Source organism: Mus musculus, chromosome 17 (genome assembly GCF_000001635.26).
Source record: "Mus musculus strain C57BL/6J chromosome 17, GRCm38.p6 C57BL/6J".
Classification (NCBI taxonomy): Eukaryota; Metazoa; Chordata; class Mammalia; order Rodentia; family Muridae; genus Mus; species Mus musculus.
The window spans coordinates 19,049,217-19,121,305 of record NC_000083.6 but is presented as its reverse complement, the minus strand read 5'-3'; the positions used below and the strand labels follow the sequence as shown (position 1 = coordinate 19,121,305).

Sequence of the window (72,089 nt, the reverse complement as noted above, 5' to 3'; positions counted from 1 at the left end):
ATACTTAAATCATTCTACCTCTTTCAAAATTCAAACTCTCAAAATCCACATTCTTCCAAACAAAATTATGGTCAAACTATCATAACGATCCCCCACTCCTGGTACTAACTTATGTCTTAGTTGAGTTTTACAGCTATGATCAAACACTTTGACAAAGTCAGCTTTAAAAAAATCCAACACCCATTCATGATAAAAGTCTTGGAAAGATCAGGACTTCAAGGCCCATACCTACTGGATATAAAATTAACTCAAACAAGTCAATGGCCTTTCTCTACACAAAGAATAAACAGGCTGAGAAAGAAATTAGGGAAACAACACCCTTCTCAATAGTCACAAATAATATAAAATATCTTGGCGTGATTCTAACTAAGGAAGTGAAAGATCTGTATGATAAAAACCTCAAGTCCCTGAAGAAAGAAATTAAAGAAGATCTCAGAAGATGGAAAGATCTCCCATGCTCATGGATTGGCAGGATCAATATTGTAAAAATGGCTATCTTGCCAAAAGCAATCTACAGATTCAATGCAATCACCATCAAAATTCCAACTTAATTCTTCAACGAATTAGAAAGAGCAATCTGCAAATTTATCTGGAATAACAAAAAACCTAGGATAGCAAAAGCTCTTCTCAAGGATAAAAGTACCTCTGGTGGAATCACCATGCCTGACCTAAAGCTTTACTACAGAGCAGTTGTTATAAAAACTGTATGGTACTGGTATAGTGACAGACAAGTAGACCAATGGAATAGAATTGAAGACCCAGAAATGAACCCACATACCTATGGTCACTTGATCTTCGATAAGGGAGCTAAAACCATCCAGTGGAAGAAAGACAGCATTTTCAACAAATGGTGCTGGCACAACTGGTTGTTATCATGTAGAAGAATGCGAATCGACCCATTCCTCTCTCCTTGTACTAAGGTCAAATCTAAGTGGATCAAGGAACTTCACATAAAACCAGAGACACTGAAACTTATAGAGGAGAACGTGGGGAAAAGTCTCGAAGATATGGGCACAGGGAAAAATTTTCTGAATAGAACAGCAATGGCTTGTGCTGTAAGATCGAGGATTGACAAATGGGACCTCATGAAACTGCAAAGCTTCTGCAAGGCAAAAGACACTGTCAATAAGACAAAAAAGACCACTAACAGATTGGGAAAGGATCTTTACCTATCTTAAATCAGATAGGGGACTAATATCCAGTATATATATAAAGAACTCAAGAGGGTGGACTCTAGAAAATCAAATAACCCCCTTAAAAGATGGGGCTCAGAGCTGAACAAAGAATTTTCACCCGAGGAATACCGAAAGGCTGAGAAACATGTGAAAAAATGTTCAACATCCTTAATCATCAGAGAAATGCAAATCAAAACACTCCTGAGATTCCATCTCACACCAGTCAGAATGGATAAGATGAAAAATTCAGGTGACAGCAGATGCTGGCGAGGATGTGGAGAAAGAGGAACACTCCTCCATTGTTGGTGGGATTGCAAGCTTGTACAACCACTCTGGATATCAGTCTGGCGGTTCTTCAGAAAATTGGACATAGTACTACCGGAGGATCCCGCAATACCTCTCCTGGGCATATATCCAGAAGATGTCCCAACCGATAAGAAGGACACATGCTCCACTATGTTCATAGCAGCCTTATTTATAATAGCCAGAAGCTGGAAAGAACCCAGATGTCCCTCAACAGAGGAATGGATACAAAAAATGTGGTACGTTTACATAATGGAGTACTACTCAGTTATTAAAAAGAATGAATTTACAAAATTCCTAGGCAAATGGTTGGACGTGGAGGTCATCATCCTTAGTGGGGTAACCCAATCACAAAAGAACTCAAATGAAATGTACTCACTGATAAGTGGATATTAGCCTAGAAACTTAGTATCTCGAGATATAAGGTATAATATGTAAAACTCATTAAACTGAAGAAGAACGAAGACCAAAGTGTGGACACTTTGCTCCTTCTTAGAATTGGAAACAATCACCCATGGAAGGAGTTACAGAGACAAAGTTTGAGCTGAGACAAAAGGATGGAACATCTAGAGACTGCCATATCCAGGGATCCATCCCATAATTAGCCTCCAAACGATGCCACCATTGCATACACTAGCAAGCCTCTGTTGCAAGGACCGTGATATAGCTGTCTCTTGTGAGACTAGGCCGGGGCCTAGCAAACACAGAAGTGGATGCTCATAGTCAACTATTGGATGGATCACAGGGCCCCCAATGGAGGAGCTAGAGAAAGTATCCAAAGTGCTAAAGAGATCTGCAACCCTATCGGTGGAACAACATTATGAACTAACCAGTACCCCAGAGCTCTTGACTCTAGCTGCATATGTATCTAAAGATGGCCTAGTCGGCCATCACTGGAAAGAGAGGCCCATTGGTCAAGCAAACTTTATATGCCCCAGTACAGGGGAATGCCAGGACCAAAAACTTGGAATGGGTGGGTAGGGGAGGGGGGGAGGGTGTTGGGGACTTTTGGCACAGCATTGGAAATGTAATTGAGGAAAATACGTAATAATAAGACATCACCCAGGGAGATATGCCACAGGTGGAGCCAAGTGTTCTACATTTTCAGGCTAAAGCTTCTAGGAAAAGCATGTCTTCCAGGTATTTAGGATAAGGGTCATAAAGCCCACTCCCACTTGGCGTACTTCCTTCAATAAGACCACATTTCCAAATAGCAATCACTATTCTCTGGGATAAGCATATTCAAACTACCATACATTGATAATGCATCTATAAATACTAGTGCATATATTTTATTCAATCATAATATTTACAAAAATAATTAGCATTATAGGAAACTTTTTGCTTGGTTGTAGTATGAAATGTTTGTTTTACACCAAGCAGCTAAGGTTGGCTCTGATCTATGTGAGGAGCGGGTGTGGCGGCAGTCCCAAAGGCGCCAGGGACTGCAGCTAAGTCGTATGACTTGCACCTGACTTCCTCATATAAGCCACAAACATCTTGAGAGCTGCACAGGTGTACCTGGATACCGGTGAATCCATTTTGATGGAGATATGCCCCTGCTGCCCTGATTAGCTGAAGCTGCATACCTGGTGAGGTGGCATGGCCTGCTGTGCGTGGATGGGAACTGAGAGTATAAAAGAGTGAGAGGCCCAGGGTTCGGGGGAGATATAAACAAGGCAGATATAAAAAAGGGAGATGTAAACAGGAAGAAACAGGACTGAATAAATGTGTGCAGAAGGATCCTGTTACAGCCTCGTTCTTCCTGGCCAGTTGGGCGCGCACAATAGATCTATGCATGATCATTTGAGTAACATCTGGTAATCTCTGTAAGGCACTTTGGTCTGCATTAAGAAACTGTACCTAGCTGCATATATATCAAAAGATGGCCTAGTCGGCCATCACTGGAAAGAGAGGCCCATTGGACACGCAAACTTTATATGCCCCAGAACAGGGGAACGCCAGGGCCAAAAAGGAGGAGTGGGCGTCTAGGGGAGTGGGGGTGGGTGGGTATGGGGGACTTTTGGTATAGCATTGGAAATGTAAATGAGCTAAATACCTAATAAAAAATGGAAAGAAAAAAAAAGAAACTGTACTAGTGGGTCATATCCCCAATTGTGCCTTATTAATGGATATATATATATAACAAGAAATCAAGAAAACAAGAGTTGCAAAAAATATAATTTAGCAACTTCAGAGATATTTATTTCTTCCCCCAATTCTCCCAGTGGTAGATGCACATGTTTAGGGAAAAATTGTGGCATTTCTTACATTTATAGTTACCAATAATGTCATAATCAGGAAGATGATTTATATATTCAAAGGTTTTTGCTTCCCTTTCTTTTGAGCTCTTCCCATGTGAGGGGATCAAGTTTCACATCTTCATATGTTTTGTTCTCTTCTGGGTCTCCATATTTGTACTTTCCATTTCAGGAGTTAAGATTTCTAAGTATGACTTACTGACACTTAATACTTTTAAGTTAATAAAGCATTATGTAATCCATATCTAAGAGATCGCATATCTGACTTCATTTTTATTACTATATCATTGAAAGTACATTTAAATTATTACACAATTGTTTGATCTGTAGGGTTGTATCAAATACCTAATGCAAGTTTTATGTTATAATATGTAAATATTTTTTTTTCATTTCACTGTATACATAAACCAGAGCATTATCAGCTTTAATGTGTAAAGGTATCACCATGGTCGTCATCAATATGTCTTCAGAATTCAATTCAATGTTGAGCTAAATCTAATTAATATATCCCATTAATAGTAAACAGTTTGTAACTAATCTTGTGTAAACTGTATTTTATGTTACTGAATTTTTGAATACCTGTCTTACATGCTAAATAGTTAATACAATCTCCAATTGGTATTTTTTTCTAGATCAATTTGTAATCTCCAGAAAGGCAAAGTGTTGTATTTCAGTTATTAATTATTTTAAGTTATCTGTATTGGGATTAGTCAATAGTATAACATCCATTTCATAAGTTATAGATTGGGACAACTATTTACTTCTTTTTCTAATGTCTGTTTTAAAACTTATTGAAAACTCAAGAATGTTTAAAATTCTTTATGCAAAACTATACATTGATATCTTTTTAAGGATGTTTTACTGAAGAATATGGGCATATTGAAGAATATTTTCCTTTATCTAGTTCTTCCATGAGTATAGAAAAAAAAGCCTTTTTGTGTTTTTTTTTTTTGTTTTTGTTTTTGTTTTTTTAACTTAATCAGTAAGATATACCATGACATAGAAAACAAACATGTTTAGGATAATCCATGTTGCAGAGGAAAAATATGCTGAATTACCTTATTTATAGATCTTAAGTCTGTGAAAATTCACAAAACTGAATTTATTCAATGTTAAATACAGGAGACTTCTAAGTACAGGCGAACTCTTCTATATGTTCAGTTTTCTGCTTCTCTTGTCCAGCTCTTCTAAGGCCTGTAACTTTTTATTTCTTAAGGGTGATTGTTCTACATGATCATTTCCCTTAGTTAACCATATTAATGGAATAAGGCTGTGAAGCACTTCATATTTAGAATGTCAAAACGTGCCATATCCCGCTGCTGCATAACCGTTAATTATGTATATAATATTTTTTCAGTCTGTAACAAGATCATACCTACCCAACAAAGCCACACCTCCTAATAGTGTCCCTCCATGGGGCAATATATTCAAACCATGAGAGAAGATAATATAATTCACATGAAACTAAATCTTATAAGGTCTGTATCTGATGTGGTTTTATATATATATATATATATCTTTAGTCACTTCTCTATGGGACAACTGAAGGTTTATCTATAAAAACCATGAGAACTAGGTCTCTCAGCAAGTCATACGTCGGTTTTGCCTATGATAATCCATAATAGTTGTAAAGATACATTTTGAAATAGCCAAGTTCGATTCTAATAATGCTGAGAAATTTTTGTTTTATCTGCTCTGGTATCCACCAGATCTTTGAAGTCTTACCCTGAGTTTAATTTGAACATGTGAGATGTGCTGATAGAATAGGACAGTCTGAGGTAAGTCATATCATTAAAGAAATTCTGGATGGAGGAGAAGAGGGATATTATACACTAATGTAAGTCAATTGTTCTGGCTATAGAGTCATTGGTAACAGACTCCTGTAGACCTATGGTTGATGAGTAACAGAGGAAGGTAGACAGTCTATACAACAGATTCTAAGTCAAGAGAGAATGTACTGCAGAAGCACAATGATCTCTCTGTGCTCTTGACTGGTGACATGATTATTTAAGGATCTGTTTCATTGATTTCTTTGTCATACTATAAAATGAAATAGTAAACCAAAGAGTCACTTTTTCTTATATCCTCCTTGGTTAGAATGATTTTTCACAGCAACAAAACTTGAGACACCACCCTATCAAGATAAACTGAGATAAGAGTGTAAAGGTCTAACATTCTTTTCCTCCCACCCTGAAAAAAAAAAAAAACTGCACATCATCCATCATCACTCACTCATTCATTTACCCCTCACAATAGACAAGTAAACAGAATTATTAGTAGTACACATTATAGAAAGAAAAAGACTGGTCTTAAAGAAATTGCAATAGTTGTGAGTGAGAGTATATGAAAGCTCAGAGGACCAATGAATATGTTTCTCCCATATTTTCAATTCAACAAATATTTTCTTAATGTTGTGGCACAATATATTTTGAAGCATGCTCCATTGAATATTGTTCTTGCATTTGTGTATAAGCCAAACATTATTGATGGTTGTCTCTTTCAATGGCTCCACATATTCATTTTGTTGGCTTGTTTGATTTTTCTAGGGAAGATGACTTTGTTTGAATTCTTGAATATGTGACTTTCTCTATTGTATAAAGAGATGGGAAATTATCGAATTAGAATCATTTCAAATAAAATAATTTGCTGTATGTTTTATTTTAATTTATTTATATGTATGTGTCTGCTTCTGTGTGTGTGTGTGCTCATTGTTATAGAAATCATAGGGCAATAAGTTGGAGGAAGCTCTCTACTTCTGTGGGTCTTGATTAACAATAGATTTTGCTCAGACTTATAAACAAAGAATTTTAACTCATTAGCCACCTTTACACAACTCAATATTTTTTGTTTCTGAAAAAAAATTCATATTTATTTTATGTAACTGCATGATTTTGAAGATGATTGTAATTGTAGCATGGGCATGTATTCTGGTACAGATGAAAAAAAATTCAGATCATTTAAAAATTCTTAAAGATGACAGGTAAATGTTGGCATCACTGTATTAGAAACAAGTGCTGTAACTCAACTGAGCCATCTTGGTGGCCATTCCTATCTTTTTAGACAATTTTTGGTAGCTTTCAAAAGTGAAGAGGTTTAATGGTAGATTTCAAATAAATTCAGTATTGTTATTTCCATTTCCTGTCTGTCTTTTAACCTAGTCTGTGCTTGGTGATTAGAGGGTCTTTTACTGATAATTTTCCATTTAAAATTGGGTTATTTTGAGTTCTTTATATATATTGGATATTAGTCCCCTATCTGATTTAGAATAGGTAAACATCCTTTCCCAAACTGTTGGTGGCCTTTTTGTCTTATTGACAGTGTCTTTTGCCTTGCAGAAACTTTGGAATTTTATGAGGTCCCATTTGTCGATTCTTGATCTTACAGCACAAGCCATTGCTGTTCTATTCAGGAAATTTTCCCCTGTGCCCATATCTTCGAGGCTTTTCCCCAATTTCTCCTCTATAAGTTTTACTGTCTCTGGTTTTATCTGGAGTTCCTTAATCCACTTAGATTTGACCTCAGTACAAGGAGATAGGAATGGAAGGATTTGCATTCTTCTACATGATAACAACCAGTTGTGCCAGCACCATTTGTTGAAAATGATGTCCTTTTTCCACTGGATGGTTTTAGTTCCCTTGTAAAAGATCAAGTGACCATAGGTGTGTGGGTTCATTTCTGTGTCTTCAATTCTATTCCATTAGTCTACTTGGAGCTGGGGGAATCTGCAACCCTATAGGTGGAACAACAATATGAACTAACCAGTAACCCCCGGAGTTCAGGTTTCTATCTGAATATGTATCAGAAGACAGCCTAGTAGGCCATCAGTGGAAAGAGAGGCCCATTGGTTGTGCAAACTTTATATGCCTCAGTACGGGGGAATGCCAGGGCCAAGAAGTGTGAGTGGGTTGGGGAGGGTGTGGGGGACTTTGGGGATAACATTGGAAATGTAAATGAAATAAATACCTAAAAAAAATAATTAGGTTATTTTGTTTGCTGGTGTCTAGATTCTTGAGTTCATTATATGTTTTGTAAAACCTCACTCTGTCAGATGTGTAGTGGTGAAAATATTTTCCAATGAGTGTTTAGGTTTTCTGGTGGTCCTATTGTTTTTCAGTGCCAGCTTTAATCTATGGGGTTCTGATAAGATACAGGGCATTATTTTAAATTTCTTGTGTTTGTTGAAGTTTGCTTTGTGATTGACAATATGATCAATTTAGGGGAAGGATACTTAAAGTGCTGAAAAAAATGTATATTTGTTGTTGCCTGGGTAAGTATTCTGTAGCTATCTCTTAGGTCCATTTGATTCTAATGTCTATTAGTTTTGCTATTTCTGTTTAGTTTTGCCAGCAGGACCTGTCAGTTGGTAAGAAGGTGGTGCTAAAGCCTGCAATTGTTATTGTGTGAGGTTAGATGTGCAATTTAGTTTTAGTAATGTTTCTTCTACAAATGTAGGTGTGCTTGTGTTTGGTGCATAGATGTTCAGAATGGAGACATCATCTTGGTAGTTCATACATTTATAAGTATGAAGTCTTGTTCCATGTCACTTTTGACTCATTTTGATTGAAAGGCTATTTTATTAGATATAAGAATGGATACTGCAGCTTGCTTCTTGTGTCTCTTTGCTTGGAAAAGATTTGAGCCCCTGTAATCTGTTGTAATGTCTGTCTTTGCTGCTGTCTTTCTTTCTTCCTTTCTTTCTTTCTTTCTTTCTTTCTTTCTTTCTTTCTTTCTTTCTTTCTTTCTTTCTTTCTTTCTTTATTTTTTCTCTCTTTCTTCCTTATATGTAGCAGATTGAAGGATCCTGTTTCACATTCATTCTTTTAATCTGTCTTTTTATTGGGGAATAGAGTCCATTGATGTTCAACAATTTTAATAACCAGTCACTGTGTATTCAAATAGACAGTGTGTATGTGTGTGTGTGTGTGTGTGTGTGTGTGTGTGTGTGTGTGTGTTTGTGTGTGTGTGTGTGTGTGAATGTAGGCTTCCTTTGATTTTACTGGTATCTAATTACTTATTTCCTGTATTTTCTTGAATGTACTTATCCTTGTGGGGGTGGAGTTTCCTTCTAGTTTTTTCTGTAGGGCCGGAATTTTTTTTATAAATATTCTTTGAATTTGAATTTGAATTTGTCTTGAGATACATTGATTGAGAATTATTCTGAATATAGCATTCTGGTAAGTCTAATGTGTTTATTAAAATTTGCAAGATATTTATTTAGACCTTTCTAGCTTTTATAGTCTCAGCTGAGAGCTCAGGTGTAATTCTCATATTTCTGCCTTTATATGTTACATAGATTTTTCCTATGCCTCTTTTAATAATCTTTCTATGTTGTGTAGGTTTTGTGTTAATATTATATTATTATCTTCTGGGAGATTGTCTTTATTTGTTCAAAATATTTGGTCCTTAGTAAGCCATAGTTTATAGGCAACTCTTTCTCCAAGTTGTAAAAGTTATCTTCTCTGATATTTTTGAAAAAAAAATGGGGGCTTTGGAGCTGGAACCCTTCTCCTTCGATTCCTATTATTCTTAGACTATGTCTTTCATGGTATACCACAGACAATGCTATTGATCTCAAATATATCCTTCCTATAAGAAATGCAGTTATGAATGGATGGGTCAAAGACTTAGGGAATAGTAAAACCTGCCCGAATTCATACCAATCCATTTGTCAAGCAAAAAGAGCAGATACTGTTATTGATATTCTGTTATGCTTGCTTACAGGAGTCTCACTTAACTGTCCTGTGAGTGGCTTCACACAGAAGGTAAGTCATACATTTGAAGATACCCACAACCAAAGAGTAGATGGAGCTTGCAGACTCTTGTGGAAGAAAAAGAGGGAAGATGGGGAATCTTTAAACTGGATTAGAACTCCACAAAAAGACCAACAGAGTAAATAACCTGGACCCTTGGGCCTTTCAGAGACTGAAACACAATCAAAAGACAATACATTTGTCCAGACCTTGGCTCCCTGCATATCTATAGTACATTTGCACCTTAGTCTTCTTGTGGGTTTGAACAATTGGAGCTATGGGTATCCCAAAAGCTCTTGTCTGTTAGGGATATGATTTTCTCATCTTTTCTTTTAATTTTTTTTTCATTTTTTAGATATTTTCTTCATTTACATTTCAAATGCTATCCCCAAAGCCACCTATACCCTCCCCCTCCCCTGCTCCCCAAACTCACTCATTTATGCTTCCTGACCCTGGCATTCCCCTGTACTGGGGCATATGATCTTCTCAAGACCATGGGCCTCTCCTCCCATTGGTGGCCGACTAGGCCATCCTCTGCTACATATGCAACTAGAGACGCAGCTCTAGGGTGTGTGTTGGGGGCGGGGAGTACAGGTTAGTGCATATCTTTGTTCCTCCTATAGGGTTGTAGACCCATTCAGGTCCTTGGGTATTTTTCTAGCTCCTTCATTAGGGGCCCTGTGTTCCATCCAATAGGTGACTGTGAGCATCTACTTCTGTATTTGCCAAGTCTTGGCATAGACTCACTTACAAGAAAGAGCTATGTCAGGGTCCTGTCAGCAAAATTTTTCTGGCATATGTAATCATATCTGGCTTTGCTGGTTGTATATGGGATAGATCCCTGGGTGGGGCAGTCTCTGGATGGTCATTTCTTCCATCTTAGCTCTGAACTTTGTCTCTGTAATTCTTTCCATGGCGACTTTGTTCCCCATTCTAAGAAGGAACGATGTATCCAAACTTTGGTATTCCTTCTTCTTGAGTTTCATGTGTTTTGTATAGTGTATCTTTGAAATTCTCCGTTCCTGGGCTAATATCTTCTTATCAGTTAGTGCATATCAAGTGACTTCTTTTGTGATTGGGTTACTTCACTAAGGATGATATCCTCCAGATTCATCCATTTCCCTAAAATATTTCATGAATTCATTGTTTTTTTTTTGTTTTTTTTGTTTTTTTTTTGTTTTTTGTTTTTTTTTTTCCATTTTTTATTAGGTATTTAGCTCATTTACATTTCCAATGCTATACCAAAAGTCCCCCTTACCCACCCACCCCCACTCCCCTACCCACCCACTCCCCCCCTTTGGCCCTGGCGTTCCCCTGTACCGGGGCACACAAAGTCTGCGTGTCCAATGGGCCTCTCTTTCCAGTGATGGCCGACTAGGCCATCTTTTGATACATATGCAGCTAGAGTCAAGAGCTCAGGGGTACTGGTTAGTTCATAATGTTGTTCCACCTATAGGGTTGAAGATCCCTTTAGCTCCTTGGGTACTTTCTCTAGCTCCTCCATTGGGAGCCCTGTGATCCATCCATTAGCTGACTGTGAGCATCCACTTCTGTGTTTGCTAGGCCCCGGCATAGTCTCACAAGAGACAGCTACATCTGGGTCCTTTCGATAAAATCTTGCTAGTATATGCAATGGTGTCAGCGTTTGGATGCTGATTATGGGGTGGATCCCTGGATATGGCAGTCTCTACATGGTCCATCCTTTCATCTCAGCTCCAAACTTTGTTTCTGTAACTCCTTCCATGGGTGTTTTGTTCCCACTTCTAAGGAGGGGCATAGTGTCCACACTTCAGTCTTCATTTTTCTTGAGTTTCATGTGTTTAGGAAATTGTATCTTATATCGTGGGTATCCTAGGTTTTGGGCTAATATCCACTTATCAGTGAGTACATATTGTGTGAGTTCCTTTGTGATTGTGTTACCTCACTCAGGATGATGCTCTCCAGGTCCATCCATTTGGCTAGGAATTTCATAAATTCATTCTTTTTAATAGCTGAGTAATACTCCATTGTGTAGATGTACCACATTTTCTGTATCCATTCCTCTGTTGAGGGGCATCTGGGTTCTTTCCAGTTTCTGGCTATTATAAATAAGGCTTCTATGAACATAGTGGAGCATGTGTCCTTCTTACCAGTTGGGGCTTCTTCTGGATATATGCCCAGGAGAGGTATTGCTGGATCCTCCGGTAGTACTATGTCCAATTTTCTGAGGAACCGCCAGACTGATTTCCAGAGTGGTTGTACAAGCCTGCAATCCCACCAACAATGGAGGAGTGTTCCTCTTTCTCCACATCCTCGCCAGCATCTGCTGTCACCTGAATTTTTGATCTTAGCCATTCTCACTGGTGTGAGGTGGAATCTCAGGGTTGTTTTGATTTGCATTTCCCTGATGATTAAGGATGTTGAACATTTTTTCAGGTGCTTCTCTGCCATTCGGTATTCCTCAGGTGAGAATTCTTTGTTCAGTTCTGAGCCCCATTTTTTAAGGGGGTTATTTGATTTTCTGAGGTCCACCTTCTTGAGTTCTTTATATATGTTGGATATTAGTCCCCTATCTGATTTAGGATAGGTAAAGATCCTTTCCCAGTCTGTTGGTGGTCTTTTTGTCTTATAGACAGTGTCTTTTGCCTTGCAGAAACTTTGGAGTTTCATTAGGTCCCATTTGTCAATTCTCGATCTTACAGCACAAGCCATTGCTGTTCTGTTCAGGAATTTTTCCCCTGTGCCCATATCTTCAAGGCTTTTCCCCACTTTCTCCTCTATAAGTTTCAGTGTCTCTGGTTTTATGTGAAGTTCCTTGATCCACTTAGATTTGACCTTAGTACAAGGAGATAAGTATGGATCGATTCGCATTCTTCTACATGATAACAACCAGTTGTGCCAGCACCAATTGTTGAAAATGCTGTCTTTCTTCCACTGGATGGTTTTGGCTCCCTTGTCGAAGATCAAGTGACCATAGGTGTGTGGGTTCATTTCTGGGTCTTCAATTCTATTCCATTGGTCCACTTGTCTGTCTCTATACCAGTACCATGCAGTTTTTATCACAATTGCTCTGTAGTAAAGCTTTAGGTCAGGCATGGTGATTCCACCAGAGGTTCTTTTATCCTTGAGAAGAGTTTTTGCTATCCTAGGTTTTTTGTTATTCCAGATGAATTTGCAAATTGCTCCTTCTAATTCGTTGAAGAATTGAGTTGGAATTTTAATGGGGATTGCATTGAATCTGTAGATTGCTTTTGGCAAGATAGCCATTTTTACAATGTTGGTACTGCCAATCCATGAGCATGGGAGATCTTTCCATCTTCTGAGATCTTCTTTAATTTCTTTCTTCAGGGACTTGAAGTTTTTATCATACAGATCTTTCACTTCCTTCGTTAGAGTCACGCCGAGATATTTTATATTATTTGTGGCTATTGAGAAGGGTGTTGTTTCCCTAATTTCTTTCTCAGCCTGTTTATTCTTTGTGTAGAGAAAGGCCATTGACTTGTTTGAGTTAATTTTATATCCAGCTACTTCACCGAAGCTGTTTATCAGGTTTAGGAGTTCTCTGTTGGAATTTTTAGGGTCACTTATATATACTATCATATCATCTGCAAAAAGTGATATTTTGACTTCCTCTTTTCCAATTTGTATCCCCTTGATCTCCTTTTGTTGTCGAATTGCTCTGGCTAATACTTCAAGTACTATGTTGAAAAGGTAGGGAGAAAGTGGGCAGCCTTGTCTAGTCCCTGATTTTAGTGGGATTGCTTCCAGCTTCTCTCCATTTACTTTGATGTTGGCTACTGGTTTGCTGTAGATTGCTTTTATCATGTTTAGGTATTGGCCTTGAATTCCTGATCTTTCCAGAACTTTTATCATGAATGGGTGTTGGATCTTGTCAAATGCTTTTTCTGCATCTAACGAGATGATCATGTGGTTTTTGTCTTTGAGTTTGTTTATATAATGGATTACATTGATGGATTTTCGTATATTAAACCATCCCTGCATCCCTGGAATAAAACCTACTTGGTCAGGATGGATGATTGCTTTAATGTGTTCTTGGATTCGGTTAGCGAGAATTTTATTAAGGATTTTTGCATCGATGTTCATAAGAGAAATTGGTCTGAAGTTCTCTATCTTTGTTGGATCTTTCTGTGGTTTAGGTATCAGAGTAATAGTGGCTTCATAAAATGAGTTGGGTAGAATACCTTCTACTTCTATCTTGTGAAAAAGTTTGTGCAGAACTGGAGTTAGATCTTCTTTGAAGGTCTGATAGAACTCTGCACTAAACCCGTCTGGTCCTGGGCTTTTTTTGGCTGGGAGACTATTAATAACTGCTTCTATTTCTTTAGGGGATATGGGACTGTTTAGAAGGTCAACTTGATCCTGATTCAACTTTGGTACCTGGTATCTGTCCAGAAATTTGTCCATTTCGTCCAGGTTTTCCAGTTTTGTTGAGTATAGCCTTTTGTAGAAGGATCTGATGGTGTTTTGGATTTCTTCAGGATCTGTTGTTATGTCTCCCTTTTCATTTCTGATTTTGTTAATTAGGATTTTGTCCCTGTGCCCTTTAGTGAGTCTAGCTAAGGGTTTATCTATCTTGTTGATTTTCTCAAAGAACCAACTCCTCGTTTGGTTAATTCTTTGAATAGTTCTTCTTGTTTCCACTTGGTTGATTTCACCCCTGAGTTTGATTATTTCCTGCCGTCTACTCCTCTTGGGTGAATTTGCTTCCTTTTTTTCTAGAGCTTTTAGATGTGTTGTCAAGCTGCTAGTATGTGCTCTCTCCCGTTTCTTCATGGAGGCACTCAGAGCTATGAGTTTCCCTCTTAGAAATGCTTTCATTGTGTCCCAAAGGTTTGGGTACGTTGTGGCTTCATTTTCATTAAACTCTAAAAAGTCTTTAATTTCTTTCTTTATTCCTTCCTTGACCAAGGTATCATTGAGAAGAGTGTTGTTCAGTTTCCATGTGAATGTTGGCTTTCTGTTATTTATTTTGTTATTGAAGATCAGCCTTAGTGCATGGTGATCTGATAGGATACATGGGACAATTTCAATATTTTTGAATCTGTTGAGGCCTGATTTGTGACCTATTATGTGGTCAATTTTGGAGAAGGTACCATGAGGTGCTGAGAAGAAGGTATATCCTTTTGTTTTAGGATAAAATGTTCTGTAGATATCTGTCAGATCCATTTGTTTCATCACTTCTGTTAGTTTCAGTGTGTCCCTGTTTAGTTTCTGTTTCCATGATCTGTCCATTGGTGAAAGTGGTGTGTTGAAGTCTCCCACTATTATTGTGTGAGGCGCAATGTGTGCTTTGAGCTTTACTAAAGTTTCTTTAGTGAATGTGGCTGCTCTTGTATTTGGAGCATAGATATTCAGAATTGAGAGTTCCTCTTGGAGGATTTTACCTTTGATGAGAATGAAGTGTCCCTCCTTGTCTTTTTTGATGACTTTGGGTTGGAAGTCAATCTTATCAGATATTAGGATGGCTACTCCTGCTTGTTTCTTCATACCATTTGCTTGGAAAATTGTTTTCCAGCCTTTCATTCTGAGGTAGTGTCTATCTTTTTCTCTGAGATGAGTTTCCTGTAAGCAGCAAAATGTTGGGTCTTGTTTGTGTAGCCAGTTTGTTAGTCTATGTCTTTTTATTGGCGAGTTGAGACCATTGATGTTAAGAGATATTAAGGAAAAGTAATTGTTGCTTCCTGTTATTTTAGTTGTTAAAGGTGGCATTCTGTTCTTGTGGCTGTCTTCTTTTAGGTTTGTTGAGGGATTACCTTCTTGTTTTTTCTAGGGCGTTGTTCCCGTTCTTGTATTGGTTTTTTTCTGTTATTATCCTTTGAAGGGCTGGATTCGTGGAGAGATAATGCGTGAATTTGGTTTTGTCGTGGAATACTTTGGTTTCTCCCTCTATGATAATTGAGAGTTTGGCTGGGTATAGTAGCCTGGGCTGCAGTTTGTGTTCTCTTAGTGTCTGTATAACATCTGTCCAGGCTCTTCTGGCTTTCATAGTCTCTGGTGAAAAATCTGGTGTAATTCTGATAGGCTTGCCTTTATATGTTATTTGACCTTTTTCCCTTACTGCTTTTAGTATTCTATCTTTATTTAGTGCATTTGATGTTCTGATTATTATGTGTCGGGAGGAATTTCTTTTCTGGTCCAGTCTATTTGGAGTTCTGTAGGCTTCTTGTATGTTCATATGCATCTCATTCTTTAGATTTGGGAAGTTTTCTTCAATAATTTTGTTGAAGATGTTTGCTGGACCTTTGAGTTGAAAATCTTCATTCTCATCCACTCCTATTATCCGTACGTTTGGTCTTCTTATTGTGTCCTGGATTTCCTGGATATTTTGAGTTAGGATCTTTTTGCATTTTCCATTTTCTTTGATTGTTGTGCCGATGTTCTCTATGGAATCTTCTGCACCTGAGATTCTCTCTTCCATCTCTTGTATTCTGTTGCTGATGCTCAAATCTATGGTTCCAGATTTCTTTCCTAGGGTTTCTATCTCTAGTGTTGCCTCGCTTTGAGTTTTCTTTATTGTGTCTACTTCCCTTTTTAGGTCTAGTATGGTTTTGTTCATTTCCATCACCTGTTTGTATGTTTTTTCCTCTTTTTCTGTAAGGACTTCTACCTGTTTGATTGTGTTTTCCTGTTTTTCTTTAAGGACTTGTAACTCTTTAGCAGTGTTCTCCTGTATTTCTTTAAGTGATTTATTAAAGTCCTTCTTGATGTCCTCTACCATCATCATGAGATATGCTTTTAAATCTAGGTCTAGGTTCTCAGGTGTGTTGGGGTTCCCTGGACTGGGCGAAGTGGGTGTGCTGGGTTCTGGTGATGGTGAGTGGTCTTGGTTCCTGTTAGTAAGATTCCTCCGTTTACCTTTCGCCATCTGGTAATCTCTGGAGTTAGTAGTTATAGTTGACTCTGTTTAGAGATTGTTCTTCTGGTGATTCTGTTACCGTCTATCAGCAGACCTGGGAGACAGATTCTCTCCTCTGAGTTTCAGTGCTCAGAGCACTCTCTGCTGGCAAGCTCTCTTACAGGGAAGGTGCGCAGATATCTTGTATTTGGGCCTCCTCCTGGCCGAAGAAGAAGGCCCAAAACAGGACCTTTCTCAGACACTGTGTTGCTTTGGCAGTTCCCAGGTGGTACAGACTCTCACCTAAGCAGACTAAATTCCTAAGTTCCTTGGAGTCCCGGGACCAAGATGGCGACCGCTGCTGCTGTGGCTTAGGCCGCCTCCCCAGCCGGGTGGGCACCTGTCCTCCGGTCCGGAAGGTGGCCGGCTGTCCCCGGCCCACACAGGGTGCTGCCTCAGCGCCTCTGTGCTTCTGCCTGTTCCAGAAGCTGTCAGGTTCTCTGGCGCACCCTCTCACCTGTTCAGACTAATTTCCTAAGTTCGGCGGGTCTCGGACCAAGATGGTGACCGCTGCTGCTGTGGCTTAGGCCGCCTCCCCAGCCGGGCGGGCACCTGTCCTCCGGTCCAGACGGTGGCTGACTGTCCCCGGCCCACAAAGGGTGCTGCCTCAGCGCCTCTGTGCTTCCGCCTGTTCTAGAAGCTGTCAGGTTCTCTGGCGCACCCTCTCACCTGTTCAGACTAATTTCCTAAGTTCGGCGGGTCCTGGACCAAGATGGCGACCGCTGCTGCTGTGGCTTAGGTCGCCTCCCCAGCCGGGTGGGCACCTGTCCTCCGGTCCGGAAGGTGGCCGGCTGTCCCCGGCCCACACAGGGTGCTGCCTCAGCGCCTCTGTGCTTCCGCCTGTTCCAGAAGCTGTCAGGTTCTCTGGCGCACCCTCTCACCTGTTCAGACTAATTTCCTAAGTTCGGCGGGTCCCGGACCAAGATGGCGACCGCTGCTGCTGTGGCTTAGGTCGCCTCCCCAGCCGGGCGGGCACCTGTCCTCCGGTCCGGAAGGTGGCCGGCTGCCCCCGGCCCACACAGGGTGCTGCCTCAGCCCCTCTGTGCTTCTGCCTGTTCCAGAGGCTGTCAGGTTCTCTGGCGCACCCTCTCACCTGTTCAGACTAATTTCCTAAGTTCGGCGGGTCCCCGAATTCATTGTTTTTTATTGCTGAGTAGTACTCCGTTGTGTAAATATACCGTATTTTCTATATCCATTCCTCTATTGAGGGACATCTGGGTTCTTTCAAGTTTCTTCTAGAAATAAGGCTGCTATGAGCAAAGTGGATCGATCATGTGTCCTTATTACAAGTTGGAACATATTCTGAGTATATACCCAGGAGTTGTATTGCTGGATCTTCCAGTAGTACTATGTGTAATTTTCTAGCAGCTTGACAGTACACCTAAAAGCTCTGGAACAAAAGGAAGTACATTCACACAGGAGGAGTAGATCTCAGGAAATAATCAAACTCAGGGCTAAAAACAACCAAGTGGAAACAAAGAGAACTATTTAAAGAATCAACCAAACCAGGAGCAGGTTCTTGAGAAAATCAACAAGATAGATAAACCCTTAGCCAGACTCACTAGAGGGCACAGGCACAGTATCCTAATTAACAAAATCGGAAATGAAAAGGGAGACAACATACCTGAGGAAATTCAAAATACCATCAGATCCTACTACAAAACACTGTACTCAACTAAACTGGGAAATGTTTTTCTAACTGGGCTAACTTGGCACTCCTCCATGGGAAAAGATGGGAATAGCCTGGCAGATTGATATACACATACAGAAATTCTTTAACACTGAATCATCTTGGACCAGGTCTGCACTATTCAAATCAATCTCAGCAATTAATTCTTTCACATTCTTACTTGGATAGCCCATTAAGCCTCACTTAAAGCATTCCAATGCTTTCCAAATTCAAAGTCCCAAAATCCACATTCTTCCAGACAAAAGCATGGCCAGGACTATCACAGCAATACCACAATCTGAAAGTAACTTCTGTCTTAGTTTTGGTTTTACTGTTGAACAGGCACCATGACCTAGGCAATGCAACATATAATTGGGTCTGCTTTACAGGTTCAGGGGTTAAGTCCATAATCGTAATGGCCATAACATTCCATCATTCAGGCATCCATGGTACAGAAAGAGCTGAGGGTTCAACATCTTCATCTAAAGGCTGCTAGGAAAATACTGCCTTGAAGAAAGCTAGGATTAGTGTGTTATAGTTTATACCCACAGTGAAAGACCTACTCCAACAGTTCACAGCTTATAATAGTGCCACTCCCTGGGCCAATCCTATACAAACCATAACAATGGGGTAACCCAGACACAAAACAACATTAATGGTTTGTACTCACTAAGTGGATATTATTCCAACACTACTCTTATAAAAACAACTTTTAATTGGTGTTGGGTAACAGATTCAGAGATTCAGTCCATTATCATTAAGGCAGGAACGTGGCTGCATCTACATTGGCATGGTTCAAGCAAAGCTAAGAGTTTTATAACTTCATCTGATGAGTGTTCACATAGTACTGTCTTTCAGGCAGATAGGACTAGGGTATTAAACCCATGCTCACAGTGACACACCAACTCCAAAAAGGCCACACCTCCTGGGCCAAGCATACACAAACCATCAGAGTTATCTATGAATAAAACTGTCCATTTGGTACATATTCTCCTAATGTGTGAATTACAGTGTTTTAACATAATATCCAAAGTATCACAGAATATAGGATATCCTTGGTGTCTCTTGCTCTGTTAACTTTTTTCTGACCTTGATAGTTTTGATTTTATCTGTCTTTCTTAAACCAGTTTGGGTAAAGATTGATGTATCTCATTGATTTTTCTCAAAGAACCAACCTATTGTTTGGGTGATTCTTTGTTTTGTTCTTTGTGTTTCCATTTTATTTATTTCAGTGCCGATATTCATCTATTTCTCTGGAAATTGTTTGGCACATTTCATTCTACACATTTTAGTGATACTGTTTAACTTGCTAGTATAAGTCTCTCAGTTTTGTTTGTTTATTTTTTGTTATTGTTATTGTTTTGTTTTGTTTAGTTTTTTTAAGGCTTCTGAGGCCTTGAACTTTGATCTTATAACTGCTTTCATTGTGTGCCATCAGTTTGGGCATGTTCTGCATTCAATTTCATTGAATTCTGGGAAGTCTTTCATTTACTTCCTTGCTTCTTCATTGATTAGAGCATTAAGTTAAAATGTATTATTTGACACTCTTGAGTTTCTGTTTTCATTGAAGTACAACTTAATCTATGGTACTCTGATGAGATTGATGAGATGCAAGGTATAATGTCAAACTTCTTGTATCTAATTAGAGTTTTGGAGAAAGTTATTTGAGGTGCTAAGAAGAAAGCATATTCTCTTGTTTATGGGTGAAATCTTCTGAAAATATATAATTGGTGCACTTGATTCAAAAGTTTTATTTCTTAGTCCCCTTATTTCTTTTTTTCTCTCTATATATGACCTGTCCATTTGTGAGTATGGAGTGTTCATGTATCCTGTTTTTAATGTGATAGTGTTTATGTGTGTGTGCTTTAAGCTTTAGTAGTGTTTCTTTTTAGGAGTGTCTCTTTTTACAAATTTGGATTCCCTTGCATTTTGAACATAGATGTTTAGAAGAAACAAATCATCTTGGTGAATATTACATTTAATTAGGTGAAATGCCATTTCCATCTCCTTGGTTTAATTTTAGTTGAATGAATATTTGGTTAGGAAATCCAGTTGCTACTCAAACTTGTTTCTTGGGTTCATTTTCTTGAAAATAGTTTTCAAAAATATATTCTGTGCTAACATCTATGCTTAACTTTGAGGTTTGTCTCTTGGATGAAGTTTTCCTGTTAGTACTTTTGCATAAGTTGAGAATTGACACTAAGTTGAGTTGTGTAAATGAACACTAATAGTTAGTTTGTGTTATATTGATGTTGTTGATGTTTTTGGTGGTGATGTGTGTGTATGTGTGTGTGTGTGTCTGTGTTTGTTTTTTTTTTTTTTTTGCGTGTACTTTTCCCTTCATTTTGTTTTACTAGTGTGAACATTTTTATTTCCCATATTTTTTTTGATTTTAGTTAACCTCCTTAATTGGGAATTTTCCTTCTAGTATCTACTGTAGGGGTAAATTTGTAGATGTATATTTTTAAATTTTGGGTTGTAATGGAATACTTTGATTACTTAACCTATTCTAATGGAAAATGTTGCTGGTTAATTTAGACATTACTGGTGCCTATATCTCCTTCACACAGCAAGATATCTCTAAAGATCCTTTTGTATTTAAGAATCTCTCTTGAGAAGTCAGGGGTAATTTTTAGAGGTCTGCCTTTATATGCTGTGTGACCTTTGCCCTTTGTGGCTTTTAGTGTCCTTTCCTTTTTCTGTATACTTTCTGTGATTATTTTGTTATGGAAAGAATTTCATGTCTGGTGTAATCAATTTCATATTCTGTAATCTCCTTGTAGGTTCGTATTCATTACTTAATTAACATTAGAGAAATTTTACTCTATGGTTTTGGTGAGAATACTTTCTGTTCCATAGATCTTTGTGTCTCAGGTCTTCTCTTTTCATACATACTGTCCAAAATTTCCTAGATTTTTCTTTCTTTTTTTTTTTTTTTTTTTGTCAGAAAATTTTTACATATTTTTTCTTTGACCAAATATGTCAATTTCTTCTATGGTACAATATACACCTGATATTATCTCTTCCATAACTTATATTTAGCCAATGAGGATGCCCTCTGTGGTTTTCTAGAACACTCTGTGTCAACTGCTGGGTGGAACATCTCTAAGGAGAGCCATGCTAGGGTCTTATCTGCAAGAATAAGAAAGCCTAATTTTTAGTGTGAGGGATTAATACATATGCATGTTATAGGACTCTAACTGGACTACATATTGCATGACCAATCAACTCAGGATTTCATGTATATATATATATATTAGCTTCATGATGGTCCATATCCCCTTTGTTGTGAGTCTCACCTAAGGTCTTTCACATTAATTGTTGGTAGCCCACCACCCAACATACAACATACCACATCTCTGGCATATGCTCTAAACTCCTCCCACCCTCACACCACAGCAAGTTTCACTTTTCCCTTTAGGCTCATGGCCATCTGGCCATATTCCCATGTCTCTTCTCTCACCTGATACTGAAGAGACCATCATTCCTTCTTCCCTGTCTCTTCAAAAGCCCAGTTGCCTCCCACCATCTGCCTCCTATACCTATTTTATTCCCCCTTTTAAGTGAAATTTCAAGCATCATTTCATAGACATCCATTCCTGTTTTGCACTTTTGCATCTGTGGAGTATAGAATGGTTATCCTGCATTTCATGGCTAATTCCAACTTAATAATAATTACATAACATTCATGTCATTTTGGATCTGTGTTACTGCACTCAGGATGATACATTCAAATTTCAGTGATTTGGCTGAAAATTTTATGATATCTTTGGTTTATGTTTTGTTTAGTTTTCTTTTGTTTTTTAATTACTAATTAATTTTTTACCCTCTATATTTTATTACCCCAATGTACTTTCCATTTTTTCAAATACTATACCTCTTCCCCAATCCCTGTCTCCATGAGGATGTTCCCATGCCCCCAAGTCACCTGACTTTTAATCTCAATGGGGCCTCCAGTCTCATGAAGGTTATGTGTATCATCGGTAAATGAACACAGACTCAGCAGTCCTCTACTCTATGTATGTTAGAGGGCTCATATCAGCTGGTATATACTGCCGATTTGTTAATCCAGTATTTGAGAAATATCAGGAGGTCCATATTAATTGACACTATTGGTCCTCCTACAAGGTCATATTTTCCTCAGCTTCTTTTAGCCTTCTCAAATTCAATATATAGGAGTCAGGTTCTTCAGTAAATTGGTTCGGTGCAAATATCTGCATCTGACTCTTTCAGATGTTTTTTGGGTCTTCTAAGTGCATAAAGGCTAGGTCCCTTTTTTGTTAAAGTTCCATAGCCTCAAAATAGTGTCAGGCCTTGGGACCACCCTTTGAGCTGCATCCTCCTTTTGTCCTGATTTTGGGACTTCTTTTCCTCAGGCTCCTCACCATTTGAATCCCTGTAATTCTTTCAGAAAGGAATAATTCTGAGTCAGATTTGTGAGTATGGGATGGTTCCCCTGTCCCTCATTTGATGCCCTTCCTGCTGGGGGTGGGCTCAAGTAGTTCCCTCTTCCTACAGATGGCCATTTCATCTAATGTCCCTCCATTTGAGTCCTGAGAGTCTCTCACCTCCCAGGATTCTGATACATTCTGGAGCGTCCATGCCCGACCTCCTATCTCCGAGGTTGACTGCTTCATTTCTTTCTGCTGGCACTCAGAGCTTCGGTCCTTTTCGCTCACCTTATATCACAAGTTCTTCCTCTCCTCACCATTCTCTGTTCCCATCTACTTTCCCTCCCAGGTCTCTGCCTCCCTCCATAAATTGCTATCTTCACCCTCCAAAGTGAGCCTAAGGTATCATCATTTAGTCTCTTCAGCTTGGTGACCTTTTTGAGTTCTGTGCACTGTATCTTAGGTATTCTCTACTTTTGTGGTGTGTGTTAATAATCACTTATTAATCGATACATGGCATGCATGTCCTTTTGGGTCTGAATTACCTCACTGAGGATGATACTTTCTAGTTCCATCCATTTTCCTGCAAAACACAGGATGCCCCAGTTCTTAATGCTGAGTAGAATTCCATTGTGTAAATGAATCACATTTTCTGTATCCTTTCTTCTGTAATGGGACATCTAGGTTGTTTCTAGCTACTGGATATCAAAAATAAGGCCTCTATGAAGGTACTGGAACTTGATCCTCTGTGGCATGGTAGAGCATCCTTTTGGTACATTCCCAAGAGTGGTATAACTTGATCTTCAGGTACATCTATTTCCAATTTTCTAAGGAACCTACAGATTGATTTCCAGAATAGTTGTACCAGTTTGTAATCCCACCAGCAATGGAGGAGTGTTCCTCTTTGTCTACAACCTCTCCAACATGTGTTGATACTTGAAATTTTATCTTAGCCATTCTAACTGGTGTAAGGCATTACCTCAGGGCCATTTTCATTTTAATTTTCTGATCTCTAAGGATTTTGAACATTTCTTTAGTTGCTTCTCAGCCATTCAAGATACTTCTGTTGTGAAATCTCAGTTTAGTTTTATACCATGTGTTTGTTTTTTAATAGCTGGAAAATATTCCATTCTATAGATAAAGTATACCTTCTTTATCCATTCATAAGTTGAGGAATATTTCGTTTCCTTCTGATTTGCTCTAGTAATTTCTATCTTTTTTGCTTTCTGTTTATTATTGTATTCGGTTTTTTGTTTATTTGTTTGTTTTTGTTTTTTTGTTTTTTTGTTTGTTTGTTTTAATCTTCTCTGGCTTTCATAACCCATGCTTTTGGGATTTGGTTAATCTTCAGGTCCACTTGGGTGGCTCCACTGGGTTTTGTTTTGTGTTTTTCTGTTTTGTTTTGTTTTGTTTTGTTTTGTTTTGTTTTGTTTTGTTTTGTTTTGTTTTTGTTGTTTTGGCATATATCTTCTATTGCTTTTTGGTTACCAATACTTCCTCTTGAATTCTGAAATTGAGTATGGCCTTCTGAATTGCTTAGGTCTTATGATAAATTTGTGGGGCATAATTTGGGGCACAGATATTGGTGTAGAATTTAAATCTATTGGGTCTACTTTATAGGGAGTTGTAGTATATGATATGGTCATTAATTGAGCCTGTGGTGCTGGCATGGTCTGAACAAAAAACTGTGATATTTGGGATGGAATATTGAATCCTCACTATAGGGTTCATAAATTCATTTTGAACGCTTAACAAAAATTTGTCTAAATATACTAAAATTTTCTTAACCACTGACCTTTTAAGGAATATCAGCTTGACCACTGAATTCTAGCTTTATGAATAGAAATTTTGTACCAATGTACATAGCTAAGTAAGTATTCCTAAGTTCAATGAAGAATACTTTGACTTTCTTCTCAGAAATGACAAGGCTCTTTGTCCTGTTTTAATGTTTTTAGGAATTTCCACTAAAGTTTCCATAGTGGCTGTATTAGTCAGGGTTCTCTAGAGTCACAGAACTTATGGATAGTCTCTAGATAATAAAGGAATTTATTGATGACTTACAGTCAGCAGCCCAATTCCCAACAGTTGTTAAGTGGCAGCTGTGAATGGAAGTCCAAGGATCTAGCAGTTACTCAGTCTCACACAGCAAGCAGGTGAAGGAGCAAGAACTAGACTCCCTTCTTCCAATGTCCTTATATTGTCTCCAGCAGAAGGTGTAGCTCAGATTAAAGGTGTGTTCCACCACACCTTTAATCCCAGATGAAAGGTGTAGCCCAGATTAAAGGTGTGTTCCTTAAACTCGGAGATTCAATCTTCTGGAATCCATAGCCACTATGGCTCAAGATCTCCATACCAAGATCCAGATAAGGATCTCCAAGCCTTCAGATAAGGGTCACTGGTGAGCCTTCCAATTCTGGATTGTATTTCATTCCAAATATAGTTAAGTTGACAACCAGGAATAGCCACTACAGTGGCTTTGTAGTCATTAAATATATGAGAACTGGAAAATATTCTGATATTCCAACAGGCAACTTTCAATCTGTTCTCATTACTGTCTGTGAAGTAGCCTTTTGTTCTCAGATGAAATGGAATATTAAGTTTGTATTGGTTTAGTTTTCCATGATAGATAATGATGTTGAATTTATTGCAAAGAAATAATTATTGCCCTTAATGTTTCTTCATTTTAGAAAAGTCTTTTCATTAAATTACAGTACTTATTTATGAGCAAGTTATTGTCAGGGTTTTTTGGCTCAGGCATTTTATTGTATATTCTGGATAGGAAACACAATGTGGCATAGACTTTTACAGCATTTTCTTGAGTTTCATAGGCTATTTAGTCATTATGGGAACAGTTTTCTTTGCTGTGAAGTAAACTAATTTCATGAAGTCTCATTGTTGGTGTTTTGAAGATCATTCACTAGTTGCAAAAATCTTTTTCAGAGAGTTTTTAATCTGAAAGTTGAAGAATCTTCTATTGGTTTATTTGTTTGTTATCATGGAAATGTATATGTTTCAGACATGGAGTGAATATCTCTAATTGAATTTGAATTTAGCTATGTACTTGTTGAGAGATACACCAGTAATATAATTCTCCAGTCAGATAAATAGTTTTGTCAATGATTCTTGAGCAAAGAGTATTGGTTTCAAGATATGTTTTTTAGGTAATTCTAAAATGTGAAAATTGTGGCTGTTCATGTGAATTTTGACACAAAGTCTCTCACTGTAACTTGTGCAAAAAAAAAGAAATTTCCTGGTGTCCAAAGGCACAGTTTTGAGTAGTGTGAAACTTTAAATTTGGGGAGGAGGAACAGACTCCCAAGAATATAGAAATCTGTATCTCATAATATTAAATTAAAGTGGGCTCAGAACAGGAGCAAATGGTTGTACTAAGCTAGTAAATGTTTGAGGAGTCCTGCATGGAAAGGGGCACTCAAGGAGAAGGCTTAAAAATCTATTTGGGACTCTGAGCTGCATGGACCCTTTAGAAGATGCATTTCAGAAACAGATGTACTATTGAAGAAGTATTTAAGAGAACAGGGCCACATCATTCAAATCATGGAGATTTATTTTCAAAATCAGTACTATTCTTATCACAACCAAAGCTAGAAAAGTACTGGTAAAATGGGCAGGATCAATTGAAGATTTTTATTAAAGCTTTAAGTAGCCTGTGAGAAAAATCTGGAGAACAAAATAACATTGACTTGCCACATAACACTTATGGCCATGTCAGACATGTGGAGAGTCACTGAGAAATAGTGATCAGAGCTTTGAGGAAAGACAAGAAGCTGCTATGGCAAAGCCCTCCCGGGCAGGGCTGACAAACAAATATCTCCCATGCTCATGGATGGGCAGGATCAATATAGTAAAAATGGCTGTCTTACCAAAAGCAATCCACACATTCAATGTCTCCATCAAAATTCCAATTCAATTAGAAAGGGCAATCTGCAAATTCATCTGGAATAACAAGAAACCTAGGATAGCAGAAACTCTCCTCAAGGATAAAAGAACCTATGGTGGCATCACCAAGCCTAACCTAAAGCTGTACTACACAGCAATAGTGATAAAAACTGCATGGTACTGGTATTGCAACAGAGAAGTAGACAAATGGAATAGAATTGAAGACCTAGAAATGAACCCACACACCTATGGTCACGTGATCTTTGACAAAGGAGCTAAAACAATCCAGTGAAAAAGGAGAGCATTTTCAACAAATGGTGCTGGCACAACTGGTGGTTATCCTATAGAAGAATGCAAATTGATCCATTCCTGTCTCCTTGTATTAAGGTCAAATGTAAGTGGATCAAGGAACTCCACATAAAACCAGAGACACTGAAACTTATAGAGGAGAAAGTGGGGAAAAGCCTGAAATTCCTGAATAGAACAGCAATGGCTTGTGGTGTAAGATCGAGAATCGACAAATGGAACCTCATAAAATTGCAAAGCTTATGTAAGGCAACAGACACCTTCAATAAGACAAAAGGGACACCAAGGGATTGGGAAAGAATCTTTACCTATCCTAAATCAGACAGGGGACTAATATACAATATATATAAAGAACTCAAGAAGGTGGACTCCAGAAAATCAAATAACCCCATTAAAAATGGGGTTCAGAGCTAAACAAAGAATTCTCACCTGAGGAATGCGGAATGGCTGAGAAGTACCTGAAAAAATGTTCACAATCTTTAATCATCAGGGAAATGCAAATCAAAACAACCATGAGATTCCAGCTCAGACCAGTCAGAATGGCTAAGATCAAAAATTCATGGGACAGCAGATGCTGTCAAGGATGTGGAGAAAGAGGAATACTCCTCCATTGTTGTGGAATTGCAAGTTTGTACAACCACTCTGGAAATCAGTCTGACGGTTCCTCAGAAAATTGGACATACTACTATCAGAGGATCCAGCAATACCTCTCCTGGGCATATATCCAGAAGATGTTCCAACCGGTAAGAAGGACACATGCTCAACTATGTTCATAGCAGCCTTATTTGTAATAGCCAGAAGCTGGAAAGAACCCAGATGTCCCTCAACAGAGTAATGGATACAGAAAATGTGGTTCATTTACACAATGGAGTACTACTCAGCTATTAAAAAGAATGAATTTATGAAATTCCTTGTCAAATGAATGGACCTGGAGGGCTTCATCCTGAGTGAGGTAACCCAATCACAAAAGAACTCACATGATATGTACTCACTGATAAGTGGATATTAGCCCAGAAACTTAGGATACCCAAGATACAAGATACAATTTGCAAATCACATGAAACTCAAGAACGAAGACGAAAGTGTGGACACTTTGCTCCTTCTTAGAATTGGGAACAAAACACCCATGGAAGGAGTTACAGAGACAAAAATTGGAGCTGAGAAGAAAGGATGGACCATCTAGAGACTGCCATACCCGGAGATCCACCCCATAATCAGCCTCCAAACGCTGACACCATTGCACACACAAGCAAGATTTTGCTGAAAGGACCCTGATATAGCTGTCTCTTTAGAGGCTATGCTGGGGCCTAGCAAACACAGAAGTGGATGCTCACAGTCAGCTATTGGATAGATCACAGGGCCCCCAATGGAGGAGCTAGAGAAAGTACCCAAGGAGTTAAAGGTGTCTGCAACCCTATAGGTGGAACAACAATATGAACTAACCAGTACCCCCAGAGCTCGTGTCTCTAGCTGTATATGGAGCAGAAGATGGCCTAGTCGGTCATCAGTGGAAAGAGAGGCCCATTGGTCTTGCAAACTTAATATGTCTCAATAGAGGGGAATGCCAAGGCCAAGAAGTAGGAGTGGCGGGGAGGGGAGTGGGAGGGAAGGCTTAGGGGACTTTCTGGGTAGCATTGGAAATGTAAATTAACAAAATACCTAATTAAAAAAAAAGACAAGAAGGAAATCTAGAAGATACACTACTTATATATATTTTTAGTGGACAGACATTACATAATACCTTAGGAAAAATGATTGATGTGGTGGCAAAAATTTTCCACCTAAGTCACAAAATATTCTTATGTAAGTGTCCTTAATACAACAGTGTGTGCATATACACATGTCATAAACATAGAGATCAGTAAACAAATTTATACCCTTCAGTTATGTCCTACATGCTTATATAGTTTCTTTGAATGGACCTCAATTTTCTAGTCTTTCACAGTCAGGTTCTCACCATAGGTTCCATTGCATTCTATTCTTTTCCTAATAAACTGAAGGTCAGTGAACATTAAACAATTGAAGTAACAATTTACAGAAGAGTCAGAATCTTTGTCAGGTCATATTTACTTCTGACTGTTATAATTCAAGACTACAGCAAAAGCAAACTTATTCCCATTATTGTATGAACAAAGAAAGTCAATGTGAAAAGAGACTGTGGAATTTGAGATTTGTGAACCATGTTTCAGCTAAATCATCTAAGAATGTGACAGAAATTAAAACCATTGAAAAGAAAATTAATATACACCACCTTCCTTTGGATAGGTTTCCTCTGAATGTAGAGTTGTTTCTATCTAAGATGTAGTTAATCATATCGCAATTTTATATGCTGATTCTCATTAAAATGAATGGAATTCCTCCCTATATCAGAGGAGGGGGGCAGGTATGGTCAATAGAGCAAAGGAGATAAGATGTGGGGACTGATAAGAGAGGAGGAAGGGGAAGCTATAATAAGGACCGAAATGTTATATAATTTAACCAATAAAATATAATGCCAAAAAAGAAAGAATAACCCTATAAAAAGATACCATTGTTTCAAGTATGTTTTCCAATTAGTTCTTCAATAAATTAAAAGGCATTTGTAATAAAAACAAAGAATTCAAAAGAAAAGCACAGTTATTCACTTCCTTCAATAAGCTGGGGAGCTATTTCAATGATGATGACAATAGCAGATCATGCCCTACCCTTTACTGACTAAAGGACTCTGAAAAGAAGAACTTCTACCCCACATTATTATCACAGTAGAAATTATACTACTGGTGTGGATAAAGTTGAGCAGCCTGTAACATGTGATTACATGTCATTGGCCCTATAATTTATTTACTTTGCCTTGTTGTGGGCCATGGAGGTCTGTAATTAGCTGCTTCCTTCCCACCAACTATGTCAGACAAGATAGTTGGCCTGAGATAATGAGATCAAGATGTTCCTGTCTCTGCCTGGCTACAACATTTGGAAGAGCATGGCCAGGATCTATTCTTGTGAACCCAGTAGAGTTGGTCCTGGCCCTTTATATTGTGAAAGAGATAGCCCTTAGGACATGAGAGCAGGAGTGTTTTATCTGTCAATGGCTGGTTGAACATTAGATATGGTAGCCAGGATGTACTTGGGGAGCTCACTCTGTCAATATGGCTGTGACTCAACAATTACCCATTCACAGATTGATCTTGAATCTTGAGTTGATCCTCTCACACATTTATTTTTTTATCTGCTGGAGTACATGAAAGGCCCAGATCTGCAGATCCAAAGCTGCAGGATGTCAATGACACCAGACTAGAATTTGATATTGCAGAGCAGTCCTAGTAAGTATTACATATTGATAGTGTGTTACAATCCATAGGACTCAAACTAAATAAAAGCATCAATACAATGAACATGTGTAAGTAAAGGAATATGAGCAAAGTGGTATGCATTTATGCCCTTCCCCCAGCCTTGAGCTTGCTGGCTCAGACCTAGTTTGCCAAAGCCTTCTAGTTCACCTAGGGAGTAGTTTTCAGACCTAGGTAAAGTCTATTGTCCTGCAGCTTTCCTCCAGGTTGGCACTACTGGCTGAGAGGCTGAACCTGTTTTCCTAACACAAAGCAGTGATCCTGACAAATCAATGGTGGGGGATGGGTTCCCCCCTCTTTATAAACTGAAACTCTTACATAAACATTGGCCTTGATCAGAAAACTTTGTGTTGGCTCCTTACTGTTCCAGCAGATTTTCTCATCCAAAACCACACCTTTCCTTTGAGGAATCCAGTAACCTGTGACTACAGGCAGCTACATGAAGTGGGATATATGGCCAGACTATTATTTCCACAAAGTGATTTTTTTGTTCCTTTTATTGAATTTAGGAGGAATGTTGCAAGGGAGAAAGTGGTATAAATGGACAGAGAGATGAGTGGAATTGGGGTGCCTGAATTCAAATTTAGAAGGAATCAATAAGACGTGTTTAAAAGGGAACAGCAGACAAACCATGAGGTAGCTTATCTTCACAATTAAGTGGCTTAAAATTTTCAGCTGGTGATTGAAGCAAATACAGAAATCTAAAAACACTTGCCATCTCTGTAAATACATTGGCAACAAAATTGTATACCTTCTTAAATCCTATATGTTATGAGACACACGTTCCTCTTATAACTAAAGGTATCCCCATGTTCACACTGTGGATTATTGTATGATTTGTTTTGCTGCCTGGGATACCAGACTCTGTAGTTTCAAAAGAGTAAGGGATGTTTACAGAACACATAGAGCAGTTAATATACGGTAGTCCTAGCTTTCCAAACTAAAACTTTTTCATCCTGGAGAGATGTTCTTCATGACTCAGAAATTACTACTTTGAAGTATTCCATTAATCAGAGTAACTCCTTTATACTCAGAGTTAAAGAACTCACAAGAGTCTGGAAGTCCCTAAATTAATAAAAATATGAAATATATATATATATATATATCTTGTGGTCAAAAAACAGTAAGATCTTTCAGGCAAAGAGGAGACTTGAAAGATGTGGTGAGTTGTGTGATTATTTTAGAGTGAGATCCAATGATATAACTTTTATGATGTCTTACCATACTGAGTAGGCTTTTCAGTATTTAGCTGATGTTTCTACTCCTGTGAGTCCTTACCCATATGTCTGCAGAAAATCCAAATAAATTCATTAGTTTTCAAATGAGAGAAGAAAGAAATAAAGAAATAAAGAAAGAAAGAAAGAAAGAAAGAAAGAAAGAAAGGAAGGAAGGAAGGAAGGGAGAGAGAGAGAAGGAAAGAAAGAGAGAGAGAGGAAGAAAGAAAGAAAGAAAGAAAGAAAGAAAGAAAGAAAGAAAGAAAGAAAGGGAAGAAGAAGCAAGAAATATGAATGAAAGAGAATAAAAAGGAAGATGAATGAAAGTAAAGAGACAAAAGAAAAGAAAATAAGAGGAAAAGGGATGAGAAAATAAAAGGAGAAGCAAAAGGAAGACAAAAAAGAAAGAAAAGAAAAGAAAAGAAAAGAAAAGAAAAGAAAAGAAAAGAAAAGAAAAGAAAAGAAAAAAAGAAAATTTTTGTACAGGTTCAGTAAACAGCAAAAGACTGCTGCTGGTAGAAACAAAAGATGACTCAAGAGAATAAAATAATAATTTTTATTAGAGAGAGGTACAGCAAGCATTCAGTGGTGGTCAAGGGTTCATGCTATGGAAAAACTAAGAAAATGTTTTTTATGACATCACACAGTTAAAAATTCAAACACAGTATTAGGAAATAGAAAATGATTTCAGCTGCCAGCAAATTGGGGTAGAATCATCAAGGTAGTACACAACAGGCAGAAATGAAACTTTGTTGGGGGATATGTAGAAGTTTCTACTAAGAATTCAGTAAGACACTCTGACTGCAGTACAAAGCAAACTCAAAATGCCTGTAACAAGGCCTCGATAGGACTTGTGTTGTACAGAAACGTACTACAAAAATTCTATACTTAAGATTGGATATTGAACAAGATAGAGGTAAGAAGTATTATATTACTGAGAGGTATGGTTCTGTGTAACTGGAACAAATATATCTTGTGTGCTAGTTGGGTAATTGCCTTGATATATTCTATTTATTTTGCAATTCAGACTTTTTCCCTACTTGTTGCTGATTTGAATATTTTGAAAAATTGAGATCTTTGAATATTGAGGGGACAGCAACAAATAGTCAGAAAGTATTGACATTTTTTTTAAATTTTGTTTATAGCTAATTGCTCCTCATTCTCTATGATGTGAGGAGTTGAAAACACTCATTTATGTCTGATCCTTCCATTACTCATTCTCTGCCTTGATAGACTGAAATCTATCTAAAACAACTTAATAAAATACTATTGTCCTCTTAAGTGCTTTATATGAGTTCATTTCTCATGATTAAGAGAGACATAAATAATCTAAATGTAGAATATTTATTAAAATATGGGACAACTCATATAACTGTGAACTGATATATTGATCAGAGTTTTATACTTAAAAATTATTGACTATACTATCAATTTTTATTGTTTCCTAGTAAATGTGAGTCTAAACTCAAACAATATTTTCGTGGAGTAATTACTTCATGTGTTCCCAGTATCTGGGATATATACATATATTTTGGATAGGACAAAATGCAGAGGAAGAGATAGATGATGAATGAATGATAGACAGAAAAAAAAGTCAGAAAGAGACAGATCAAAGACAGAGAGTCAGAGATAAGTAGAGAGAGAAAAGAGACAGGTAAAATGATACTTAGCGAGATAGAGGCAGCACAGAGATAGATATGTACAGAGCTGATGAATTACATATATGTACATGCATATACACATGCATATATACATACTTACATACAGACATATAGACATACAAATATGCTTACATTCATGCATATTTATATACAGAGAAACCAGAGAGACCTATAAACACATTAAGAAAAACAGATAACGAAGAAAATAAGGTCCTTTTAAAGTTTATTATTGTTATTATTGCCCCCTCAACAGTCCTTCCCCCTATACTCCCTACCATTTTTCTCTAAATGGTGGAGCCCTTCTGGGTATGCACCCACCCTGGCATATAAATCTCTGTGAGGCTGGGTACACCCTCTGCCACTGAGACTAGACAAGGCATTCCAGCATTTAGAACATATTCCAATGACAGACAATAACTCTAGGGATAGCCCCCACTTCATTTGTTGGGGGACACATGGAGACAAAGCATTTCATTTGTTACACATGTACAGGGAGGCCTACTTTCAGCCCATGAATATTCTTTATTTTGTGATTCAATCTTTGAGATCTGCAAGAGAAGAGATTAGTTAACTCTGTTTGTCTTCCTGTTGATTTCATTTCCCATTAGATGCCCCAAACCTTCCTCCTGTTCTTCCATATATGTTTTGGCTGTAGATGTCTGCCTCGGTCTGTGTCAGTTGCTGTTTTGAACCTCTCAAAGGACAGTTATGCTAGACTCCTGTCAGTAAATATATAATTAACTGTGTGAGAATTAGGTACTTTCCCAGGGGATGAGTCTCAAGTTGAGCTGGTTATTGTTTGGCCATCCCCCCAGGATATGTTCCATTCACTCTCCCTGCATTTCCTTTATACAGGATAAATTTTGGGTTGACAGTTAGGTGAATGTATCAGAGTCCCTATCACACTATTGGATTTCTTGTCTGGCAACAGTAAGTGGTACCTCCACTGTCCATAGACCCAATACTGTGAATTGCATTCATGGACATCCCCATTAAATGCTGGGTGCCTCTTATATCCCAAGACTATATCACTTCATGGAGAGGTGCTCTACATCCTCATCCCCATCAGTTGTAGATTACCATTCAGTTTGTCAAATTCTTTTGAAAGCACATCAACAACAACACAAATAAGACAACAGCAGGTAACCAAAACAATCTTGAAAAAGAGCAGACATTGTGAAAAATTAGCATCCGTATTGACAAGCAGCACTAGAGAGCAATAGTGATCAAAAGTACAAGATCCTGGTACAAAATGAGACACATTGGCCAATGAATTTTTATCTGAGGCTCAGATGTAAATCCACACGCCTCTGAACATTTTATTTTGATAAATTTACCAAAACCATAAAGGGAAAAAGAGAGAATAATCAACAAATAATATGGTCTAACTGGATGTCTGCCTACAGAAGAAGGAAAATAGATTCATATTTTTCACCTTCCACAAAGTTCAAGTTCAACTGGATCAATGTCCTTAACAACACTAGCAACCAAAAGATACACAAAGTCTCATAGAGGAGAAAGCAAGAAAAAAATGTTGAATGCATTAATAAAGGGGACAATTTCTTGAACAAATCAGCAGTGGCTCAGCCTCTAAGAAAAAAATGATAAGTAGGATACCATGAAATTGCAAAGCTTCTATAACACAAAGGACACTGTCAGTAGTACAAAGCACAAGATTCCACATTGTGAAGGGACATTCATCAATCATATATCTTACAACAGCGAATATCCAAAAATTATAAAGATTTAAATGAGTTAAACACCATCTACTCAAATAACCCAATTTAAAAATGGGCACACCCAGATCTAAACAGAGAATTGTGACCAGGGGAATCTCAAGGGACAAGAAACACTTAAAGAAATGTTAAATTCCTCAGTCATTAAAAGTTAAAAGTTAGACAGTTAAAAGTCAGAGAAAGGCAAGTCAAAATAAAATATTAAACCGAGGAAAGAAAAGTCACTAGATTCAAATCCACAGACAAATTTTCCTAAGTGCTGAGATTCTCAACAGTGCTCCATGAGTAACCAAGTAAAAATGAAAGTAAATATAGTATTCTAAACATGTCCAAAAGAAAGTAGGTAACAGATGCAATTGACGGGACCATATGTGGTTTAATGAACAATAATCTTTACCACTGCCTATTTTCATTCAATTTTGACTAGAATGTATTTTCTTCTATTTGGATTTAATATCCTAACATGACTCCTTATTGCTTTCTGAACATTACTGAGTGGTCTGTAGCTCATTATGTATTGTCTCATTAGCTATCTGCATTGACAGATGCATGTGTATATTAATGCTCTGTTTCTGGTCATATTTTGACAGTCTTGTTGGTGATATTTTATATAATTTTAAAGGTAACTGCTTCCTGTTCAGAGATACAAACTCTTAACAAATATTCTGGATTCAGGGCTCTTGAAATTTCCTCCCACTTTTTACCAATTGACCCTGAGCCTTTATTTCTTAGTATGCTGCAAACATATCAGTATTAATTTGATCTTCCCAATTCCGAGTTTTTAGTAACTGTGGTTTTCTTTAATGATTTAGATTTGTTGTAGAGATACATTTCTTTATGAGTGCAGGAAACAAGATCTATGTGTGAATATGAACATCACAATTTAGAATGTTTTGAGAGAATGTTGTGCTTGGGGCAAAAATCAGTAGCTGACAGTAGTTAGAAGAGAAGAGGTAATAAGGATGAAAGAAAAGTGAATTAGACAAAATATTTAGGAGAATCTTGCAACCTTGACTCCCTGACAATCAAAGTTCATTTTTAATTTAGTTATATGAATCTCTGTAGATAAAGATATGTTCCTTTTCATTTTGTTCTGTTTCAATTTATCAGTCTTTTTTTTATTTATCTTGTTTTAATTTTTAATTATTCACTTTAGGTACTGCTCACTGTCTCCTCCCAGGCACCCTCTCCAACAATCCCACTCACTTTCACCCTCCACTTCTCCAAGCAAATGTTTGGGCACCCTGGCTATGTTCCCATCACAGCACTTCGAGTCTCTGATAGGCCAAACAAGGCAGCCCAACGAGAACATTTCCCATTTATAAGCAAATTCTTTTGTACCCGATGCTCCTACATACATGAACACCATGCTGCACATCTGCTACACATATTCAGGGAGGCCTAGGTTAAGCCCCTGTATGTTCTTTACTTTGTGGCTCATTCTCTGACAGCCCCATGTGTCCAGGTTAGTTGACTCCATTGATCTTCCTGTGGAGGTCTAATACCCTTGATTCCTGCAATCTTTCCTCCTATTTTTCCATAAGAGTCCCCACTCTACACCACTGCATGGCTGTAGGTGACTGAATCTGAGTGAGTAATCTGCCTGGCGTAAAACTTTAGAGCACAGCAAAGAGGGTATTGGGAAGGGAAGGAAGGTTGCAGAATCAGGAATGTGAAAGACTAGGTGAGATGGTTAATTGACCATGAAAATGACTTGAAATCTGCAACTAATGGGATTGAGGAGGTGACAAAGGGCATTCACTAGGAAGTAACGAAGACCTGGGATAACAGAAGCACTCAAGAATTAATGGGGTTTCTTCATATGTGCTCATTCTATTGGGGATATGGAACCTGAAGAGGCTACCTCTTGTTCTCAGGAAGGAACCCAGATAATTTCAAACCAACGTATATCTTTCTACAAGAAATGTAGGCATGGAGGATGGAACAGAGATGAAGGGATTGTCCATCATATGAACAGCCCAATTTGAGAGGTAGCCTATGGGTAAGCACCAATCCATGATGTTACTGATGATACTCTCTTATACTTGCAGACATGAGCATATTGTGTTCTGAGTGGCTATACCCAGCAACTGATTCACTTTTCTCCCAAAATATATAGTGTATCATTTTTACACTAATACATGTGTTCTGACTTTATTTTGGCCAAAAGTATATAATTATAGTCATTATTTATAAATCATGATTGAACATAGTTATCATTTATAGTGATGTCCTGAGTCATATATTTAGTCATTATTGATAATTCGTGAAAGAGCAGAATAATCTTTTATAACTGTTTCCCCTTAACAAATATATCTTAACACTTAAAACTATTGAGGTATATTTTGTCAAGGCATGACATCTGATTCCTTGGCAAAGACAAAATCTGTGCACAGAGTGAAGAAATGTTGAACAAGAAAGGCACATCTAGGAATCGATTCCATAAGTAGGCACCAAATCTTTGACATTATTACTGATATAAATTTGTGTTTGAAGATATGAATCTACACTGCCTGGTCTGAGACCCCACACTGAAATGTAGCAGCAGATAGCGTTGTGTGGCCTCAATGAGACAGGAGGAGCCTAAAATTGTAGAGACTTTATGCCCAAGGAAAGGGAAATGCCTGGGGCAGGATGAACACTATCTCAGATGTAAAGGGGAAGGGGAATGAGTTGAAGATATCTTGAAAAAGAGAAAAATAGGGGGCCATTTTTGGTTGTAACTTAATAATTAATTTTAAAAATAGAATCTGGATAGATGCTTTCCCAAGACATGACAGCGCGTTCTCAGGTTGGCAGCTGCTGAGGTTTCAAGTGCAGTAGACATAAATAAAACATGCAGGCTAGCATGGGAACCTTTCATGTCCCAATTGCTGTGTTTTCAATTTTTAATGTCCAAAGTACCAATTGCCATTTGGGTACAGGAATACCTTCAGGCCAAAGTTACTGTCAGTATTCTGAAATACTGGCACAATGCAATATTTGTTTTTATATCTTGATAAAACTTCATTTGTTTATTATTGGTCTTATGTTGTCTTTGGTCATTAGACATCACTGTGGCCTTTTGTAACCTAACTTCCACAAGCAAGAGAAGTCCTGAGTTTTGTTTGTTTTTATCATTCTTCTAGACTTTCTCTTTCTATCAGGATAAGCACGGTGAAAGGAAAATTAATGCCAGACATTTTAACTTTGTTGGTGTATTTTTATTTTCTGGGGAAGCGTATTGTACTGGCTAGTTTTGTGTCAAATTTAGACAACTGGAGTTATCACAGAAAAAGGAATTTCAGTTGAGGAAATGCCTCCATGAGGTACAACTGTAAGGCATTTTCTCAATTAGTGATCAAGGGGGAAAGGCCCCTTGTGGGTTGGACCATCTCTGGGCTGGTAGTCTCGGTTTTATAAGAGAGCAGGCTGAGCAAGCCAGGGGAAGCAAGCCAGTAATGAACATCCCTCCATGGCCTCTGCATCATCTCCTGCTTTCTGACCTGCTTGAGTTCCAGTCCTGACTTCCTTGGTGATGAATAGCACTATGGAACTATAAGCCAAATAAACCCTTTCCTCCCCAACTTGCTTCTTGGTCATGATGTTTGTGCAGGAATAGAAACCCTGACTAAGATACATACCATAGGTTAAAACCCAATCTCATATGCCATGAAATTGCCTGAGTGCAATGTAAGAAAAGGTTTTTAATTTGATCCTGTTCCACATTCCTTTTCCCACTCAATTTTTTTTTGCTTTTTCAATGTTTATTTTGATTATTTTCCTCCATTGTTAATCCAAAAGCACATTTTCCAAGTATATCTTGAAGCCATTTCATAATAGGGAGATCTATGACATATGTATGTGTTTCATAACCTCTACAATGCAAGGGGATCTTCAAGTAGACACAGATAAAGATAACTTCTCAAAATCAGGGTAGGTAGTATACTTAGAAAATTCCAGGGGAAGCATATGAAAATACACATGGAATGTGGCATAAATGATTCTGAAGAAATTTTCCTTCAATCTAATATCCCCAAGGTTTATAAATAATAAAAGCCTCTCTACAGCCTGCAATATGTAGAGATTCAGAAAACTATTGAAAAGCAGTTGATCATGATCTTAACATGGTGGTCTACTTAATTAGGTCTTTGTGAAACAGCTGTGTTGGCTTTTTGATTTTCACTGTTCCCAATATATGTGAGTTTGCCAATGGGTGTGCCTCTGTTACCTTAGTAATATGTTAGGTATATGTTTCCCTCATGCCATTTCTGCTACTGGGTAGACTTAAATTGATTTCCAATGAAGACATACAGCCCCTGTTGTTGAGCTGGCTATCAGCCAAATAGGAAAGTTACAAAGGATATAGTGATAAGAGAAAAGATAAACCATGACAAAAAGTCCTATGCTGTTGTACTAACCATTTTACTTTTGGTTTCTTTCATATAACGCTGGGGACAGGAAAAATATTATTTTAAATATAATGTATATTATTTGTACATAATAATAATGAATCATGGATGAATGGGTCATAAGATAATAGAAAGCTATAAGAGATTTTGGATTATAATTAATTATTTTATACCAGAGTACAAAAAATTATGTTAGAGAAAATTGAATGACTAAAAATCTAATGAATAATATATATTAAAATAAATTCAAAATTCAACATGAACAAGTTCTGTTACCAGGAATTCTCAGAGGAGTTCATGCACTGGAAAAGTAAATACTACATAATATATTGTAATAGTCTAAATTTAAATGCATATGGCAGTAGTCAGGAAACTTACATACAGTTGGACATGTCACAAATTTTGTCAAACTAAGAATATGGGCTCAGGTTGGATTGCTCTGGTTGATTCACATTTTATTTTGAGAAATAAAATATTTTTCTGAATGAAACTTCACACTGAGTTAGTATGTAACACATAATGCTATGAACTAGAATGCCATGTCATTATATTTTTTTTATTTAAATGAAAACAGGTGGTGTATTCAATATAAATAAATAAATTCAAACAAACCATTGTACATTAATTAAATTCCTATGGGATTTATAAATGCCATTTTATTCATTTTCAAACATTGTATGTTGAAAATTATGTAATAAATTTAAACACAAATTATATGACAATTGAATTGTTAGTATGATTAAATAATAGACATTAAGAAACTATATTCCAATGGATTTTAGAAACTAAATGTTGTGTTATTTCAGGAAGAAGAAAGAATTCTCATGAAGTTTAATATAATTAAAACAATAAGTAAAAAAGAAGAGTTTCCATTGAGAAAGGACATAAATAATTGAAGTGATCCAGGAATGGAGGCATCAGGTCTTAGATTCAGAGAAGCTTTGTAACATATTTTAGAATGATATATGAATGACATATTCATGAACTTGTTAAAATAAAAGCTAAATTCTTTTTTTCAACTATATTTTAGGAAATTTTTTCTTTCTCGAGGGTGTTTTCTTCCTGATATGATTAAATGAATTCTTGTCTGGTCTCAACAAGATAATGTAACACTTGGGACCAAATATGAAGACAAGGAGTGCTGTGCTGGAAGCCAAGATGGAGAATACTTCCATGGCCACCATGACCTTTCCTTTAGTGCTGTGGTAGACAGGAAGAAAGGTGACCCAGACACAGAAGAACACCAGCATACTGAATGACAGAAATTTGGATTCATTGAATGTATCTGGCAAATTTCTAGACAAGAAGGCCATGGCATAACTCCCAAGGGCCATGAAGCAGAGGTATCCCAGGACTGAATGGAAGGCAACAGCTGAGCCCTTGTTGCACAAAATGAGGATGTGTCCATATTCAGTATGAGCATCTTGGTCAATGAATGGTGGAGATGTTGCCATCCATATTCCACAAATAATTAGTTGGATCAGGGTGCTGATAGGAATGATGTAGTTTGGACCCCTTGATATCATTAGCCACCTTACCATTCTCCCTGGAAAACTGATCTTAAAGGCAAGGACCACAGTGATAGCTTTGGCCAACACAGTACCAAGAGCCATAGTGAAAGCAACTGCAAATGTTGTCTGCTGTAGAATGCAGGAAGCTGTAGTTGGCTTACCAATGAAGTTTAAAGAACATAAGAAACAGAAGGTGAGTGTTATGAGCAAAATATAACTCAGAGCTCGATTATTTGCCTTGACAATAGGAGTGTCTCTGTGCTTCACAAAGATGCCAATAACAAAGGCAGTTAGTGCAGATAAGCACAAAGCTATGCTTGCTACTGCCATCCCCAAGGGGTCTTCATAGGCCAGAAAGCTCACAGATTTTTGGAAGCAGTTGCTCTTCTCTTTATTTGCATAATGTCTCTCAGGACATTTCACACACTTGTCTACATCTGGTCAAAAATATAGGTTATCGAGATCAGGAGTTCAGTCTATGTAGGTTTCTTATATTTTTAGACATCTCTAAATACAGGGATTGTCACAGAAGTCACTGTATTTTGTTTTTTCAGGGACAAAGTAATAGTACAGTGGTATGAATAAATCTAGATTTATAAACTGCTCCTTGATCATTAAATGTTTCTTTCCCTATTTATGTTCACATACTATAGGATTTGGTGCAAGCTTTATTTAAATACTACCATCACACACCTTCTTTTATCTACCATCAGTTTTTAATCACAATTCCTTGAGTTCCCTACATTTACCTATTACATTTTAATAACACTGAGTCCATACAGATGAGCCAGTGTCTGCACAACTGGGGATAGCTTCAGTGGAAAAATATTTATACTTTCAAGCCCTACCTTTGTAAAGAACAGTATTGTAACTTTTTAGGGACCCTTCAAGTTTCAATACACTCTTTAAAAGTTTCATGATTGTCATTTAAATTTATTATCTAAATGCATTTGTACTCTGTACATATGATATTTCTCTGCCTTTACTGAAAATGCTGTAACTCTTTTGTAATTAACTACAATATTACATTACATTTAAAAAATCTTCTTTGACCCTGAGTGTACTTATATTTCACAGATTTGTTTAATTTTATTATGGGATATGTAGATTAGAGGAAATATTTTTCCTAATTTTTCAAGTTAATGCTTTCTTTTATGTGAATCCTAAATTTACTTTTCTACATAAAATTCCTTATATTTTTAAATTCTATTCATTGTCTGCTGCAGTTTATGAAATATATACTATTACATTTGATAGTGCTCAAAATTACCAAATAATATGTTTTCATAACATTTTAATGAAGCATATATTTTTATAGATAGAATATTCTTAGAAAATATGATATTTAAAAAAATATTCTGCTATGGAACTTTTTAATATTTTCATAAATACTATGATGAACAAAAAATAGATGCACCAAAATTTATAAAATATATTATATTGGTATGGTAGTTTGAATATGCTTGGCCCAAAGAGTGGCAGTCTTTTAAATTGTGGCCTTGTTGAATGAATTATGTCATTGTGGAAATGGGCTTTAGACCCTCATCCTAAGTAACTGGAAATCAGACATTTCCTAGAAAGTTTTACCTGAATATATTGAACTCTTAGCTCTTCCTGTACCATGCCTGCCTGGATGCTGTCACTCTCTGAACTTGAGGATTGTTTATTAAACCTCTGAATCTGTAATTCAGTACCAATGAAACGTTGTCGTTATGAAAGTTGACAGTGTCAAAGTGATTGTTTACAGGAGTAAAACCCTAACAAAGACATAAGTTAGTACCTAGAGTGTTATTCCTTTAATAGAAGTGTCTATGATTTTGGTTGGAAAAATTTGGATTTTGAGATTTTGGATGGAAAGCAGTAGAATGTTTTAAGTGAGGCTTAATTCCTTGTAGGAATATGAAAAATGTTGTTGCTGAGGATATTTTTAACTACAGAAGCCTGGTTCTAGAGCTTTCAGAGTAAAAGCGTTTTTATATGGAGCTACACTTGTAATATTTTGATGAAGTGTGTGGATGCCCTTTGCCTTTGTCTAAGGAGTTTACCTGAGGCTAAGATAAATAAGTTTATATTAACAGAATTAACAAAGGAAATCCCAAATAACTGAACAGAGACTTTGAACTCTGGTTAAGTCATATGAAGACCATTTTCATACAAGCACAGAAATCATAGAAAGGCAAAATAGAAAACATATGTTTTAAGTAAAATAAAGGGTCACCAGGAAGTAAAATTAAGCTGAATGCTAGTTTCAAAGAGAAAAAGAGTAAAATGTGTAGTGATCTCTGAGCAAGATCTCACCAAACCAAACACTATTGTTTGTATTTGGAATTGAGAAGGGAATACTTTGAAGTTTTATTATCGAATAAACTACAATTCAGATAGGGGCAAACATGTAAAAGAGACCTTGATGCTGAAAGACATACGCTTTTGACCCAGATCATGGCAAACAGTGGCCATGAGAAATTTAGACCTAGGCATAATGGTAAACTCCTTTCATCCCAGGAGACAAAGTCAAGCGGATCTCTGAGTTTGAAGCCAGCCTGTGACAGACCAAATTCAAAGTAGAGATAACCTTACACCCAGGGGTGTTAGTATATGAATTACATCTCAGCATTCTAGAATCAGAGCCATACAGTTCTTGAGTTCAAGGTCAAGTTAAAGAGAAAGTCCAATGCCAATCTCATGCAGTTATAAATTTGTAAAACAAAAGCTGGAAATAGAATTGGGGGAGAGATATTCTAGCCCCATTTAGAATCTGAACTTGGGAGTACTGGCCATGTGTCTCTGGCTTATGAGTCAAAAAGAGAAGGAGACTACCAGAACAATTTATTCTGAATAGATGGAGCTATAAATGAGCAATAATTAAGAAAATATCAGCATCACTGATAAGAAATTAGTGAGAAGTGTTTTCTGAGAGTAAAAAAAGCCGTGTTCCACGGATACCCAAAGTTTTACCACAATTTGCTGCTTAACTTGGTGTTAGAGATACTCAGGTTTTTTTTTTGTTTGTTTGTTTGTTTGTTTTGTTTTTTGTTTGGTTTTTTTTTTTTGTTTTTTTTTTTCTCAAGACAGGGTTTTTTTGTGCAGCCCTGGCTGCTGTCCTGGAACTCACTTTGTAGACCAGGCTGGCCTTGAACTCAGAAATCCACCTGCCTCTGCCTCCCAAGTGCTGGGATTAAAGACGTGCACCACCACTGCCTGGCTGAGATACTCAGGTTTTACTGGATTTCAAAGTATAAAGGGGTCCTGGGGAGTAACTGTGCTTGATATTGTGAGAAGCCAAGAAATGGCATTGATAAAGGTAAAGCCTCATTTGAAGTTGATGGCATAGGAATAGAGAGATCATGCAAGAGAGAGAGAGAGAGAGAGAGAGAGAGAGAGAGAGAGAGAGAGAGAGAGAGATTAGCACTGTTAGTAGAGCCTATGAGAGGTTGCTAATGAAACCTAGCTGCAGAGCAAGAACACAGTGTACTGCAGATGCCAATAAAATGGTTTGATCACAAAATCCATCAGTTAAAGTAGAGTATAGTCAACCAGAATCTAAAGTGCTAGAGCACAATGCTGGAGAAATAATGCAATAAAGAACCTAGAAAATCATGTGTAGACCCCAGACTGTGGAGGAAGAAGAAGAAATAATGGTGAAATATCCTTTGAAAATCCCAAAGTGTTCAAGAATCTAGAACCATGGAATATCTGCTGAGGAAAGCTGAGAGCAGGGATTCGAATCAGCCCAGGTGAATGAAGTGCGTTTCAATCAACTGAAAAGTGGTGGATACCTGAAGACCTCCTTGACATCAAACATGAAAATCCAGAATTTGGAGTTTGCCAAACTGGCCTGTGACTTTCTTTGAGGCTTACACTGAAGAGTTTAAATTAATCTCCGAAGAGGTTTCAACTTGGATTTTTAACATTGTTGAAACTTATAAAATATGTGGATGTTATAAGTTGGCCAATACGCACTTTTTAAATGATATGCCTAGCTATTGCCTCTATAGATATAAACATACCTATGGCACCCAGGGAATGTAATATCCTAGTTGAATATGTTTGGCTTGGGGACTGGCACTCTTTTAGGTGTGTCTTGTTGAAGGAAGTTTGTCATTGTTGGCAGGGGCTTTAAAACCCTTGTCTTATATGCCATGAACCCAGTCTTTTACTAGCAGCTTTCAGAAGAAGATATAGAATTCTCAGACCATCTGCATCATGCCTGATTGGATGAAGCCATGCTCCTACCATGATGATAATTGACTGAACCTGTGATCTTCTAAGCCAGAACAAATTAAAGCTGTGCTTTTTTGCGTTGACTTTTTAATGGTGTTTATTCACAGCATTAAATATCTATGACTATGTATTACACAATATTTCTATATTTCTAAAAATATAATTGATAATCAGAGTGTCTATTTTATTAATAACATTGAATTGATATTTTGAAATATAAAATATAGTATTATCTTAGTGTTCAAATTACTATCAACAATATTTTCAAACTTAGTGTTTACCATTTCTTTGAGCTGCATATTTTTGAACAATATAATAAATTAACAGACAATGGCCAGATTTGTTCTTAGTGTGTAAATGACTCTTTTTATTTATGTATTTATATATTTATATATTTATTTATTTATTTAGTGGTTTTTTAAGACAGGATTTCTCTGTAAAGCACTGGCTGTCCTGAAATTCACTTTGTAGAACATGCTGGCCTCGAACTCAGAAATCAGCCTGCCTCTGCCTCCCGAGTGCTGGGATTAAAGGCATGTGTCACCACTCCAGGCTCTGAATGGCTCCTTTTATGCATACAAAGGATATATTCAAAATGTATTTATTTATTCATATGTGTGTGTGTGTGGTATGTAAGGATTTTACTTGTGTGAAATTTTATACAAAGTAAAATTTATCATTATTGATAGAAGACCATGTGGATACTTCCTAAGATTCAGCATTCTCCATATGAAATTGATAATTGGTGTTACAAAAATTTTGAAGATTTTTTTTGGAATTTTGGTGTTGATGGCATTGAAATTGGACATTTTTTTTTTGGTTAGAAGACCATTTGCACTATGGTTAGTATATTGATCTACAAGCACAGGAGATGTTTACATCTTTTGATATCTTCCTCAGTTTCTCACTTCAGAGACTCAAGCTTTGTGTCATACAGATTTTTTTCCTTACTTGGTTAGAGGTACATGAAATAGATATTATTTTTATTTATTATGAACAGTATTGTTTCTATACCATCCTTCACAGACGTGTTATTGCTTACAGTCAGGAGGGTGCTGATTTCTTTGAGTTAAATTTGTATCCGTCCACATTCTTGAGTGGTTATATAAGCTGTAGGAATTCTCTTGTAGAATTTCAGGAATGCATATATGGTTCAATTTATAAATACCCATTAATGTAATCCACTATATAAACAAACTCAATGTAAAACATCTCATTAGAAGCTGAAAAAACATTTGACAATATACAAAACCCCATCATATTACAAGTATTGTGAAGATTAAGATATCAAGACCCTTACATAAATATAATAAAAACAATATACAGATAACAATCATCCAACCTCAAATTAAATGGAGAAATATTTGAAACAATCCTACTAAAATAGGACAAGACAAGGATGCCTTCTCTCTCAATATCTATTCAAAATTGTAATTGAAGTTCTAAAGAGAGCCATGGGACAACAATAGCAGATCAGCAGGATGCACATTTGCAAAGAAATAGTCAAGATATCACTATTTGTGCATGATATGTTAGTTTACATTAGCAACCTCAAAATATCTACCAGAGTTCTTCCACAGCTAATACAAAACTTAAGCAAAGTAACTGGATATTAATTGCATTCAAATAAGTAGCCTCCCTCTGCCCAAGAGATAACAAAAATGAGAAGAAAAACAACACCCTTCACAATATGCAAAAGTGGTATAAAGTATCTTGATGTAAAGCTTAACAAGTAGATGAAAGATCTATATGACAATAACTTCAAGTCCTTCAAGAAAGCCTTTGAGGAAGATTTTAGAAAATGGAGAGAACTCCAATACTCATAGATTGATAGGATTAACAGAGTAAATATCTCCATCCTACATAAAGCAATCAGTAGATTCAATGCAATCACCATCAAGATTCCAATAAAGCTCTTCACAAACATTAAAAAAGCAATACTCAAGTTCATATAGAAAAACAAAAACCCAGCATAGAAAAAGTAATTCTTAACATGAAAAGAACTACTAGAGGATTTATAACTGCTGAACTCAAGCTGTACTACAGAGCTATTGTGGAAAACAAAAAAAAAAACAAACAAACAAACAAAAAAACCAAACAAACAAACAACAAACGAAAAACTCATTGTATTGGTACATATATAGATAGGCAATTCAATGGAATGTAAGTGAAGACCCAGAAATAAACCCACGTACATATGGATACTATATACATGGTTAGACAGGGTTACTCTGTATAGCCCTGGATGTCCTGGAACTCACTTTGTAGACCAGGTTGGCCTCAAACTCAGAAATCTGCCTGCCTCTGCCTCGAAAGCGCTGGGATTAAAGGTGTGCACCAACACACCCGGCAGGACACTTTATATTTTCAATGAAGCCAAAAACACACAATAAAAAAGAAAGAAGGAAAGACGGAGAGAGAGATGAAGGAAGGAAGGAAGGAAGGAAGGGAGGGAGGGAGGGAGGGAGGAAGGGAGAGAAGGAAGGCTATTCCATGAATAATCCTGGTCTAATTAACAGTCTGTATTTAGCAATATGAAAATAGATCTATAATTATCACCTTGCAGAATACTCAACACCAAGTGGATCAAGGAACTCAGGAAAAACCAAAGAATTCACAAGAGAGGAATCACAAATGACTAAAAGGCACTTAAGAACTAAAGTCCTTATTGATCAGTGAAATGCAAAACAAAACAACACTGAGATTTCAAGAATGGCTGAGATCAATAACTCAGGAGAGAGCACATGCCAGCAAGGACGTGGACAAAATGGAACTCTCCACTATTAATTTTGGAATTGTACGAATGGTTCAATATATGGGAATCCGTCAACGTAATCCACTATACAAACAAACACAAATACAAAAACCACCTCATCATCTCATTAGAAGCCAAGAAATCATTTGACAATATCCAATACCCATTCATCATAAAGGCCTTGGAAAGATCAGGAATTCAAGGCCCATACCTAAACATAATAAAAGCAATATAAATCAAACCAGTAGCCAACATCAAACTAAATGGAGATAAACTTGAAGCAATCCCACTAAAATCAGGGACTGGACAAGGCTGCCCTTTCTCTCCCTACCTATTCAATATAGTAATTGAAGTCCTAGGCAGAAAAATTAGTCAACAAAAGTAGGTCAAAGGGATAAAATTGGAAAGAAAGAAGTCAAAATATCACTGTTTGCAGAGATAGGATTGTATATATATATTAGAGACACCAAAAAATCCACCAGAGAATTCCTAAAGCTGATAAACAACTTCAGTGAAATAGCTTGATATAAAATTAACTGAAAAAAAATCAGTGTTTTTTCTCTACACAAAGGATAAAGAAGCTGAGAAAGAAATTAGAAAAACAATACCTCTTATAATAGTCACAAATAATATAATATATCTTGGTGTGACTCTAACTAAGGAAGTGAAAGATCTGTATGATAAGGTCTTCACGTCTCTGAAGAAAGAAATAAAAAATTGCAGAAGATGGAAAGATCTCCCATGCTCGTGGATTGGCAGAATTAATATAGTAAAAATGGCTATCCTGCCAAAAGCAATCTAATGATTCAATCCAATCCCCATCATAATTCAAACTCAATTCTTCACAGTTAAAAAGGGCAACTTGCAAATACTTTTGTAATAACAAAAATCCTAAGATAAAGAAACTATTCTGAACAATATAAGAATCTCTGGTATAATCAAGATCCCTGACCTCAAGCTGTACTACAGAACAATTGAAATACAAACTGCATTTTATTGGTACATTGACAGGCATGTAGATCAATGGAATAGAATTGAAGACACAAAAAGGAATCCACACACCTATAGTTACTTGATCTTTGACAAAGGATGTAAAACCATCTAGTGGAAAAAAAATACTATATTTACAACAAATGGTAAAGGCTCAAATGTTGGTTTGCATGTAGAATGAGAATTGATCCATTCTTATCTTCTTGTACAAAGCTCAAGTCTAAGTGGAATAAGGTAATCCACATAAAACCATGGATACTGAAATATATAGAGGAGAAGATGGGGAAGAGCTTCGAATATACTGGCACAGGGGAAAATTCCTGAAGAGAACACCACAGGATTTTACTGTAAGATCAATAATCTACAAATGAAACCTCATAAAATTGCAAAGATTCTGTAAGACAATAAGACAAAATGGCAACTGACAGATTAGGAAAAGCTCTTTACAAATCCTAAATCCCATAGGTGGTTAATGTCCAGTATATATATATCATGAATTTGGACACCAGAAAACCGAATAACCCTATTAAAAATGGGGTACAGAGCTTAAGAAAGAATTCTCAACTGAGGAACACTGAATGCCTGAGAAGCACCTAAAAAATGTTAAACATTATTAATCATCAGGGAAATGTAAATCAAAACAGCCCTGAGATTCTACCTCACACCAATCAGAATGGATAAGATCAAAAACTCAGGTGACAGCAGAGGGTGGCAAGGATGTGGAGAAAGAGGAACCTACCTTCATTGTTCATGGGAATCTAAGCTCATATAGCCACTCTGGAAATCAGTTTGGCTCTTCCTCAGAAATCTGGACATAATACTATAGGAAGATTCAGCAATACCACTCCTGGGCATATACATACAATATGCTGCAACTTATAATGAGGATACATGCTCCACTATGTTCATAGTAGACTTATTTATAGTAGCCAGAAGCTGTAAATAACACAGATGTCCCTCAACAGATGAATGGACACATTTACACAATGCAGTACTATGTAGCTATTAAAAACAATGAATTTATAAAATTCTTAGACAAATGGGTGGATCTGGAGGATATAATCCTAAGTGAGGTAACTAAGTCACTTAGGAACACACATGGTATTCACTCATTGATATGAGGATATTAGCCCAGAAACTCAGAATACCCAAGAACAAATTTTGTAAAACACATGGAACTTAAGAAGAAGGAGGACCAACGTGTGGATACTTCAATCTGTCTTAGAAGGGGGAACAAAATATCCATGGAAGGAATTACAAGGATAAAGTTCAGAGCAGAGACTGAAGGAATGACCATTCTTAGACTGCCCCAACTGGGGATCCATCCCATAATTTTGGGGTTTCTAACTGTTACAACTATTCTTGAAATATATCTGGTAATTCCTCTGAAAATTGGAAATACACCTACCCAGCTCCCACTTTTGGGCATATACCCAAAAAATGACCCAATATATCAAGGGACACATGCTCATCAATGCTTATAGTGGTCTTATTTGTAAGAGCCCAAAATCTGGAAGCAACTCAGTCCTATAACAGAAGAATTGATGCAGAATATGCGGTCCATTTACACAATGGAATACACAGTTATTAAGATCAGGGCATAATGAGATTTGAAGGATAATGGATGAAACTACAAAATATCATTCTGAGTGTAATAACCTAGACCCAAAAGGACAGACATCATATGTTCTCATTAGTAAGTTCAGATTACCCCCCCACAAACAAACAAACAAACAAACAAAAGCATAAAACACCTATGATATATTCCACAGAGTTTCAGAAGTTTAGGAAGCAGAAAGGCCAAGATAGGGGTGAAAGAATATTAATGAACTGTGGGAGGTTTGCCACAGAGTGGGGACAATTATTAGATTGTAAATAAATAAATGAATTCATTAAATGTGGTGTGTGCTTATAGATTTAGAGTATTTGTTCATTTACATAATAGGAGGAACCATAAAAGCATCCAGGGATAAATCTTGATTTGAATTCAGCAGCAGGAAAAAAAAAGAAAAAATAAAATAAAAGAGTACAGATGTCACAAGGACTTTTATAACCTAAAGCCAGTCCCTAGATATGTACCTTCACCTAAAAGAACACAACCCCAACTCTTTTCTAATCAATCCAATAAAAACTAAAAAAAAAAAAAAAAATTAGGTAAAATTCTTATCCAAAAGAAGCCAGAAAGTTACCAAAACCTTCACTGTACCAGAATAACACAAAATAATTCTTTTTTTTTGATTACAGAGATATTGTTCCCATAAACTCATAACACACAAGAAAATGTTTCAGATGTATGCTATCTTTACAAAGGCAAATTTCAGTACAGATATTGGAGGTAGTCATTAAGAATCCCCCATCTCCAGAAAATGAGGTATTAACAATTGATAGCTACAGGGAAGATAATCAGCTGTATATTTCAGTGTGGCGAACATGGTTGGTTAACAATCATTGAGTGGTATGCATACATGTAAGTATATATTAGCATCATGAACTGTATTAGATAGTTTAGTTACAAATTCAGGGAATAAGAGAAGGGGTAAATGAATCTGGGAAGAGTGTGAATAATGAATGTGATGAAAAACATTGTATGATATTATCAAACAAATAAAAATGAGAAATGAGCTGTTAATTATTTCCATGAAGATGCAAAAGTTCTGAGCCTTATATTTTTCTTAAAATTCATTGAAATACATTTTCAAAATATCTGTGTGATACTCAATTAAAATGTGTTAAATGTAAGAGTAAATTAAAAAAACATTGAAAGGTACTGGGGAATATATCTTCCAATGTCAATATTGACACTGGATTATAGATATTAATCAAGAATAATATGAAATGGCTGTTTTGAACTAATTAAAGGGGATGGTGATGAATATGACATTGAAATACCTATAAAAATAATAAAAATAGCTCATACTTGACTTCTACTTAGATCTTTTTTAATTGCTAGCACGATGTAAAATAGGGTAGAGAAATAGGAAGTTTTCCATAAAATCTGCATTTACCTGTCTCATTAGAAATCTCATTGTCTGCACAAGGAGTGCACTTGTAGCAGCAGATGGCCTTGCCCTCCAGGGTTACTTTCCTGAATCCAGGCCCACAACTCTCACTGCACACAGACTGAGGGATCTGAGAAGAATGAATAATGTTATTTAATACTTAGGATTTTATAAAAATGAACAAATAATTTTTGAAAGTCATACACTGAAAAGCAAATATTTATATTAATAATTAGACTCATTTAAAAAATTATTTGTAGTAATGAGGGATAGGGTACTGGGGTAGCTAACAGAAATTCAAAGATGCCTGGAAAGCAAGAGACCCCCTGGATCCATTGGGGAAGCCATTAGTTGATATACCCCACAAAGCAGAGAGAGAACCTTTAGAGGCCATATCCATAGGTTAGGCAAGGCCCTTGGTTGAAGGATGGGCAAACCAAGCTGTCTCAAAAATATTGACCAGAATTTGCTCCTATCTAAATAAAATACAAGGTGAAAGAGTTGAGCAGAGACTGAGAGAAAGGTCATACAGAGAATGTCCCACCTGGTGATACATCCCAAATACAATTACCAAGGAAGACACTATTGTTAATGCCAAGAAATGCTTTCAGACAGAGTCAGATATAGCTTTGTCCTGAGAGGCTCTGACAATGCCTTACCAATACAGATGAGGATGCTTGCAGTCAACTATCTGACCGAGTGTAGCGACCCCAATGGGGTAGTTAAGGACTGAAGGCACTGAAAGGGTTTTGCAACCCCGTAGGTAAAATAGCAATACTGATAAAACAAAATCCCCAGAGCTCTCAGGTACTAAGCCACCAACCAAAGAATATACATGGAGGGATCCATGTCTTCAGCAGTATAAGTAAGAAAATATGACCTTATCTGGCATTAGTGGGAGGAGAGTGCCTTGGTCCTCTGATGGCTTGATGCTCAGCCTTCAGAGCAGAATGTCAGCTAGGGTGACGATGCAGTAGTATATGGGTAAGAGAAACACCCTCATGGAATCTGGGGATGGGAGATGTGAAAGGGGATTTACAGATGAGAACCCGTGAAGGGGGATAACATTTGAAATGTAAATATAAAAAATAACCAATACAAATTTTAAAAAGGAATTAAAAAATTTAAAAGATAATGCCCTGGAGAAGGCAAAAGTGTTTAAATTTTGGTCTGACAATTATAACAGTGTTAAAAAAAATGGGATCATAATGAATTAAGGACATAAGTGTGAAACATTAGTGATTAGGAACTTGATATTGGAATCCATGGGCTCCATCTAGCCTAATACTAATTTTGTACTTTCTGACAACAGTGTTGAGCATCCCAGCTTCTGCCATTATTGTGAATAATGACTGTCACTTTGAGAGAATTTAAAATTATTATGGAAGCAAATAAACATATATTTGTAGGAAAAAATATATACATAAATTTAGCTAAGATGAAAAGGCCCAGTAAAAAATTAATTATCACTACTTATTGTAAGAATGTCACAATTTCAGAGAAGATAGAAGAGAGCTGCAGTATTCATTGCTTCCTGCATTCAGAGGATGATATATTTTTTGAATGCTCTTTCTTATGAAAACCCTGCATATTCAAATATAATGCACTGCACTCTCACATAGGTTTATAAGGCCTTTCAAATTAAACAATCGATGAGATAGCACATATTGAGAATCGAAGGACAATTAAGGATGGCTAATGTAGATATTATATGATATTTAAAAAAATATTCCATATAGGACAAAGCCTTTTAATGCTTATTTCCTATTTGTGACATTATATGGAAAGTTGTAGAATATTTAGGGGATTCAGACTTGGTGATAAAATCAGGACATTAGTGGGGAAAAGAAAAATGAAAATGTTTCCTTAATTCTAAGATACAGATTTTTTTACAGTTCATAATTGGGGATAGAAATATTTTCTCTCCATTTCCTAAGCCTTTCTCCATTATAACCATTTGTTGTTATTCTACTATCCTTTGCGGACTCTGATACTTCTAGTACCATAAAACAAAATATAATCTGCCTTATAAAAATCATTTTTGTACACAGTATTTGAACAAATAATAAAAAATAATTTTAATATTGCTTTATGATAATAATCCCCAAAACAGATTTTCCTCCAGTACATTAACACATGAGTCATTTGGAGATGAAAATTTTTGCTCTCCACCTGTTCCATCCCTCATTTTTTGACAAATGGAGGAAATCTAATCCTCATATGAGAGAGCATTGTGAGATTTATTGAACACTGTATTCTTCCATTGATCTTAATCAAGAAAATTAAAGAGAGTATACTAGAATTACTTTAAACTATTTTATACTGATACTTCAAGTGTAATGGGACTTGAGCCAATCATCATTATATCAGAGAACATAATTGTTTCAATAATATAAGCACAAAGCCTTTAGATAATACAAAACCCACCTCTGAAAATATTGCTGGCCATTGTATCATCTGTTCAGATAAAGACAACTGTTGACCCTGGGGAGCATTTGCAGAAAAGGATCCTATTTTCACTTTTAATCCAAGACCCTTTGGCATATTCCAAATGTTAAGAATGTCATACTCTGTATCTATTGTCTGTCTCCAATCTAAACTCCTTTTGTCTTTCACTTCAATATCCTTCAGGAACGAGTTAAGCTTAAAGAGAAACATAATTTTAAATTTCATTGTTCATAAAGGTAAAATAAATTCTGTTGTGAACATCAACATTAATGAAGATTCCATTAATGATGACTTAGTGAAAACCTGACTGTTCAGAATAGCTTTCTTATTGGTCTTCATGTGAAAACTTAGAACCAAGTTCAAGTGAGCAATCAATGAAAACTGATCTATGAAAAGATGAATTTTTTTGAAACCTAGGAATACTCATTTGCATTTAGAATATGTTCAGAGCAACAGTGTCCAAAATGAGAATACTGATGTCAAGAAATTAATTAAAAGGCATCATTTCTATATAAACCAACCATCATTGTTTCACATAAGTGTCCCTGTTATAATTTCTCCTGTAGCAAATATATAAAGCAATGAGTATATTAATTGTCTCTGTTACTGTAATAAGTCTACAAAGTTAGATATTTATGAAAAGAACTTGATTTTCACAAAGCGTATTTGCTCCTGGTATCTTGTACATGACTTCAAAACATCATACATTTGAAACTATCTTTACTTTTATGTAAGATTAGAAAAACAAACAGTTTTTGATTGTGGACAAGATAACTAAATTTTACATTGCCTAAGTTAGTGTTGTTGCATAACTCTTATGCCAGATTGCTGACAATAAAATACAGCAGAAAGGTTATTACCTGCCATGGAAAGAACACCATCCCATGGGGATTTTCATATGGTTGCATTTGAAGTTGCTGAAGTCTCATCTCATGGAGGCTGTGAGCCACAGCATACACACCATTGTAAATACTTGTGCTCTCGGCATTCATGGCCACATCAAATATGTGACTAGGGAATACTTCCAAAGAAGCATTGGTTTGACAGTTTCCCAACACATGACAATTAGTGTCAGAAAATGAGCACTTGAAGAACAAATACCACAGCTTAGGAAGATAAACGTCTTCTGGGTATTTATTGGGATTAACTGTTTGAATAAATTTGGTGAATTCAAAATTCTCTCTATAAGAGTGCTTAAAAATGAGGCTCCCATGGAATGAGTCTAATATGAAATAATCAGCTCTGTCAATAACATGATGTTCAATGTTCATGATCCATATATTCCATGTCAATAACCTTTGCTCAATATTCCTCATTATACCTTCTAGTGAATCAATGTCACCATAAATAATTGTTACATTTGTTTCATCCATATTTTCCCAGAATTTGGCAACATATGAAGTCCATGTGTCTGAGGTCATTTTTACAAAAGCTAGGCAGATGCCATTTCTCTCCATCTCCTCCCTAAAATCTGATAGTATTTTATTTCCTTTGTGGTCATTGGGGAGGATTAGACCAATCCATGACCACCTAAAATGAACCATCAATGAAACAATGGCAAGTGAAAGAGATGTGTCCTTGGGGGATATCTGGTAGAGAGAAGAATACTGACCACGGTCACTCAGGAGAAGATCATAAGGTCCAAAATTAATCTGAAGCAAATTGGAAAGAAAAAAATTAACATCTAAATAATTTTTCCTGAAATAATAGAAGACAGGAGAATATTTTAAAGGGACATTACAAATACTACATTCAACAGAAATTTTTGTTAGGCCTGCAAGTTTCAAGGACTTACCTGGCTTCATTTACTACATAAATTATTCTCTTACAAGCAAGAGAAACTTGGATTGAATTCCATGTTCTGAGTATTACTTTGAGGTTTGGATAATTGATCAACCATTCTTTCAGTTTAAAGACACCAATACAATAACAAAGAGAACTGACTCTCAGTTCCGACAATCCAAATTTTCTCACCTGTGGAAATTTAAAGAGTTGAAGCAATGTCCCAATTTGGGCAGATGTTATCCATGATGTTCCTGTGAGTGCTGCAGTGAAATTTCTCTTTTTACAGTTGTAATTAGGTATATAATTTCTCTCACCAAGAGCTGTGAGCCAATTAAAAGTAATATCAAGAATGTACTTTCCCGTGAATCTAACATTGTAGAAATCAAATCCAAGAGATATGTTGGGTAAAAGATTGGGGTTCCCATTGATCTCCTCAATGGCAAATTGCAGAGCAAGAATATACTGGTAGTTCTTAAAGTTATACCTGTTTAAGTGGCATAAAAACGATAAGATAATGATCAACTTTACCATACACATCTATATATTTAGTAAAGTAAATTATATACTTTAGTTTGGAATTTATAAAATATGTAATTTATTTGCCTTCCCATGAACAGATTAACTGGATTAGGTAAATATGTTAGGTTTAAGCAGGCTCCTTTACCTTTACTACTCATTATTTATTGATCCTTAAAGCATATGTTATTTATATTTCACAGGTTGATTCTTTACACATTTTGTTTACAAGTCAGGAATCATTTTCTCCAAAATATCACATCTATTGGAATGTAGATCTGTGAATCTCTGGGGTCTTCACACATGAAAACCCACTATTTTATTACCAACCCAACAAGATTTTAAAGACGTTATCTTAATTAAATAATATTCTGAAGTTCGCTTCATGGCATGTGACCATGGAAACTATTTCTCTGATAAATACTTTTTAGTATTGCAGCATGCATTTACTAATGTCTTAAAGAAAAAAAAAATGTAAGCCCGCTTCTGTATGTGAATAGATACATTAAATGGTCCAGTCCATTCCCATTATATTTTTATCATTCTAGTTATGATATTTTTATGTGTGACTGCATGCTAGCATGTCTCTTAGAATGTAAAATTTTATGAAGTTCAGAAAGAATAAATTCAAGTTAAGACAACCACAGTTTTATTCATATTCAGTTTACTTAAATTATATCATATATATATGTATATATATATATATATATATATATTTGCACTTATGCATTTCTGCATTTCATTAATTTAATATTTAGTTGCCTCCTTGGTTTTTTCAATAACACAGTGTCTACAACTTGACTGTAATTTGTTGTGCAAATCAAACTGATCTTGAACTCAGAAATGCCCACCAGTTTCTTTTTCTAGACTACTAGGAATAAAGTCTTTTTCTATAATATTTTTCTGCTGGATTTCTTTATTTTATTAACACATATGCCTAGATCTCTTCACAGGAAACCTGTAGAGATTATTTTGATTCACTCTCCTACATTCTTTATGATCACTGAATTAAAGGGATATGCTCATATTCTTTTGGAAAATATGAACTCAGTTCATCACAATTGATGTTTCTACTCAAACATCTCTTTATCTGTTTAATTATATGTTTTGATGAAAATACCTTTTACTCCTAAAGGCTCCAAATTCACAATGACAAAAGAATATTACTTAATGTATCTGTCAAAGTGGATCACAGAAAAAAAAGTCATTACATTTTCATTATATAATATTTTCTGTTTCCCCTAGTGCTAAAAATTTAGGTCAAAAGCTGTGGAAAGAAACTAAGAACAAAAGGTTAACAATAACCTCAGGAAAAAAAATGAATTCTCAAGACAGAAAGGAATTTATATTTAGGGTCTCACCCTAAATATATTAATATGTGATGATCAGTGAATCTTCAAGTGAATCAAACAGCAGCAAAGAAAATGGAGGTCAGTGTGAAGTCCAAACCCTATCTAAGTGATACTTCTTAGGGATTTATTGTTGTGAGGAAAAACAATGACCATTGCTATTCTCATAAAGGAAAACATTTAACTAGCTAGCTTACAATTGCATAGTTTTAGTCTATTATTTTCATGGTCGGAACCATGACTTTATTTCTGCAGAAATGGTCTTGAAAAATTCATCTGACAGTTTTACATCCTACTCCACAGGCACCAAAAGTAGAAAATGGAGCACACTGAATAGACATGTTCTTCTCAGAAGTGTAACTCCACCAACAAATTGACACACATTTTCTCACAAGTTCATGCCTGCTCCAAGGACACATATCCTAATAGTGCCACAAGACATGGCCAAACATCTAAACAGAATAGTCTATTGAACCACTCCTGTACAAACCACTACATTCTACTTCTTGACCATGATAGTGTTGTAGCCATAAAATAGTGCAAAATGGACTAAGTCCACTTTAATTTCCCATAATCTAAAATAATATCAGGTTTGTTTGAAGTCCAAAGTTCAAAGTTTCTTCTGCAATTTATGTAGCAATGCAATATGATCCCTTGAAAAATAAAAATAAAAATGTAGAACACGTTCTTCCAACTTATAATGGAACATAATACCATTTAAATTTGAGAATAAAAGAACAGAGTCAGAAAATAATGTACCAAAGCAAGATCAAATACAAGCTGAGCAAACTCCAAACACTGCAAGTCCATGTCTGATTATAATTTATCTTTACATGTCCAATTCCTTTCATCTCTATTGAATTCAAAATACTTCTTTATCTTGGGCTTTGTCTATTTCAAGCTTTCAGTGCCTGTGGGCAGTCATACCACAGCTCTGTCATCTTCAACACTCAGGCTTCTCCTTTGGAGTTTGACAATATGGATCCTCTATATCTCCTTACAGACACATCCCTGTTATAATCCTGACCTTAACAAATGTCCTTAGTCACAGAGAAAGATGCCAGAATACCTTTTTTTGATCCTTTACTCTTAATGCTAGATCACATGGCTGAACCTGCTAAGTTATGTTCCTTGCAAGAGCAATAACATGGCTTCTTTGGAAAATTAAATCTTAACCAATTTTCTAATCTTGTGGTTTTCTTTTACTTTCTAAATTTGTATATCCTGAAACTCTATCTGTAGGAAAGTTTGGTGGCCTAAACTCTTTTCACAAACATGAAGCATAGTTGGGAAGTATTTTGCCCAGAGATTTTCAACCCCCCCCCTTTTTCATTTTACATTAGGCTCTCCTTTAATATTTGTATGTGTTTGAACAAAAGAATTAGGTCAATGGCAGATTTTAGTGTTATTAGTACTAATTTCTCCATAGTCTGTACATTGTGAATTTTTGTTACTTAGATTTGTAAATTACTTTATCTTCATATGCTTAAGTATTAATGACCACATGCCAATACAATAATAGGCTGTTTTGAGATTTCCTTTGTCAATGGAATTAATCAATAATCCTACACTTTAACTTCAGGGTAACTTTATAAACTCAAAATGAAGCATCATTCTTTTCCAACATATCTAAAGAAAAACACTAATACTCATCCCCTAGTTGTCTACTTGACTCAACAACACAGAAGTCAAATTACACTAACCAACATTTTTCCCCCTTACTCCTTGGTTGGCTCATTAAGCAGCACTTAAATGTGTTTTATTGCTTTCCTTCAAAAATTCCCAAAGTCAATCTTCCTCAAAAATAAATAAGTAAACAAATATATAAATATTTAACCAAAAAGCAAAACACTTAAAACAAACAAACAAACAAAAACATATCCCTTCAAAATAATAACCCTTCTTCTAATATCAACATTTGTCTTCTTTGTGTTTGATTGATGTGAAAACCCACAACAACCATAATATGCCTTATGAAGGAAAAGTCACACTTTCAGAGATCTTGTCCATTTAATCCTGGTGGAACGCATTGCAATGTGCAGACAGAAATATTCTTCAACAAGAAGCTGAGAGTTATACATTTTTATCCACAAGAAGCAGAAGTGAAGTCCCTAGAAAAAACTGAACTTCTTAGAGTTCTAAATCACCATTTTATACTCAGTAACTCTACAAAGGTCACAGCTACTCATATAAGGCAACTGAGGATGGGCAAGGCATTCACATACATGAATCTCTGGGGTCCATTTCTATTAACAGCACAAAAGTATTGCTATGTGATAAGTTCTGAAAGCAGAGTCATGTTTTTTCAATGTAATTTCTTCTAGATAAATCTTATTCTGGGATGGCTGACCCTCAAAGATACCAAAGGAATACACAGTGATCTTGATTAAGAATTGTATTAAACTTTGTCAGGAGTAGTTTTTCTGAGTGCAGAGGCGATTTCATGATGTTGTAAGATATTTCTAATTTACCTTCCTAAAACATCAAAAGTATTTTGTTAATGAATTAAATTGAGCCTTAGCTCCATGCCTTGGACTAGAAAACATACTGGGAAGTTGAACATGTCCAGTAGAGAAAAGGGAATTTCTAAATTGAAGCAAGATTTGTAATTCTGAAAATGTGGACTAAAATGGTAAAATAACTATTAAAAACTGCACAGATTTTTTAAAAGGGGATTTGTTCTTAGTATTTAAAAGCCAAAAACTACTGTCAAAAGCTCCATTGGTTATGTAAAGTTTTCTTGTGTGAGTAAAATCATTTTAAGTCCTTAATGATTGTGGTAATCTGTTTGAGAAGGAGTCAGAATATAAATATTTCTGTGGAGGTTAATTCATGTACTGCCAATGTTTGCTTAATGCAGCTGTTAGATGGGTTTCCATTGTCAAATGGATTGGTTGCCTGCGGCTGTAGAATTCCAATATTGTTTAAGGGACATGAGGTAGCTTCCTCACAGTTTACCTGGCTTGATAAGATTCCTATATAATTAGGGATTACAGTATCACCAAATAGGGAAGTGGCATTTTTAAGAATGCTAGTTTGGCACTCTTTCTGCCAGTGGTACCCTTTCATGGATATCCAGTTGGATTTCTGTTCTGAGCGGGGACAGTAGCATTAAAATTTATGGAACCTCCTGCCTTAATGAATAATTTTTTGCTGTTATGTCCAAGCTTTCTCTTTGAATAATTTTGTGCACCAAACCTGATTTACTAAATTTTCTGTCGTTGAGTAATAAGATTTTGGATAGAGTTCTGGATATGAAGTAGAAATTTCAGCAAATGCTTTCAATACATTTTCAGACTTTTAAATTGTCTTTAGCAGAGATTATCAAGTAGGAAGAGCATTTTCAAAGGATATATCTTTTAAAACAATATCTTTTGTTTCAGAGCCTCTATCAGTTGAGCAAGTGTTGTCCTTAATATATTTTTGGTTTCTTTATTATATTATCAAGCCTTTTGAAAACATGGTATCTCTACTAGGCAAGCATCTCCATGCTTCTGGATTTGCAGCTGCACTTTTTACTAGAAGTTCCTTTGTCACTTTTTTGTGAGTTTTTTCTTCAAAATATCCCCCATTCCCATAAATATTTCATATGTTAATATATTATCTTTTTTCAGACATCTTTGATAAATCTTTTTCAGCAAAGTTTGTATATACAGACACACACACACACACACACACACACACACACACATACACATATATATATAATTGTTATATATATATATTTTTTTTCTTAAGTTAGGCAGGCTATGGCTATTTTAAATTAGTCATGAGGAGTCACAAGCAATTTAAATGTCAATGATTCCATATGAGATCCTTCTTCTCTTTCTTATTCTCCATACACTGTGGGAGAATAACTTACCTTAACAATTTACCCTGTTGTGGAGTTTGGAGTATACAAGCAACAGATCCTGTAGACATCTAGGGTTGCTTTTTGTATTTTTAAGGGAGTTTTATAGAATGATTTATATTTCAATGCTTCAGTGTAAGCCACTTTTGTTATATATATTGATAGTTTCATTTCTGAGTCAGTATCCTCTTCAGAGGTTGATTTTTCTTTTTTGATGATTTATTGATGTTCTTAAATCCTGATGTAGACACTACTAATCAGTTCTCCTCACAAGGAGATGAATGTAATGCCTCCTGAGCACATATGGCTTTTTTGTCATTGTCAATTTCTTCTTAAGCACAGTCCAAATACCAAATGCTGTAAGGGGCACACCTAGTCCTCCATTCTCTGTAATACAGTTGTTAATATCTAACTCTGTTTTCTCCCATGCATCCATATCTAAAGTGTCCTTCCTTGAATCCAAGGACTAACCATTTTTACAAACTGAAAAAAGTCAGTCAAGTGGCTGGTGTTAAACTTAATGACTTTTTTCTTTTAGAGTATTCTTAATAACATCTGGAAAGTACTCTCTGTTGATAGAATCAATTTGTTCCATCCTGATAGACACATGAAATGCTCACAAGCCAGATCTGATGGCTCCTTATCTAAGAATGATGCTGACGAATCCCAATAGAACTGCTGGGAGAACTGCCTGGTGACAGCAGGCAATTAAGGATAGAGTGATGCCTCCTGGCCTACTATGGGCACTGATGGTACTCAACTAACACAAACAGGTTCTGATCGTACCTACTATGGGCTTTTGCTGATGACAGCAGGCAATTTCAACTCAGTTTTGATGACTCATAGTATAAAGCAGGTGATGATGGTACCCAATATCAGCCTCTGCTGATTGCATTAGAAAATATTAACTCCTATTTCACACCCTCCATAACCACACACTCCATGATCAAGGGTTTCCAGGGTTCAGCTGAGAGTCTCATCTGTGTTAACATACCTCTTCAAAATTCCTGTTTCAAGGAGGCAATTTAGATTATGAAACGACTGACCTAGTGATGGTGTAGACAGGGTACAGGGTAGGACTCTAATGTGGCTTTAAGTCTGAGGGTCTCCAGACATTCTAACTTTCCTATTATGCTGAAATGCTGATGATAACTTCTTAAAAGTTCTAAAAATGTTCTTGCTCTTTCTGAGGGTAAAAGGCTGTAGGTTTAGGAGAATGCTGTCTATAGTTTGGCCACAAATGGTTAAGAAATGAGGCCTTGTTATATTTCAACATGAACTGCACAGTTCTAATTTTTAGTCTGGTAGTTGGATGTCTCAGGTAGAAATAGGGACACCTTTTCAAAGTGATTTTAGAGCTTATTTCTAGGTTCTAAAACATATCTGATGAATTTTTCTAAAAAATAATGAAGATCCTGAGTGGCCAATTGAAAAAAAAATATTCCTTCTTCTCTTTGTCTAAGACGTATTCTTTCAAACAAAACACAGGAAAACAAAACAACAACAAAAAAAACAAAAACAAAACAAACAAACAAAAAAACCCCACCACCACCACCACCACCAGCAATAACAACAACAAAAACAAAACAAAACAAAAAACTCCTCATTTACTCTGACTCTTTTCATGGTCCTTACCAGTTATACATCTTTCAAAGTACATGACCACATATTAAAACGTCCATCATAAGTTTTCACATAAAATCAAATAATATATTGAAACAGGAGTTTACAACAGAGAATGTTTACATACATATCCAATAGGAATATTTATCTGCCTAAGCATTCACATTTAATGTTTCCTTCTGAGAAACCAAGTACTCACCATTTGTACAAACTGAAGAAAGTCAGTCAACTGGCTAGTTCTAAAGTTAATGTCCATTTTCTTTAAAGGTATGATTAATAACATCTGTAAAGAACTCTCGGTCAGTATAATCATGTGTCACACCTCGACAGGTTTATTGAAATTAACAAAAAACATAACTAAGTTATTAGCAAAGTTATGTATAGATACATTCAGTCAATATTTTATCTTCTGTCCTAGCATCTATACTAAAATATAGTTCCCCTTTTATGACCTTTGCTTAACTGTTCTACAAACTCTTGGAATGTACACTGAGTAAAAGGAAATCTGGTTACAAGGTAGAAACAATTAACTAGTGACACGTGGGAGACTGGCAGAGTTCTCATTGCATTTATCACTATCAGAAAAGGACTGAATAGGAGTCCAATATAATGAAAAGGTTAATAAACACAAACATAATTTTAAGATTTCTAATAGGATCATAGTATGAATTAAGACATCATTCATTTGTATACATAGCATCACTGCAGGGCAGTCTACATTCATGGATCTGCACAGATCTGCTCATAGCAATGTGCAAATACATTCTGATTGTTATGTATGTTTATTTATTCCATGAAAAGCATGTTGATAGCAGGAATCTTTCCTAAAATGATTTATGCCTAAGCCTTGCCTGTTGGAGCTTCCTCATAGATATAATTTAATGCAAAGCCATTTCAGGAAGACTACCTGATAGATATTAGCTTGTCCTATGATAGCTCCAAACAAAACTTAAATTTGAGGATGAGAGATATGGGTAAAGAGGGTGGGTACTGGACTATTTGGGGCTTTGGAGAATATGATCTATATACTGAATTTCTAATAAGTGTAAATATATTATTATTATTAAGATTTTCAAGGAAAAATGTTTATGGTGGGGAGGAGAATTTGCTCAGCAAGTAAGGGTGTCATTTTTCCAGAGAAACCAAGTTTGATGCCCAGAATAATATTAGGCAACTCATAAACATCCAAATCTTGAGAATCTAACACAAGAAATGGACTCAATCGGTATGAAAATGAAAGGGTCACATATTCACACATGAAAAAAAAAGACACAATCACATACAAAAAGAAAGAGAAAAAGTAGTCATAATAATATCAATATGATGGAAAGCAACAGAGGTACAGAAACAGAAAGAGCAAGATCAAAAACCTGGCATGCTGTGTATATGAAAATTGTTTATACTGCCTACTTGAGTATATCTATGAAATTAAATAAAACCTTATTTTGTTAATTCATGCACATGTTTTGAAAATAACTTCATTATTATTTGAGTGATTGATAAAGTTATTTGATATAAAAGTCTAAAATGATAAAATTAACAAATATTTAATTTTAAACAAAAGCATACAGATAAAATATAAATGAGAAAATATATTCTGGAGGAAAAAGTTGATAATTCGGATTTTTAATTTGAGAGATAATATCAAAGACAGTTTCTCATGCATAAACATTATATATTCAAATAAATACATATAAAATTTAAAGATATATATGATTTTTGAGAATTCTGTATAGACAGGAAATTAAATAACAATCACTACTAATTGAGGAGATTAAGTAAATATCTACAGTCACAGAATAATGATCAGAGTCAACTTCATTAAAGCAGACTTAATCACTCCCATTTTCATACCTAATTCGTAAAGCCCATGCTTTATAATAAATATATTTAGAAAATGAAAGCTATTTTTATCATTTATATTCTCGAGATTATAAAATGATTGCATAATATCCCCCTTTCATTCTCTTCAGGCAAATTCTTAGGCACTTCCTTTCTCATTTTAATTTCATGGTGTCTTCTTCCATTAATTGCCCAGGAGGACTTGAACTTGATGTGAAATAGTTTACCCAATGTTTAATATTCTTTCAAAGGAAAGATTATAATTTTTGCCATGAAATATTTTAGGGAAAATCACTCTACATCTGTCTTATTAGTTACAGAATTAAAATGTTTTAGCTGGAAGCACACATCCACTTCTAGAAGATGAATGGTAAAATAAAACTTACAGTGCTGACAAAATGGTCCATTAATACTTACCACAGTAAAAACTTGCCAAACAAACTTATACCGAAAGCCTGAAATATATGCTATGAGCTGCTTTTGTTTACATTTTAAAATTTGATTGCCTATAAAGGTGCAGATTATGTCTTCCTTAGATAACACACAGAGAAAAAGAGAGCTCACAAAAAAGACATTGCTGCCAAGGAAAAGTACGAATGTGATAAATGAAGGCAAGTGGTTACAACAACTTAGGGACCAAGAAAGAACTTTTGTATTTAATTCAAATCAAAATAAGGCTGTGAAGGAATTGTGTTTGCATTAAATAACAGTCAATATTTTGTACTGAAAATTGCATTTCTGGAATTCAAAGGAAGAGTGAGATCAAGTATAAAGCCAATTCAGAATCACAATATAGTTAGGAATGGGCCATATTTTCTGTTAATATACATGAGAGAAGACAGGGTAGAAGGAATCCAGTATGCCATTTCCTACATGAGAAATGTTCTAGAAAATGACCTTGTTTTTTAATATGAAAATTGCACAGAATGGTACATAGCCCCAGTAAAATAATAAAATCTATTAAAAGCAATATTGCCTAGAATGGAATTCTTATGATACATCAATTTTGTCAACCTATGAACAATAAAACCAGACTACTTGCTCACATATCCTGAAGTACAGCGTGTACAGTGAAGTGGTAGTTGCTGCACAAAATATGAGAAACACATAACCATACACATTGGTACCTGAACAACTGAGAGTAAAGGGCACCAGAAAAGTGGATTTATAAGGAACATTAATCATAAAAAAATTAGAAAAGGGCCTACCCAAAAAGTAAAGTTGCCCTGACAACTAAGCATATGAGAAAATACTATGATTTCATTTGAGTCAACAAATGATTCCCTAAAAATTTCGAAATACCATTAAATATTTTACACAAATAACAAATTTTATGTACCCATATATGATATGTTTAAATACTCAAAATTACTGTGCACAACAATAAAATGATTGTTTTAATTTATATCTAAACATTTCCCCTCCATTCTCTTTGATTTAATAACTCAATACATCAATGGATTTACCAAGCACAGAGTATTCTCTCATAGAGCATAACTCAGCTTATAATTTATTTGATATTTTTAATTGTTATTTTGTCAGATTCCCATTTAGATATTCTAAAATCTTTCCTGTATTTCTTTTGGTCATTTTATGCTTCTTGATTTCTAAGATATTTCCTCTTCGGTTCACAGAGATAGATAAGAAGTGTTGTTCTATTTCCATGACATACACCTATTACATACATACATAAGAATATATTGTTGGGAAAAGAATTCTGGCTTGGATAAAAATATCTTATTTACTTTATTAAGAAACATACAAGAATATTTTTGTCCATCTCAACAATACCAGTCTGACACTATCCATTAACCTGGATTATTTAAGTAAAGCTAAGAAATAGCACCAAGATGAAACTGTTATAGTCACAATATATATAAATGAGAGTAAAGCCAGACATGGTGGTGCAGGCCTTTAGTCCCAGCACTCAGGAGGCAGAGGCAGGTGGATTTCTGAGTTCAAGGCCAGCCTGGTCTACAAAGTGTTTTCCAGGACAGCCAGGGCTACACAGAGAAACCCTGTCTCAAAACAAAAACAAAAACAAAAACAAAACAAAAAAAACAATACAAAGAGAGAGAGAGAGAGAGAGAGAGAGAGAGAGAGAGAGAGAGAGAGAGAGAGAGTAAATACTGGAAATCAATGGAGTAAACATGTAATCACAGGTAAGCTGTCTGAGATTAAAATTTAAATTATCAAACAAACACATATAAAACATGAGACAGATGAAATATCTATGTAGCATAGACGTAATCTACACTTCTAAATGTAATATTTTTAACACTGAAATCAGCTGCATGTGACACACATAACCTCTTCACTCAGGTTTTACAACATTCACACAGAACTTAGAGCATTTATTGACATCATCTAATTTCACAGGTACAATGTGTACTTCGAAAATGCTATTATCAAGAAGGGCAGGCTTAGAATAAATCATTCTTCCTTGAAATCATAAAATTCTTCAATCATTGTGGCATAACAACAATAACAAATATGAGATTATGGATAACAATCAAAGAAAAAACTAAAGTGAACTCAGTTCAAGTTTCGTTTTCCTTTCCCTCTGAGTGAGGATAATAATCTAAAAGGAAAATAAAACTGATGAAAAGATTTTAGAAATTCTAAGAGTGAATTTGTCAAAACACAATATAAAAGATTAGTAAATTTTAATGATTATACCATCGAAGATATAAGAATTCTGAACTGAAAAATAAAAAAAAATTGAACTTACTGTATGACATTGTCCAAATAGTAATATGGGATAGTTGAATGTTGCATTTTCTTCAAAGAGTAGAATGTGTGAAGTGGGAAAAATGCACCAATTACAACATCCCCTTCACGGTGAAATTCTTCAGAGATTTTGTAATAACATGTACTGATGTTATAGGAAAAAGCAGAGAAAAAATTGGAAATTTGCAGGAGTCTGAAGATAAAAATCCAAGAGATCATCCTATTAGATCAAGGGTCTGCTTGATGCAGAACAAATAGTGTCCAGTACATATGTGCTTGGTTCATGGTTTTGTGACTATGGATGTTTTGTGTTTGTTGATGACTCAGTCAGCCACACTGATTATTCCAAGGGATTTAGAATGACTTTGGGAATTCTGAAACTGTTTTTTTTTTTTTTTTTTTTTTTTTCACATGGACTCTGCTACTGAGTCCTTCTATTCAAGTACAAAACAAGTTTGGAATTATGTTTGTTCACATTCTTCACTAGCCAAAGGCACTATGACTTCAGCAAAGACTACAGACAGCAAGAGCTCAGGGTTGATATTCTCTTGGGATGAATTGGCGAACCATATGAATCAAGAAACTTTTAGTATGAAAAACAATTTCTGCTGTTCCCCACAGGTTACCTCATAGGAGGCCAAGTAACTGAAAAGTGAAAATGCTAAAAAGAAAGCATTGCAGGTATAATCACTCAAAATTAATACATTGCAGAGCTTTTGGTGGCAACGAAAAAGTGTGCTTTATAGGAAACAATTTCCAAGACATTAGATACATTATGCATTGGTGTATGTTTTACCAACATTTTCTACTTTTAGTCCAAGAAAGTGAAATTATCTCTAATAACTTTAAATTTTACACATTAAACTTATGTGAATTGTCAAGACAAGAATAAGTACTACAGTGTCTAGTTCATTTGTATTCATAGCTTTCACTAAATTACTTCTATTCTATCTTACTTAGTCCTAGTTCTGTAAAGGGATTATGTAAAATGAGCAAAATTAAAACTGCATTTCAAATTGAGAATTAGAAGACAGCCTAAGGAAATGTTAATTTTTAGGTCTGTGAGCATGATATTATCAGAACTTCACTGAATAATGTTAACTCTGGATTTAGGAATCTTTATCATGTATCTACTTTTTAAACCCATCAAATACCTGTGAGGGAAAATTTTCACCTGAGTAAGAAGGATGTTTAGTCAAGTAGCTTCTGTTTTAAATAAAAAGACAGAGACATAATGACTCCTGGGACAGTCACCCAAAATTTATCTGTGTCAGTGCAGACATCCATGTTGACAGCCATGCCCAGAAATTCTGACTGTCAACCAGAAATTTTTAGGATTCTCCTGCCTTTTCTAGGAAATTTGGAGTAATTACCTATGCAGTATCTTGCTTGTCCACAGTTTGGACTGTATACTTTCATTAGTCAAGATAAAGGGCACTTTACATCCTAGTGGCCAGTGTTCACACATTTGTAGCAAACTCAATAAGAAAATTGACTTTTCCCCATAATTTTCTTTAGATTAGATGCAAAGTGCTGCCTTACTTGATTTGTCTATCACAAAAAGCTCTTTTATGAAAATACCTTACATGCCACATTCTCAAGGTCACTGAGTGCGTGAGAACTACCTGTCTCTATAAAGACTATCAAAATAGAAAAGAATCTTTTCTTTTTTCCCTGTTAGTTATTCTAAGCTTATGCTGCAATACATGTACAGCAGATGATGTTAGGCTTATCAACAAATTTACGTGCATCACTTCAGAGCATGGCCACAATGTTTGTTCTTAATGCACTAAATAATTTTATCATTTGTAAGAAGACTGCCTTCCAACAAGAATTTCTTAATTATTACTAACAATATATATCAGTAGCTTTTTAAGTGTAGAAGCTTAAACTAAGGATTTTAATTTCAAGCTCTATTATTATCTATTTAAAAATGCAATCATGGACACAGACTATAAGGAGACAGGCCACTTAAATGAACATCAAAATAGGCACAATTAGAAAAAAAAAAAACAAAAAAACAAAATAGTCACTCCATGGGTTAAATGGAAATGGGAAACTGTAATTTGCCAAAACTCTCTTCCAGGAAATCATACAGAAATTCTTGTATCCATCATTGACTATGACATGGCAATAGGTACCAGTCCTATATTAGTTGAAGGGACACATGTTTCTCTTCCCAGTGATAAGGAGAATTACTCTAATTTTAGCAAGCAGCCACCTTCTTAAACCTTCTGATGGATTGGGTCTCCTGTCTAAATCACTAAGTTTGGGAAAGGATTTCCTTGGGGGAAAAATATGTTTTTACTCATGTAAAGTATTTAACAGCTTGTTGGTGAACATTTCTCAAAGACATAAGTAGTCAAACATACATCTTATGTTAATTATCATTAATCTAATTAGATCTTCATGACAATAATTTTTCAATCATCTTCTAAAATCATTACTAACCTAAGAAAGTTCAGACTTATATCACTTTCATATTTTAAAAGGAGGTAAAATATTCTACCTTTCTTTTCCTTTCCCCCACATAATAACCCCTAGTTTCACACCCTAACACTAGACAGAAGAGAAAGGAGAGAGGAGAGAGAGGGGCACACAAAGAGATCAATGAATATTTTATTTTCATCCTTGACCATCTAAAAACTGCAATCAATCTTCCTATCTGACCAAAATCTGGCAGCAGCAAACACCTCTCCACCACTCACAGTAATGAAAGAATTGTTATCTACAGAAAGCTTCCTCTTAGGCGTCAAGAATAACATGTTTGTAGAGACTAAGAAAATAGGGATATTGGCCAAATATTGGGAGATCTGGATCTTTCATTCAGTGTATAAGCCTTTTGGGAACATCTGTAACCAGAAAACAACAAGCCTTCCTGATGCAGTCATTGAGTGTGGAATACCTATAGCTAGTGTCTTTGAAACTGTCTTGCATGCAGATTTTGAGGAAACAATTGTGCCAGGCAGAACTCTGGAAGAGATGTTGGACTTAACATTTAAGAGGAGAATCTTGTCATGGTGATAGTAACTTTCTTGTTGTCTGGTGCTTTTGTTCTGAATATCAACAATGTTTTAAAAGAAAGATTGTTGGACCTCTTTAGTATTTATATATTAATGAAAAGTGTGGTATGTGGAAAACAACTGATGTTGGCTCTGCTCTAATCATGAGTATGTGAAGGCATCTGTCCATCTTTTAAGGCCACTTTGGGCTGCATAAATAAAGTGTAACCACCAAACCCAGACACTGTTGCATATGCCAGAAACTTTTTTTGCTGACAGGATTCTGACACAGCTCTCTTTTGGGAGGCTATGCCAGTGCCTGGCAAATACAGAAGTGGATGCTCACAGTCATCTATTGGATGGAACACAGGGCACCTAATGAAGGAGAAAGAGAAAGTACCCAAGGAGCTAAAGATGTCTGCAACATTATAGGAAGAACAATATGAACTAACCAGTACACCCCCCCCCGAGCTGTGTCTTTAGTTGCATATATAGCAGAGGGTTGCCTAGTTGGCCATCAATGGGAAGAGAGGCCATTGGTCTTGTGAAGACCATATGCTCCAGTAGAGGGGAATGTCAGTGCCAGGAAGCAGGAGTGGGTGGATTGGGGAGCAGGGCAAGAGGAGGATATAGGGGTATAGAGGCTTTAGGGATAGGTTTTGAAATGTAAAGGAAGAAAATATCTAATAGAAAAAAAAAAAACAAAGAAAAAAAAGAAACTTTAATAGTGGGTCATATCCCCAAATGTGTCTTATGAATGGATGACATGTAACACTAAATGAAGTCAACCAGGATATCAAAAAACTTCATTAGGTACTGTAGAGGTAGTTATATTTCGTCCATTTATCCCAAAGATAATTGCAGGTGTTTTGAGGAAAAAGAAAAAAAAAAAACGGATTATGACCTGTATAGTTAATATGAATACCATAACCAGGATGAAGTTTTAAGCAGTCAAAAGTTTTTTATCTCTTTCTTTTGAGCTATTCCCATGTAATGGGTTCAACTTTAAGATCTTCAACTGCTTTGCTGTTTTCTTTTTCTTCCCCTTTGTATTTTTCATGGTAGGATTCAAGAGCTTTAAGACTCTCTCACTGGCATTCAAAAGTTTTTATGATAGTAAATCATTACTAAATGCCTCTCTAGGAGATCTCATATCCCTGCTTACTTTTATTATTATCTCACTTAATGTACAATTAGATTTTTTTCTACAATAGTTTGCTCTATAGGATTGTACAGATCATAATAATATGATTTATGTTATAATATGTAAAACTTGTTTAATTTTACCACATACATAAAGCAGAGCACTGACAGGTTTAATGTGTAAAGGTATTCTCATTGTAGCCATCACTCACTCTTTTGGATTTAATTCAAAGGTGAGCCAAAACCAATGAATATCTTCCAGTAATTTTCTAAAATAATTAACAGTTTATAATTAACCTTATCTAATCTGTAGTTTATGTTATTGACTTTTGTTAAGACATATCTTATAT

General features: G+C 36.0%; 1 protein-coding gene across 1 annotated transcript; it reads right to left on the bottom strand.

The window, feature by feature from the left end:
* Positions 1–39,994: 39,994 nt before the first annotated feature.
* On the bottom strand, positions 39,995–67,813 carry Vmn2r98 (vomeronasal 2, receptor 98). The gene is made up of 6 exons (NM_001104550.1): positions 67,596–67,813; positions 55,874–56,168; positions 54,760–55,551; positions 53,879–54,094; positions 51,458–51,581; positions 39,995–40,923 (listed from the first exon to the last, which is right to left on the bottom strand). Exons 1-6 carry the CDS (start codon positions 67,811–67,813, stop codon positions 39,995–39,997), a joined length of 2,574 nt encoding a protein of 857 aa, NP_001098020.1.
* Positions 67,814–72,089: the final 4,276 nt, after the last annotated feature.

Bases quoted from the DNA above. Each gene is read 5' to 3' on its own strand.
- Vmn2r98 (NM_001104550.1), bottom strand. From the start codon at position 67,813: ATGATCTCTTGGATTTTTATCTTCAGACTCCTGCAAATTTCCAATTTT. The intron at 56,169-67,595 runs GTAAGTTCAATT...CCACTTAAACAG, and splicing joins TATTTGGACAATGTCATACA to GTATAACTTTAAGAACTACC. The intron at 54,095-54,759 runs GTAATAACCTTT...TTTCTCTTTAAG, and splicing joins TGGTGTTCTTTCCATGGCAG to CTTAACTCGTTCCTGAAGGA.